The sequence below is a fragment of the Simochromis diagramma genome, unplaced genomic scaffold (genome assembly GCF_900408965.1).
Source record: "Simochromis diagramma unplaced genomic scaffold, fSimDia1.1 OVJJ01000578.1, whole genome shotgun sequence".
NCBI lineage: Eukaryota > Metazoa > Chordata > Actinopteri > Cichliformes > Cichlidae > Simochromis > Simochromis diagramma.
Window position 1 is genome coordinate 668,618 of NW_024387395.1, and position 72,089 is coordinate 740,706.

The following is a 72,089-nucleotide window of genomic DNA, read 5'->3' on the forward strand; positions in this document are numbered from 1 at the left end:
CATTTCTGCACTGTTAGGAATCTAGCTCCACCTGCTGCTTTGGCATGTTCATAGCAGCGTTTTCCTTCATTTCTGCCTTTATGTGTGGACGGGATTATTTTTTAAAACGAAAACGGAAAATCTCCGTTTTCAAAAATACCTGTGTACGTGTGAACATAGCCTCAGTCTCTGACTGGAAGCGCTAATTTGTCATTTGGCTTTTGTCAGACTAAAGTAACTGTTAAAACTGTTTGAAAAGCTAAGCTATACAACAAGGAGAGATTGAGAATTTCCTTTTAGTTCTCAGTTTATTTGATATTGACAAAAGTTAGTCAGTTTTGTCTGTTCTTCTGTAAAACAAACTAAGATTTATTTTTAGAATTAATATTTTGTTTCTAAGTGGAATTGACAATTTAGTCTGTTTCGTTTGTTCTATTTGGAAACTTAAACGCTTAGCGCCTGCCTTTTGTGTAGTTTGCAATATTTGCCTTTATTTATCTGAAAAAGTCTCATGTTCCTTAAGTACATCTACCCTGTTGAACTTATTATGGGAAATAAATATTTAAATAAAAAGCTGCTGATTATTTCACATTTTACTTGTGAGCAACGGCACATTTAAATCTTACAAATATAGTTATTTGGCTTATATCGTGATAGATATCGTTATCGCCTGAAATGAAAAAAACATATCGTGATATGAAAAAATCTCATATCGCCCAGCTCTATTCACAACCAAAAACCACACAAGTTACAAGAAAATACAAAGATCATATTTTCTCTACACACAATGAAACAACAATATCATCAGTTGAACTCAAATTATTTTCTGAAGTAAGAGTTTCTTTGATGATCAATATTTCTTCAATAATGTCATTTTCATTACAACTCTCATTGTAGCACATCATTGTAATGTGATACTGTCACCAGAAGGTGGTGGTAACACACCTACAATGTGTTGTTGTTTACATGTCTGATTCCACCAATGGAGGGAGTTTCAGTTTGTTCCACGACTGCATTTCACTCACTGCCTCTGTTTGTATCTCTGTCACTGCAGGACCAACATGGAGCGAGAAGTCAGCGCTCTCAGGAGGCCGACAAACCTCACAGAAGAAAGGGAGAGAAAACATACAGCTGTGATGAGTGTGGGAAGGATTTTACCCAGGGTGGAGACTTGAAAAGACACCAACTCATCCACAGTGGAGTTAAACCTTACAGCTGTGACTTGTGTGGGAAGGATTTTACCCTGGCTAGAAATTTAAAAAAACACCAAGTCATCCACAGTGGAGTTAAAGCGTACAGCTGTGACTTGTGTGGGAAGGATTTTACCCAGGCTGAAAATTTAAAAAAACACCAACTCATCCACAGTGGAGTTAAAGCTTACAGCTGTGAGTTGTGTGGAAAGTCTTTTACCAAGGCTGAAAATTTGAAAAAACACCAAGTCATCCACAGTGGAGTTAAAGCGTACAGTTGTGACTTGTGTGGGAAGGATTTTACTTGGGCTCAAAGCCTAAAAACTCACCAACTCATCCACAGTGGAGTTAAACCTTACAGCTGTGACTTGTGCGGAAAGTCTTTTACCCAGGCTGGACACTTAAAAACACACCAACTCATCCACAGTGGAGTTAAAGCGTACAGTTGTGACTTGTGCGGAAAGTCTTTTACCCTGGCTCATAACTTAAAAACACACCAAGTCATCCACAGTGGAGTTAAACCTTACACCTGTGACTTGTGTGGAAAGTCTTATACCCTGGCTCATAGCCTAAAAACACACCAAGTCATCCACAGTGGAGTTAAACCTTACAACTGTGACTTGTGTGGAAAGTCTTTTACCCAGGCTGGACACTTAAAAACACACCAACTCATCCACAGTGGATTTAAACCTTACAGCTGTGAGTTTTGTGAAAAGTCTTTTACCCTGGCTCAAAGCCTAAAAACACACCAACTCCTCCACAGTGGAGTTAAACCTTACAGCTGTGAGTTGTGTGGAACGTCTTTTACCATGGCTCAAAGCCTAAAAAAACACCAAGTCATCCACAGTGGAGTTAAAGCCTACAGCTGTGACTTGTGTGGAAAGTCTTTTAAATTTCCACATCAGCTGAAAAAACACCAACAGATCCACACCAGAAATTAACTCTACAAGTGCAGTTACTGTGAGGATGTATTTAGTTTTTTATCTTGTAATTTTAACCTGATTGTTTGGAACAAGTCTGATCAGTAAACTTATGGAGTTATACTGAATGAACTGGTTTGAAAAATGAAGACTCATTTTCACTCAGTAAGCTGAGTGTTGTAATGTAAACAGTAAAATGTGATTGGACATTGGCAGAGATGCTCTTTGTTTCAGGCGACGTTCAGGATAAAAACGTTGAAGGAATTCCCTGACTTACAATGTCTTTGTTTAGGAGTGGAGCAAAGAACATGGATCCATTTCTCAACCCTGTCGTCACTGTGGTGTAGGGAAAGCATTTTTCTGTGATCTTTTTAGAAGAACTTCCAATCATCAACGGGACCTAAAATCACATCAACGTAGTCACACTGGAGACAAAATGAACTACTGCAAAGAATGTGGGAGAGGCTTCCACACACCAAGTACATTAAAAATACATGAACTCTTCCACAGTGGGGTCAAAAAGCACATCTGTGACCAGTGTGGGTCATCCTTCACCACTGGACGTGAGCTCAATGCAAAAGCATAAGGGAATCCACCGTAAGAAAAGCTTCTCACAATCTGGTCATCGTAACAAACATGAATGTACACACATGGAAGTGAACTTCAGCTGTGACCAGTGTGACAAGAGCTTCAGGAATCTCAGTTCATACTCCGAACACAAACGATCCCACGCTGTAAATAAACTGTTTCACTGTTACCAATGTGCAAAAACCTTCACTTCATTATCTGCTCTGTGCAAACATCAGCCTGATCATGCAGGACTGAAATCACTGGATCACAATGAATCTGAAGAGAGAGAAAGATCCTCTTCTGGTTTCAGGCTCAGACTTAAAAACCTTGAGATCAGGCTCCATAGAGTTCAGATGGAATCTCCTGTAAAGAGTGTCAGCTGATGCCACACTTGGATCTGATGAGGTAGCTCTGATTTCTGGACCTGCAGTGAATAATCCTGAATGTTACATTTAGGAAGCTGCATGTATAGATATGCATATCAAGTTTATTATTTTTCCTTTTAGGGATTTTAATTCTCTAAAATGTTATCCCTGTTACATTTTAATCTTTGTTCCCTTAGGACACAGTAGTGTTTAGTAGTTGTATTCATTTTATGTGTTACCTCAGTTAAATTTCAATCCTTCATTCATATTTAATCTTTTGCTGTGGTAAAATCTTCCCCTAAATCATTTTTCCCAAAACTACAAATGTTTTCACAGCAGTTGCTCTTAAAACCTCCAAAATGAACTAAATCTGTCCACCAGCTTTGAAACAACACCTACTGTGACTTTATGTCCAGAAAAAAGAAACTCAAGCTAAACTGGTTTTGGGCTGTACTTCCATGTAATGCCAGTTTGTACCAGAAGATGAAGCAGTGAGTCAGTGTAACCTTTATTTAATTAGGCAAAGACCACATTCGTATTCACAGTGGCAGCAAAGAAATGTTGAAAGTTAAAAACAGCAGCACACATCTGGACCATTGTAAAGATCACAGGTGACTACTTTTACTTAATTCAAATTCCTTCAAATTTTGGCTCCTGCTTTCACTTTAGTGTATTTACTGTATCCTTGAAGTCCACATGTTGGTTTTTTAATGAATTCATTTTGATCCACATGTTCTGCAGCTGTTTTCCTGTTGATTTGAAGTTTGTATTATGAAATCCTGATAATATTAAAGTGTTAGTTATATTTGATGAACTCTGTGTGAAGTTTGTCTTATTAAACAGTTTGGTGTGAAAATGAAGAAATGGTCTCAGAACAAGTAGTTTGAACCATGATTTCAGATTCAAACTAATTTAACTGTTTTCAGTGGTACATGTGGAGGTTTATCAGAGGAGGCGACTTGGCTGTTCTCCACTCACACAGAACAGGGTTCCTGCAGCTCATTAAAAACTCTGAAATGATCTTCAAGGACCAAAATATTTGATTTTTCTCAAAAACATGCTGTGGGCATGACGCTTTTAGAGAGTGTGTTTAAGATGCATTGTGAATAAATATCACACATTCCAATAAAGCAGATGTTCCTGCATTGCAACAGCGGTTTGCAGATGTGTTCTCCCCCCTGCCCGTGTGCGCGACTCTCAAGGAGCACCACTTTGAAACACAGCTGATTGGCAGATTCCCTTGTCTGCAGAGTCCAAAGACAAAAACAGCCTCGTCCACTCTGTGTGGTTCGTACCAATTCGTCACACTTCCGTTTGGCTTGTTTGAAGCCCCGGCCATTTTTCAGCACCTCCTGTAGCGATAGCTGCGTCCTCACGCTGCATATGCTATTTCCTACCTGGATGATGTCATCATTCATAGTGATACCTCGGTGGAGCATGTGCAGTGGTTGGTCACAGTCCCGGATTCCCTGAGGCAGGCAGTGCTGATGGCAAACCCGAAGAAGTGTGTGGTTGGAGGGAGGTACAGAGTTTTTTGGTACAATTTTGAGACCCCATTTGGAGGCTGATTACACCACAGCGACGTGATGAAGGCTGTCCCAATTCCAAATGCGGCCGGAAATGCGCACTTCATTTCCCCGGACTTGAAGGATGAGTCAGGTGTATCATTCGTGGACTACAGGAGGAATGCTGACCCACATCCACCCATCCACATTAAGGGGACGGCTGTGGAGCGTGTGAGCAGCTTCAAGTTCCTGGGAGTCCACATCTCCGAGGATCTCATCTGGACGACCAACTGCTCCAAGCTGGTCAAGAAGGCTCACCAGCGCCTCTTCTTCTTGAGGACTCTGAGGAAGAACCACCTGTCCTCAGACATCCTGGTGAACTTCTATCGCTGCACCATCGAGAGCATCCTGACCAACTGTACAACAGTCTGGTACGGGAACTGCTCTGAACTGCTCTGCCTCGGACCGGAAGGCGTTGCAGAGGGTCGTGAAAACTGCCCAGCGCATCGCCGGAGCACCACTTCCTGCCATAAAAGACATCTACAGGAAGCGGTGTCTGAAAAGGGCTGGGAAAATCATCAAAGACCCCAGTCACCCATCGCATGGACTCTTCACCCTCCTGCCCTCTGGGAGGTGCTACAGGAGCCTCCGGACTAAGACCACCAGGTACCGGAACAGCTTCTTCCCCACAGCTGTCAGACTCCTGAACTCTGCCTCCTGACATCTGACCCACGTTAACACATGGACTGAACATACACACACCCACAATGGACAACTGTACCCTCAAACACACAATAATAACATGGACTGAACCACCACTCACAACCACTAGCACTTTATATAGCCTCTGTAGAAACTACCTACACCCTCACTTATCTTAACTGCACTACTGTATAGCTCTGTGTAAGCGTGTGCGGCCTTCTATGCTCGAAGCCTTTCCCCTCAATAGATCAGCCAGACATTCACGCTGACTGTAGCTTTTAACCCTTAATTAACTTGAGCACAACTCTAAAATAAGCAACAAACTGCAATGTGTATAAGTTGATCATGGTTACATCTGCAATGAAAGATCCTATTATTATTCTGGTACCTATAAGTAAAAGATCAAACTAGAGTTATAACAATCACTGTAATACAAAGGGTAATGTAAGGTCAAAAACTTCAATACATGTTTAATGCAAAGCTGGTTATATGATTCTAATGAACTAATAGTGCCATCTTAAAACAATGAAACTAGAAAAAGAAAAAACATCCCCTTTTTAATCCTACACTGTTCAATGTGCTAAAGAACAGAAAACATTATTTCCCATCAGACCATGCGCAACATTCAGGCATGTAACACAGTAACACTTTTATTTTTTACATATTCAGCAGAAAGAGTTAGCTGTGTGCACTATAAAAAACAAAGAACCGTAATTCATTTCTGCTTGGTTTCACATAAACTGTATTATTAAGGAACAATAAGTGGGGCTCACCTCAAAACAATCAGTATAAGATCTGACTGGAGAGTTTTAGGACAGAGCCAAACTTTTGGAACTGAAATAACAACTTTGAGCTGATCAGAGACTTGTTTTGATAACATCTCCCCCTAAAACAATAAACTGTCCTCACTATCACAACCACAGCAGGAACAAGACAGGATTCTGTGGTAGATTTTTTGCAATTTGTAGTAAATTGTGCACCACAGACTTTGCAATTTACATTTGTGTCACTCATTTAAATCTTCTTCTCCTGAAAGTGAAACTCTTACAAACACATATGTCATAACTTCAGTCACAAACTGACTCTAAGTCTCTTCAGTAAATCCAGCAGCTTTTTAACATCAAAAGACGTCTTTGAGCTGCTGCAGATGTTAGTAAATCTGACCCTAAAGGTTCCTTCTTCTATAAAATTCAAACTTTGTAATGAAAGGATATTTTTAACAGGCTGTTCTCGTTTATATGACCTCCATAAAACAACAGGGTTAGAACACATTGTGACGAAGTAAGATGTTTGTTTTGTAGTCCATCTTCTGCACAATGTAGTTTCAACAGGCGGACATCCGGTGTCACATTGTTACAGAGAGACGAGTGTAAGGCTGTTCCAATTCTCAGCATCGCTCCTCTCTTTCCCTGAGTCCTTATCAAATCTCCTTCCCATGATGATGTTTTCATCGTGGGAAGGAGATTTGCTTCGGTGTCATATTGTTAAAGAGAGACGAGTGTAAGGTAGACTTGTAGTCAAGACTGCCTAATCCGAGACCAAGACAAGACCAAGACCAAGTTGAGACAAGTCCGAGACCAAGACCGAGTCTTTAAACTGGAGCCAGATGCTATTCTATATACATACGCAGGACACCTTAAACTAGTTTTTTAATTAAGCAGCAAGGCAGAACAAAGTCGGGCCAGTATCAAGACACAGGGACTAAACCCCAATTCAACCAGACCCAGAACTGATCCAGAATTAAAACAGGACTACAACAGTAACCAAGACAGAACCAGAATCAGAACTAGATGATAGTAGTACTAAAAAATCATCATAGACCTGCACTACACTTGTTTTTTAATTCTACCAAAGTACAATATTTAGATTCAGAAAAGTTTATATAATTATTTAGCCTTGTTGTGCAAACAAGCCTGCATAACTTAATAAATATAGAATTTGAAAAGTAACAAACGGTATCTAAAAAGAAACACTAGGTACTAGATACATGTTCTGATGAGTTTTGGCAAACAACCATTTGACTAACATGTGTGTCTCACCTGCTCTTGTTCCATCTCTGTTCCTCTCTCCCTCCCTCTCTGTGCTGACAATCACACCAACATCATCAAATATACAGTTGAAACCAGATATTTACTCTTCAGATAAAAACACAAACACTTTTTTAATTGTAACATCAAATCAGACTAAATGTTATTTTTTAGATTGATAAATATAAAAACCATATTTGTTAACTTTAAGCGTAAAGAGAGAAACTATCTGTTTTTCTTAATTGCAAATGGCATCAAACTGTATTCAAAATTGAGCCACACTTATGGAGCTCCACAATTCTTTTCCTGGTGTTTTGGTTGACATCTCTTGATTTTCCCATGTCACAGAAACAGGCTCTGTGTTTTGCCTTATATGCATCCACAGCTGTGCCACCAGTTTACTCACATGGACTCTACTAACCTATCAGAAGCTTCTTCAGCTCAGAATGGAATCGTCTGGAGTTTTCTTATTAATTAACAATAAACTTAGTGTATATGTACTCCTAAATTTGATGAAAGTGGTAAAAAATAGACAGCTCCCTCTTTTTATTCTGACATTTAACTAATTCAAAAGATATTTCAACATTTATCTATCTAAAATAAAACAAGTTTACTCTAAATTGATGTTTAACAGAAAAAAAAGTTTTTATGTTTTCTCCATAAAGTGTATGTAAATATCTGGTTTCAACTGTGAATATACTGCTGAATTCCTCTTGTTTTGCATAGATATACTGAACAACATCCAAAGCATAATATATAAAATAACATCTGACTGAGTTTCTTTGAAAGAAGCTCCTTATGTCCATTGTTGTGTACATCAGTACACATCTGAAACCGATTTAGAGAGTTTGTTTAGCCGTGGAGGGTAAGAACTGAAAATATGAAATGTAAGCTAAGACTCTCTAAAAAATCAGCATTGCTGTTCGGCTTTTTATTTATCCATTTGTTGATTCACTCGAAGAGCAAGTAACACAACCAAGTGATCAGTTTGATATCAATCTTTCGTGATACACCGTCATATTTACATTATTAGTTCAGTACGAATGATTTTCTTTGGTACCTGGTCAAACTTAAGCGCTCCTCTGTCTGCAGCAAACTCGCAGGCAGCAGCTTCTCCCCCCTCGCTCACATGGGTGCTGTGCTCAGTCGCCTAGTGCCTGAGCTCGGATCATACCAAAATTAGGGGGAATTTACGACGGTGCGCTCTGTGCTTCATGTGTTGTTTTTGTTTTATACAGTTGTCAGTCAGGCATCTAACTAACAAATTACACTCCAAAAGACCCCGTGCTTCTGAAAAAAATTACCCGGGCTTAAACCCAGTAAGCCACCCCCCCGCTCCGCTGATGGTTGACTCCAAATCTCCCGAACACTATGTCGATTTGAGAACGCAAGACCGAAACAGCGAGACCAAGACAAAAGTCCGTCGAGACCAAGACAAGACCAAGACCACGTAAAAGTGGTCTTGAGACATCCAACTCTAGTTTAAATACACTGGGAAGTAAAGAGGGGATTGAGACACAGAAGGAGGGCACAGCTGGGAGAAATCAGAACTGACGAGACAAGGAAGCAAAGTAGGATACACTCACATGAGACCCAGACCTTCAAAGTAAAACAGGAAGTAGCACAGACGCAGACTTGATTGGGGGAGACAGAGCAACTAAGAAACACAGAGACAAACAATAAAGCAGAGGACTCTAAGAACCAAAATACACAGAGGGAAATACTCAGCATGGAACACAAGAAACTAGACTCGAGGGAGCAACAAAAGACCAACCATGAGAACATAATTCACAACACAGAGTGACAGAAAACACAAGAAACTCAAAACATGCAAAGACACTGACCAAGAAACAGACTTACACAGAACAGAGGGGGGACAGAGAAACATGAAGGGCAAGGGATCAAAACTAGAAACAATAGAATAACTCACACGAGTACAAAATACAAGAATCACGAAGAACTAAAAACTCTGGATCAGGAGACCCAGGATCCTGACAGATGAACTGTATCTCCTTTATAGTAAATAAATAAGTATAAAATCCAGAAAGCTACGCAGCACGGTTCATTTACAAACACAAATCTAACTTCAGTTTCCCTCTTTTTTTGTTAGAAATACTGTCATGAAAAAAAATGGAAACTTAATTTTCCATGATTTGCTGGGTTAACCCACTGAGGTCCAAAATATAACTGACCATTTTTGACTACTTTTTGTTTTCCTTGTCTTGCATGTATCATTCTTTTCAGCTCAACCTCACTTGAATGTGCCGTTGTTTTTTTCATTGACATACTGTAGTAACACTGATCTGAAATCAATATAAAAACATGAAATCCTAGTAGTAGTTTCTTTTCTTTTTTTAGGGGCGGGGATAGCTCAGTAGGTAGAGTGGTGGCCCCATGATCGGAAGGTCGGGGGTTCAATTCCCCTGAACAGCTACCCTGAGGTACCCCTGAGCAAGGTACCGTCCCCACACACTGCTCCCCGGGCGCCCAGTGGCTGCTTCACTGCTTCACTGAGTGAATGGGTTAAATGCAGAGAAGGATTTTCCCCATGGGGGACCAATAAAGTGCACTTTCCTTCTTCTTTTCTCCTTTTTTTTTATGGTGAAATCCACAGACATGCGGATTGTGTGGCCTCTCTCTTCTCTGATTGGATTGTTACATTTGTGATTGACATGACAATCACATTGACGTTCATACTCGTAAGTTGAAACTGACACACAAACAGGAAACTTGAGCACAGTTTCACACGTAGTTTTTTTGCTTTGTATCTGTAAACAGACCTTAACAAAAAAAACGTAACTTGTGTAAATATTTTTTAAAAACACACAAATTCTCATTCGTAGATGCACAAACATAATGTTTTCAGATATTTTGGTTTACAATGTTACAAAACTCAGTTCACAAATGCACATCTGATTTACAAGTACAAAATATTCATGAGCACAGATTAAGCCCACTTCTCTGGACTACAGATGTTAAATCCACACAGACTCTATCTAACCTTGTGTCACTTTCACACACATTATTAACATGTAATGTTCAGTTTCTAACAGTATATCTCACCTGCCGAGACAAACACAAATACGCTGAAAAATTGGAAATAATAGCAGAGTGACGCAGTTCCAACAGACATTTCTGTGATTCTGTATTAAGATCAGAATCTGAGCTTCAGACGAGACTATATGCGATGAACTTTGAGGTTCAGATGAAGCTGTTGATGGGCTGGACCGGAGCCCTCCAATGGCTGCAAACCAAAGACGCATAAATTAAGAAAACTAGAGAGCAGCCAGTCTTTAAATAGTGACACCAAAATATTTGCACCTGTCTTTTTAATATGTTAGAACTCTTATTATATTATATTGAATGAATGAGGAATAATCTGGATTTATGACAGAAACGTATTTAATAACAGTCATTTGGTTGGATATGAGTAATTGTGTCATTCAAGGTTTTTCCGCAATTTGGATTTGAAGATTATTATTATTTTTTTCCAACAATATCTTTATTGCGTTTCAAAATTACATATAGAAATTGGAGTACTTCCACAGCAAAGGAAACATCCAGGGCAGCTAAATTATTGTATAACAGTCAATCGCACTCCCTTGCAAATCAGACACTTATAAGATGTTAGAGAGCAACAGTTAAGTAGTGGAAGTACAAACTATATGACCTGTAAATAATAACTTAGTCAAACAAAGGAAAAGGAAAACACCCCCCCCCCCCCCCAAAAAAAAGAAATATATATATATATATATATATATATATATATATATATATATATATACACACATATATACATACATATATATATATATATATATACATACATATATATACGTATATAATAATAATAATAATAATAATAATAATAATAATAATAATAAGCTTCTCTATTTCCAAAGGTTGCTCAACATCAACTCGGTTACACTATTGTGCATGGTTCAAAGTTACAAACTCAAATGTACAATTCACACAGCATTAAAGATCAAGTATAAAAGAGATTAATTTAGGAAACTGCAGAGGACCACCAACATTTACGCCCCATCTGCCCCATCCACCATACTGCCAAGATCCATATTACCCATATATTGCATAAAGGGACCCCAGATGTTTTGAAAAAGTGGTAGTTTCCCCTTGATAATTTAAGTAATTTTTTCCATAGGTAAAGTTGTGGACAATTCCTTAATCCAGTTAATGTATTTTGGTTTACTGGTCTTCCTCCATGAGAGTGCTATGACTCTTTTTGCCAGCAGTAGACATAAGTCCAGGGCGGTAATTACCTTTCTAGACATAAGATGTCCATCAGGATATAACCCTAAAATAAAAAGTTTAGGGTCAAGAGCTAGTTGTGTACCCAATATAATATCCAGAGCTTGTTTAATCTCTTTCCAAAACCGTTGTACTTTATTGCATTCCCAGACACAGTGGAAAAACGTCCCTTTCTCCTCTCCGCACCTGAAACACAAGTCTGGGATATCACCATTATACTTATTAAGCTTTTCTGGAGTCACATACGTCCTCATTAGCCAATTATATTGCAATACTTTGAGACGAGTACTGGTAGTTTGTGTTTGTGCTTCAGCACATGCCTCCTCCCAGTCTTCGGAGGATAAGTCCTCCTGTAAATCTTCCCTCCAGGCATTAAGTTTTCCTAAAGAAGATTCAGGGGAACCCTCTACTAACATATTATATAATTTGGAGATTATTCCCTTTCCAAAGCAATCTCTTTTCATTTCTGTTTCCAAAGTGGAAAACGGAGGGATTGACAAACACTGATTTTGAGATGATCTAATAAAGTTTCTCACTTGTAGATATTTAAATCGATGTTTGCATGGGATATCATACTTGGAAATCAACTCCTCAAATGACATCAAAATCTCACCCTCTGATCCCACGAGATCCCCTATTGTCTTTAAGCCTTTGTCAGCCCACTTCCTAAAACCAGGGTCTGCTCTGCCTGGAGGGAAAAATTGATTACCCCATATTGGGCTAAAGCGTGCGAAAGAGGTGGGTTCACCCAGGTATTTTTTAACCTGATACCAGATCATAATCATATTTCTGACTATAGGATTTTTTGTCTTTTTTTTCAACATTTTGACTTTTGCTGAGTATAGGTACTGGGGAAGGGGAAGAGGTACTGAACTGTTTTCCATATTTGTCCAAGGCGGGGGGGATTTATCTGTAAAAAAATACACCATAGTCCTCAATTGGGCTGCCCAATAGTACCAAAGTGGATTGGGACATTTGAGGCCTCCTCTTTCATATGGTAAGTACAAGAGTGATAAACGGAGCCTTGGTCGTCTATCATTCCACAAAAAACGTACAAAAATTGTCTTCAGGTGTGAAAATAAGTTAGCAGGGGGTGACAATGGGATGTTCTGGAACAGGTACAAAAGTTTGGGCATTATGTTTAATTTAAGAACATTAATTCTCGCTATAAGTGACAAGGTCAAGGGCTTCCATCTATCTAGGGATGAGGTGATTGAGTCTACCATAGGGGTGTAGTTAGCTCCAACAATGTCTCTCAAACATGGCACTATCTTAATCCCCAGATAGGTAAAACAGTCTACCATTTTGAATTGGAAAGAATTTCCAGCACCCTCTCTCTCTTCTGAGTTAAATATCATTAATGAAGATTTTTCTTTGTTCACTTTATATCCTGATATCCGTCCAAATATGTGTAGTAGATCCAACAAGGCTGGGATAGACTCCTTCAGCTTTTCCAAGAAAAGAATAACATCATCTGCAAATAAAGCAATTCTGTATTCCTGTTGGTTTACTGATAGACCAGTTATGCTCTTATGGGACCGCACCGCAATGGCAAACGGTTCGATTGCTAAAATAAACAATAAAGGGGACAAAGGGCACCCTTGCCTACAGCCCCGTTTAATTTCAAACGGTTTAGATATAATTCCATTTGTCAGTATTTCAGCATATGGCTCATTATATAAAAGTCTAATCCATTGACAGAAATTATCCCCACAGCCAAATCTTTTTAATATTTCAAATAAATAGGGCCACTCAACTCTATCAAAGGCCTTTTCGGCATCTAATGATAGTAGAGCAGTGTCCGGTTTTCCCTCCTGACTATGAAGAATATCCAACACTCTTCTCACATTATGAAATCCCTGTCTACCCGCAATAAACCCATTCTGATCACAGGTAATTAGATCAGGTAAAAATCTCTCCAGTCTTCGAGCCAAAATTTTGCAAAGTATCTTTAGATCCACATTAAGAAGACTTATTGGTCTTAGGTTACCACATTTATTGCACGGTTTACCAGGTTTGGGCAATAAAGTTATCAGGGCTCCTCTTAATGAGACCGGAAGGATTCCCTTTTCAAATGAATCCGAAAACATGTCAAAAAGAGGGGGCAGCAGTTTAGTTTTAAATTCCCTATAAATTTCTGTCGGCAGCCCATCTGGGCCTGGGGCTTTACCTGTTTTCAAATGGTCTATTGCTATAGATATCTCCTCCTTTGTTATAGGTGTATCAAGATCTGCGCTCATTAGTCCTGAAATGCTGGGCAACTGAAGGGTATCTAAGAAGAGATCTTGCTCTTGTCCCATGTGTGTTATGTCTGAGTTATATAATTTTTCAAAAAAAACCTTAAAAGTTTCATTAATTCCTAGAGGGTCAACAATAACCTGTCCATCACTGTTTTCAACCGAGGCAATGTTTTTCTCATTCTGTAATTGACGGAGGCGCCAGGCTAATAATTTCCCGGGCTTTTCCCCTTGATCATAGAATGTCTGTTTAAGACGCAAAAGATGTGAGGCTGCCTTAGAAGCAGAAAGTTCGTTATACTGTGTTCTTAGTAACAGAAGCTTTTGATGGACTCTTGGACAAAAACTTTGAAAATATTCTCCCTCAAGCATTTCAATCTCTGCCTCCAACTTTTTTGTTTTCTGATAAGTTTGCTTTGATCTATAACTTGTGAAGCTAATAATCTGACCCCTTATGTAGGCCTTAAAAGCTTCCCATCTTGAGCAGGGTGATGTTTCATCCCTATTAGTATAAAAAAAATGTTTATTTGGTTATCTATGAAAGATATAAATTCTGAGTCTAGGAGCCACTTTTGTTTAAATCTCCACCTAGGGGGATCTCTCTTCAGTCTCAAATCTTCATATATTAACGAGTTTGGCGAATGGTCAGATATTAAAATATTATCATAGTGACAGTCCTTTATTTTATAACTCAAATTGGCAGAAACTAAAAAGTAATCAATACGCGAGTATGATTCATGTGTATGTGAATAGCAGGAGTATTTTAAGACCTTAGGGTTCATATCCCTCCAAATATCCCTCAGATCAAGTTCTTTCATAAAATGTTGAATAGTTTGCCTATTTTTAGGATGAGAGAGATCAATACCTGAGCTCCTATCCAATTCTGGGTTCAACGTACAATTAAAATCCCCTGCTATTGAAGATTATTTTATATTATTTTTAAGAGTCATGGAGGCTTTATATAAACATGGGATTATAAATTAAATTTGCACATAGAGATTAGACAAATTATGGCAGTGAATCTTAAAAAAACGAGTAATTAAAGGGCCTCACTGCATTGGTTAAATCATTTAAATCATCACAACTGAAATGTGTGTTTGTATCATTTTGTAACTCACTGAACATGGTTCAGTGAGTGAGCCCTGATGGATCAGTGCTGTCCTGCTGTCACATAGAAAGTAATGACAGATGTTTTGATCCCTTTAAGGACACTTTCTGTAAGTCTGCATTTCAGGCCTGAAGCATAGTGGAGGCAGCAGCATCTTACAGTCCTGTTCCTCGTCCTATAAAATCCAAGGAAAGCAGGCAGCCTCCACCCCTCACACTGGAAATTTACCAAAAATATAATATTTTCTTTTTCTCCTATGATGTTAACGTTCAGAAAAAAAAAACATCAGGCGCTCTTGGACAAACTGAAACTGCTCTGCTGCCACCTGCTGGACCTTTATACACAGTACCTCTCAGACAGGAAACCATTCTTACACACACTTTCTTACAAACAAAACTGTTATTGGAAGTGAAGAAACTATGAATATTTTTGCGAATTTTACCCTGAACTAGTAATAATGTCTGACACTCATCTTAAGCTCCAATAATATATCATCATGGATATTTCATTCAATTTTCTTATCATCCATTTCATATCCATATCATCTTGAATGACTCTTTGGTCATAAGTGGAGCTGGAAAAACAGTCTGATTTTGATTTTTGACTTCCAGCTATAAAGCTCAAGTTTCCCTCCCTCTGACGTCTGTCATCTTCTTTCATAAATCATAACATATTCCTAAACACACAAATGGTTTTTCTTCTCTTGTTCTTACTTTTTCATTATTAGCTTGTAATTCACTGATGAGAGATATCAGATGCTCTGAATACAGTGATCTATGTTTCTACTTGTTAAACTGAGTGAGAACTGAGTTCATGTGTTTACTGCAGTCTGCTCACAGAGGTTACTGTACACACTGAACTCTGACCTCATTAAAACTGCACATGGGAATCTCCACACCTCACCATTAGTCGCTTCACTTTACTTTAAATATAGTTTACTAATTGTTTCTTTATTAAATTATTTTATTCCCATCACACCTTACAGTGTTTGTATGGACACGTGTGTCAACACTGCAAGATCAATTTTTTTGCTTTGTTTTTTTATATTAATACTGAAGTGCAGGGGAAGATGAAAGGAAGAAAATAAAGAAGAACGCTTGGACACTGCTAGCATAATGGACAGATTTTTTGACAAGGTTCCCACACAAACGCAAAGCAGGAGATGAAGCATCACTGAAAATGTTTCCAAACCAACTTCATTCCAAGCCAAAGACTAGAAAATGTAGTGAAGCACATCTTCCCTTTGGGTTTACCTAAACACGTGCCAAGGTAGTCGTCGGAAGCAGCGCTGGGCTCTCCAAATCATGGACAAACAGTATCCCTGTGATGGCATGCCACACATGGTAAGCTCCACACCCGCTGATTCACTTTAGTTTAATTTACAGTCACTACTTTAAAATATTCTACTTATTGTTCAATATTGTTCCTTTATTAAATGTATTTATTTTTCCATCACACCTTCCAATGTTTATATGGCGTGCACACATATTAACCTTGCAAGGTCAAAGTTCTGTTTTATGTTATATTAATACATCTTTCTTTGTTTGAGTTACCTGGGGGTTGGTGTCTCCTCCTGTCTGGCAAAAGGTGTGGCAAAGGGCTGGGAGACCTGAAGTACCACTGACAGCCTAATTGGATTGCACCACACACTTCATTGCCTGGGGGGTGTTTCATGTTTGTTTAATTGTTTTGTATTAGTTGGTTATATGGCAGCCATTTTGTTTCCCCCGTGTGTATCATTTGGTTTAGCTAGACCAGTATTTAAGTTCCCCCATGTGTCATTTCAGCAGGTCAGTTTATCATATGTTTGGGTTGAGGTTTTGTTAATTATTATCTTGAGTGTAGTCTATTGAGTTGACCTCTTTTGTTGGTCTGCCTATTTAGGTTTTGGCTTTGTTAAATATATTTTTATATTTTTGGGTCAATAAAACCCCTTTTTTGAATTAAAACCACCTGTGTCCTTTATGCTTTACTGCTTGGTCCCTGACAATCCCACATTCTTGATTTTTAGTTCACAAACACTTCTTGTAATGACCAACTACTCCTGACATTTTGGAGATGTTAGCGCTTTATACACTAAAGTTACAGCGGGATACAAATAATATCAGGCTCATCCTGACACAATTTGTTCCTCCTGTACAAACCACGGACAAACAGCATCGCACAGTTGTTTATGTTTTTGAACCCATTTTGCACAGAGAGACATTTCTGTGCAAAATGGCGAATATTTTTCTTGTAAAGCACCTCTGAAAACGTTAGAGCACTTTTGCAAATATGTGATGTCTTGATAAATCGAGCAGATATTTGAAGTTTACACAGCTACATTCTTGCATGAAAATATTTTAAAAGTTTATTTTGTGACCCATGAGTAATATTTCAAACTCCGCCACTCTGTGTTCCTCCGCCACTGCCTCGTTTGAGTTTTGGATGAAATGGATTCTGGGATATTGCATTTCGTCATTTTGAGCTGATTGGATATCAGATTTTTTTGCATCCAAGTCTGTGATTGGCTGGTTTTGTGACACAAATATAACGGTGTACAGAAAGAGTTGAGCGCGCACAGGCAGAAATGTTGAGAGCGCGAGCAACACAACATTTCTGCACAACACAACACAACATTTGCAAGCGCAAATGCAAAAACTGAGCGAGAGTGGCTGCTATTGTGTGTGTGTGTGTGTGTGTGGATAATAGCAAACACTGAAATAGTTTTTGCACGCATTTGAATTTTGTTCACTCAAATTTAGCTTTTCTTCACTCAAAATAAATTTGTCCTCAAAATGAAACACTTGCACCTGCAATTTGTTTTTTTTTTACGTGCTCTCAGAATAGTATCGCAAAAATAACGCCATAGATATCTGCTAAATTAAATAAAAAATGTTTAGAAGACAGACTACAAAATGCAAATCTTACTTCAGCTGGCAAATCCTAACCCTGTCTGATGTCATTGAGATATCAGAGTGTTTTTGTAAACTTTAATTATGTTTACAAGGGGCTAAAATAACAGTGGAGGAAGATGGCACTCAATACATTTCTGCATGCAAAACACAGCATTTCCAGATTACTGGAGCTTTCCATTTGGCAAGGTCAGCTCGATACAGAGGAGTAGAGTTTTAAAATGTCCTACTGCAGGTAGAAATGAGCACATTAGAGAATGTCTGACCTGTATAAGATTTTATTCAGACATGCAGAAGCACAAGTTTCAGCTTTTGAATTTAATATACATGCATCTGTCTTTCTGTGAAGATGGCAATGTTTACAACCAAACTGCAAAGCAGCACTTTGCAAAGGCCGGTGTGCTCTCGTGTTCCCTTTGCATCGCGAGCAAAGGAAGGAATGAGGAATAATCTGGATTTATGGCAGAAACATATTTAATAACAGTCATTTGGTTGGATGTGAGTGATTATGATGAATATACACTGGATAAAAGCTTTAGTGTCATTCATTTATTGTTCAGCAATTTGAATTAGGAAATTATTCAATATCTTTTTTAAGAGTCATCAGCTCTTTATATAAACATGACATTATAAGTGAAGTTTGCTGTCATGTACTCCACAAAACACAATAGGTTACAATAGCAATGGAATTCTTATTTTGCAGGTTCCCTTCACACAACTAAATAAGTAAAACAGTGCGTGGGTGTAATCAGAATTTAAAGTACTAGTAGTTGCAACACTGTCACAGTGATAATATATACAGAGTATGCAATATTAAGGTGTATATGTAGAGATATGTACACAAATTGCAAATATACAGGTTAATATACATGTGCGGAATTTTATATTTACAGAATAAGGGTAATTACAGTTTTATTATGTTGTGTATAAATGTACAAAATTGAAAATCTACAGTTATGGATAATTACAATTCCGTAATAGTCAGTGATGCAGTAGCCTGATGGTCTGTGGACAGTAACTGTTTTTTAATCTAGTTGTTCTCGCTTTCACACTCCCAGAGCATCTGCCAGATGGCAGGAGTGTCAACAGTATGTGTGTGTGCTGTCCTTGATGATGTTATGTGTCCTTTTCCTGACCTGAGTGTTGTAGATGTCCTGTAGTGTTTTGAGGCGCACTCCATAGATGAGTTATGCCATTTTAATGACATGCTGGAGAGCCTTCCTGTCCTGAGTGGTGCAGTTCCCGTGCAGTTTGTCAGGATACTCTCCACTGTGCATTTGTAAAAGCACTGAGCAGTTTGGAGGTTAATCCAAATTTTCTCAGCTTCCTTAGGAAGAAGAGTGTCATGGTTTGGCAGACAAGCCATGTGAGTTGTGAATGGAGGACCCAAGACGCAGGCACTGCTGATATGAGTGAGCTTTTATTGGTGGAGAATGAAACACACAAGCGGGGGTGCTGAAAAGACAAAACTTAGACACAACCTAAACTGGGAAAACTAAACAACAAACCAGAACACGAGGGAGCAGAGAAAACATGAAGGACAATGAGCAGGGAGAACAGCATGGATGAACGCAGAGTGACGCAGGGAGGTAACACAGACAAACCAGCAACACACACAAGAAAACACAGGGCTTAAATACAAACAGGGCAATCAGGGAAACAGGAGGCAGACACAGCTGGGATTAATTGGACATAACGAGACAAGGGGAAGCAACACAGACAAGAAACACTGACAAGACAGATGAACCTTCAAAATAAAACAGGAAACACACCGACTGAGCTCTAAAGACACAAATGGTAAATGGTCTTTTACCATTTGTACCATACCGTATTTGTATAGCGCTTTACTTGGTCCTAAGCACCCCAAAGCGCTTTACACTATACACAATCATCCACCCAGTCACACACACATTCACACACTGGTGATGGCAAGCGTAGCCACAGCCGCCCTGGGGCGCACTGACAGAGGCGAGGCTGCCGGACACTGGCGCCACCGGGCCCTCTGACCACCACCCGTAGGCAACGGGTGAAGTGTCTTGCCTAAGGGCACAACGACCGAGACTGTCGGAGCCGGGCTCGAACCGGCAACCTTACAAGACGAACGCCCAACTATTGAGCCACGATTGCCACAAACTTCACACAGACTGGGGAGACAGAACATAGGAACACGAAACATGGAACAGGAGAGCACAGAGGACACAAAACACTAAGGATAATTACAATCAGCCCAAAATAAACAAAACCACAGAATATTAATGAATTTAAGCATAAACACAAAGTCCACAGACATAGGAACATGACAAAGAGTCATTATTGAGCATTTTTGATGATGCTGTGTGTTATGGGTTAGTGAGATCCTCACTGATGTCAGTGCTGAGGAGTTTGAAAGTCTCTTACTTGTAAGGAAGTTGAAAGTCCACAGGATTGTGACATGTTACATTTGATGGTAGGAGGATCATACATGCATTATAACAAAAGTACATATTAAAAAGTAGTATTGGAGACATATTATGAAAAAATAAAATATTGTTGATCATTTTGATAATAAAGTCGAAATTTCCACTGCGTCCATGACTCACACTGGTTCTCTATCTCAGCAAAATCGCAGCAACAAGCACAAATCCTGCCAATGATTTACTTCCTTATAAACCACTGAATCAGGTGACGAAGCAGTGATGAACCATATGAAGCTTCAGACTTCACTGATTGTGTGACTCTATTCAGATCATACCTCGACACAGTGCTTCTGGAGCAGTTAGGTTTTTGTTGACACAGAGGCTGGAGTTTCAAACAGTTCATCATTAGCAAATACTTTAACTTCTTCATTCACTGTAAATGAACTCACTAAACCTATTTTCCATGTGCTGTGTTTGAGTCCAGCTGACTTATTGATTTTGGCAATACCACTCTATTTCAGTTAATTAAAAATGGGCATATATAATATACTAAATCTAGATTATTAACATTTAAATACTGCATCACCACCACAATGGTGGTGGTAGGTTTTGGTTGCGTACACTAAATATTAATACAAAATGATATAATGCTGCAGAGTGCACGCAAAACTTGTCATGGCATGAAAAGTAGGGCAGAAAAAATGAACTGCAAAAAATACACTTTTTTTCAATAATAGTTGGTATTTATTATAATTGCACCAAAGTAATTAAGCTTTTAAAAGATTTCAACAAACTTTGCAACTGTTGATCAACTGTCAAACAAGGTGCATTCATACTAGTCCCAACATCTCCCTCTAGTGGTCATACGAAGGCCAAACATACAAAACGTGCAGTCGGTCTCTTCACTCAAGTTACAATATATCTCAATTTAAATCCTGAAGATGCTTTATATTGTAAGGTAAAGAAAAACCTACAATAAAACAGAGAAAACCTCAAAATTTAGATGACCCCCTATGAACAAGCACTTTGTCAAGAGTGGAGGATGAGCTCAGTAGTCTTATTGGTTTCACTTTTACTTTTACATAAGATGGAGGAGTGTTTGAAGAGTGCGGTTGTAAAATCAAGAAAAGTAGATTTGAGCTCCGACTCAATTCCAGTGTCAGTCACAGCTTTGAGGTGTGTTCGTGATCAGTCTGCTGTCAGGTCTAACGGCTTTTTACAGTCAGGGGCGGATATAGAGAAATTTTCTTAGGATACCAAATGGGGTGGCAAAATCAATTTTAATTTTACACATATGCAGGTTATTGCACTCTGTAATATGCATTATGTATGGTTAAAATACATCAAATATAGTGAATATACACAATATACACAAATTTCATATAAATATAGTCTATAGCATTATTTGCTTTAGACCAGATAATTAAAGATTTCAGTTACATGAAACGTGAATTTTGTAAAATGAAAAAATTAGTATTGCACAATCAGAAAAATCTGGTTATTCTTAGTACTGTGTACTTTCAATGAATACGTTGTTCTCACCTAGTTATCTTAAGCAAGTTTTACTTAGTTATGTTAAGGCAATGAGTTTGCATAATTTCCCGACTCTCTGTGACCTCTTTTGCTCTTTGAATGCAGTACATCACTAGCAGTGAGAAGTATTTCTATATAATATTTCTTTGTAATAATGTAATCATTGAATCTTCTCTGTGGTTTACTTTTTTCCCCATCTTACCCAGTATCACATCATTTATTTGTAATTTCTAGTTTTATATCTCTTGGAGATATATCTTTTACATACTTGTAAATGCACCATGTGGGTGATGGAATGTGATGTGACCCTGTAGTCCTTCCAACTCACACTTCTGATCCCTGCCATGAATTTATCATATTTAATAATGAGTCTAATCTTTAACATGTAGACTGTTCTGTCACCACACACACACACACACACACACACACACACAAACACACACACACACACACACACACACACACACACACACACACACACACACACACACACACACAGTTTGGATTGCATAAAGCAGGAACAGAGTTTAGAAAACAAGAGGGAGATTAAATTCAATGATTAAGGCTGCTGAGCATGTGATTTTTGATAAAGTAGAAATTTAATCAAGGGTTTGTGCGTAATGGACATTTTTCCAGTTTTATTTTGTGAAATGATTTGTTGTTGCTCATGATGAACTTTACCAAAACATTCAATATTTATACGCGGAAATGAAAAAGCATGGAAAAACAACCATGATGAAGAACATTACAATACCAATAACAATATTAATATTCACAGCAACAAATATGTAATAAGCTTTGTGATGCAGAATTAGAGAAAAGAATATCTGACTCTGAAACTACAGAAAGTAGTGAGTTTACTGCCCAGAATACTTAATCTAAATCAGAATCAGAATACTTTTTTAATCCCGAAGGAAATTAGGTGAATAATACGAAGGACAGCCCTGGCGTGGCTGAGCTTGGAGATTTCTTCTTGTGCCTTATCCTCTTTACCAGCCCTGATTTATGCCCAAAAGCAGCCTCCGAGTGCAGGTTTTTATAATAACTCTATTGTCAAATTTACCTTGAAAATATGGCATCAATTCCGTCATTTTTTTAAGTTGACCTTTTTTTCCCTTCAGTCACCCATTTTGAAAAATCCCTCTTTTCAGCCTTCGTTAGTTGATGGTGCTTTTTATTTGTGGGCCTCCTTGCGTATCAGGTCTTTTTCTGATCTGTATATTCAGAATACATTTGCCTCCTTTGAACAGCTCTCATTGAAATTTGGCCTTCCAAAAAGTCACTTTTTTCGCTACTTACAAATCCGGAGTTTTGTTAACCCTAGAACACTATCACTATAAATAGTAACACAATCACTAATGCCGGGTGATTTTTACCCGATATAATATAACCAATAAAAAGTAATCAAATATATCAAAATATGACAACACATGACAAATTAGAGTGGTCTTCTTTTACTTTCAACTGTGCCATGTCTAACAAAATGAAGAAAAAAAAAACCCTCCTAAAACAAAATAATGACTCTGGAAAGATGGTCTTTGGTCCACCCATTCCTGGGACATTTGAGACTTCCCTGGTGAAGGCACAGGCTCCTCGACACGCAAACAGCTGCAGGAGAGAGAAATCATGTAAATGTATTTGCTCGGGTGTAAATCACCCAGCGATAGTGTTCTAGGGTTAAGGAGAAATCCTCCCAGTTCCCATCTAGACCTCCTTGTCATGACTTTGATAACCTTTTATCACCTCCCCCTTCATCACAGGGCCTGATCTCTTGTCTGTATGGGAGAATATGTTCCTTTGGCAACTCCTCAACCTCGGCTATTAAAATGGCATGGGAGCAGGATTTGGGGTGTGTGGTTCAGGATGACTCTTGGGATAAAATTCTTTACCGGGTCCATGGCTCCTCATTATGTGCCAAACACGGGCTGATTCAATGTAAGATTTTGCACCGTGTACACTGGACTAAAGCCAGACTGGCTCAAATATACCCCAACCTTAGTCCTGATTGTGACTGTTGTCATCAAACACCTTCCTCTCTAATACATATGTTTTGGTCATGTCCATCCCTCAAACAATACTGGATTAATATGTTTCTGACTTTATCAAAGATCATCCAGCTGCCCCTCCAACCTGTGCCCTTAACTGCTTTGTTTGGGGTTCTTCCTGATACAGTTGTCTTGCCGACGGCCCAAGCGGATCTGGTAGCATTTCTCACCATATTCGCAAGACGCAGAATATTGTTATGTTGGAAGTCCCCTTCTCCCCCATCCTGGGAAATCTGGATCAGTGACGCTTTGCATTTTAGCAAACTCGAAAAGATTAAATTCACCCTGCGTGGGTCTATGGCCAATTTTTTAAAGATCTGGCAACCCTTTTTTGACCATGTTCAGACTTTGCGGTCCCGCAACGCTCCCAATTAGCCAGCTCAGACTTTATTCTATTTTATTTTATCTTATGTTTAAGTATACAGACTCTATTGTACCTTCGCTTTATGATGGCATTTACTTACTTACCTACTTTATACATATTTCTTTTCTCTTACAGATTTGACTTATCTCTACGACTAAGCTGACCACTCATTATCTTTGGGGTTTTTTTTTGTTTTTGGTTTTTTTTTCTTGGTTTGTTTGTTTTGTTTTTTCCTGTGTCGGTGTGGGTTCTGCAACTCTCCACATCTCTCTTGTACACTCAGGAACTGCTATCTTGTACTCCAGGGTTTACTATTCGTATTATTAGATTGGATCCTTTCTTTTTTCTTTTTCTACACCCACTGGTACTCCTATAATTATGAGGTGGGAGTGTGTGTTTCATATTGTTTTATGTTCTTCAAAAAGAAAACGGCATATTGTTCAATTTATCTTTTGTTAAAATGGATGCAGAAAATTTAATAAAAATATCTGAGGAAAAAAAAATAATATGAAGGACAAGACCCAAAAACTCACTACATGCCAACGGGAAAGAGCTCTACTTAATTTTATGTAACAAAATGTGTTTGAGCAGATCAGTGCATCCTTCACACTTCGATTATTGAGTCCCTATAATTCCTATGTGTTGTCAGTTGGTTTAGTCAGTGACTGTAATTATTCTGTAATAGCTGATCTCTACATGAGCATCAGTCTTTGCGGTTCAATCCTCACAGAACAACTTTGATCTTACAAACAGCTGCTGAACAGGAAAATGAAACAAATATACTCACACGTGTAGAGTATTTTACAAAAGAGTGTAAAATCTTGTACATTGAATTCTTGCACAGTGAAAATAAGCTGTACTGTAACACTAATTTAATGTAAGGTTTAGTTTTGTGATATGGTGTTAATCAATCCTGTGATAAATTATTGAAGAGGAACAAACACTGTGGATAATAGAGTCGCTGATAGAGAGCTCAGACAGACACTAACACAGTCTGAACAGGTTTGATGACAAACAGAGAAATGAAAAATTAAGTATGGTCAAACTTCCTAACAGAGGTGGGACCAAGTCATTGTTTTGCAAGTCTCAAGTAAGTCTCAAGTCTTTATCCTCAAGTCTCAAGTCAAGTCTCAAGTAATGTCAGGCAAGTCAGAGTCAAGTCTCAAGTCACTGGTGTAAAAGTCCGAGTCAAGTCACAAGTCTGAAACTTTGAATTTCAAGTCCTTTCGAGTCTTTAAAAAAAAACCCCGAAAAAAAGCATGTTGCAGTTATGCTAAATGTAAATATTAGACCATGTAATTTTTAAATCTGTGTTTTTCTCAACACATGACAAAATAGTGAACTTAGAAAATATACACAAATTGTGAAATTGCACCTCTTTAAAATGCAGCTCAATTAAACCTAGCTCCAAGAATAATTTTCACCGACATTTCTGAGATAAGCTGCATGTTATTCTTGGATGCGGTTGTAGGACCGGCTTTAAAATCGCATGACAAAAATATCATACACATAAAAAAAAAACTGCATCACCAACGTAGCCTGGAAAACATTTGCTAGTTAGATGAAGTCAGCTATCTCATCGTAGCATATTTATATGCATATTTATAATCATACGGTTCGTGGAGTGAGTGCATACACTCATGAAGTTTAGTAACTTCCGGTCACTGCAACAAGCCCAGGTACAGTTTACCGACGGATGGGTGCAGGACCTTGAAATGCACCGTGTAGAAAGTAAAGACCATCGTACGTATCATAAGTTTACCAGTCTCACAAATCGTCGTCATAAATACACATTCGTTAACCGTTTATTAATATAACCTTTGAGCTCAATGATAATTAATTAGCAGTGGAAATAATTTCTGGTAGCATCACAGAAATGTAGCAGTGACAATAATACTGTATGCTGTAATCGCACTGGGCAATTAGTGATACAAAACACCTGTTTTATCCTGTGAGTAAAAGTATATGTTTTTGTCAATGTACCATAATAACAGAAGCGAAACGCAATATTGTGTCAGGACAATTCACTATTTATGCACAATAAACAAAGGAGCATAGCGCGACAATTTCTGTTCAGCGCCAGACTTGCTTGTAACCTATATCACCAATTATGTTAAGAAAATGACGCATTAACTACAACAGCAGACTGACCTGTGTGTAAATGCTTGGAGCAGACTAACCTGTGAGCTGGAGTGTTCTGGGACGTTATATTTGGTCTTTGAATGGCTGCAATCCAGTCGCCTCTTTGTTACTTCGGAAACATGGCTCGAACAATTTCTCTTCAACGATGTAATCCGATAACAACCGATCTCTTTACCCGTCGGCTTCCCGTGGCTGTCATGCGACCGGCTATTGCAGTTAATAATACAACAGCTTCTTGACATTTTTGTGTTTCGTTTTATCGCTGTGTGACTGATTGTAATTGAAAGCCTGCGTGCGCTAGTACCGCTTGCCACGAGTTCCCAGAATCCTTTGCGGTTCTACCCGTGAATGACGTCACATTTTCAATCTCTATATAATATGCATGTTAAATTTTATATTTGGGGTAAAATATCAAGTCTTTTCAAGTAAACCGGTTCAAGTCCAATTCAAGTCCCAAGTCATTGGTGTAAAAGTCCAAGTCAAGTCACAAGTCTTAGAACATTTTTTCAAGTCAAGTCTAAAGTCATAAAATTAATGACTCGAGTCTGACTCGAGTCCAAGTCATGTGACTCGAGTCCACACCTCTGCTTCCTAATAACCATCTATCATAAATGTAAACAAACAATGAAACAATAAATAAATTGTAATAATCACTTTCTAAAGCTCAATCAAACAAGTAATAAGTTATTAATCTGCTCACTTACACATGCTTTCATAAACAACTCTGTGAGGATTATCTGGATGTTTTTGTAAAAGCTGGATCTTCTTTCTAAACCAACTATTTGTGAACAAGTAAATTTCCTTCCTTCTAGTTTGACATGGCTGGAGCTGATCCCAGCTGTCACTGAGTGTGAGGTTTCATACAGCAGGACAGGGTGCCAGGCCATCGGATAATGGTTATTAAAAGGTTTTACCTGAAACTGAAAGTTAACACTAACGGATTGAAATAGCAGCAGGAGTCTCACAGTTATCTGTACAAAGCCCTGAGACGTCTGAAACGGGCTGATGTCCAACAGAATACTGAGCCTTTTCTATATTTTCTGTAGATCAAGAAAGCAATAACAGCAGCAACAAGAAGCACATCAATACAACAGGTAAATCCTCCTTCTTTACTCCATTCGTCTTCCCTCCATCTTTGTTGTCTTCATCCTTCTCTTGTCCTCCTGTCTGACCTGCAGGTGAGAAACAGGTGTGAGGTGTCAGTTGTCAGGTAGGTGATGAGTGAAGAACAGAACAGAATCCATTTCCTCTTCAAACTGCTGTCAGACATTATCTACTGCACTCTGATCACATCACTCAGACCAGCTGCTTTCTACAAAGTCTCATCAACAACATCTTTACAAACAAACATCAACAACCAGGAAGCAGCTTCACCAGCTGGAGAAACATCTGTCTACCTCTGACATCCACCAGCTCATCCATACAACAATCAAACATCAACAACCAGGAAGCAGCTTCACCTCTGATCACACACACACTCAACTCTACTCACTCACCTGGAGGAACAACATGAAGGTAGATGATGATGCTGTTCTTCCATGAGCGAGTTTCTTCAATGAAAACACGACACTCGTATGTTCCACTATCAGCAGTGTTCACATCCTTCAGAATCAAAGACACGTCTCCATCCTTCATCTGTCTGTCCTGCAGATCCACACGGTTCTTAAAAGATGGATGCTGATTGGCTGAAATAAAGTGACCATCCTGGTACAAAATCACATATTGTGGCACCAGGTCAGCTCTGCTCCACTTCACAATGTTGCTGTTTGGAGCTCGACATGTCAGAGTGACGTCCTGTCCAGACTCAGCTGTGATGATCTTTGGGTCTAAAAGAGGAAACAACACAGAGCAGAGAGGTTAAAGGTTTGTGTGTAATTAGTAATTAATTACTGATTACTTCTCCAAAAAGTAATCACATAACTTTACAGACGACTTATTTTCAAAAGTAATTAGTAACTTAGTTACTTTTAAAAAACATGATCCACAATCTGAATAGATAATAAAGCAATAGACCTTTAGTCCAATTCTATTTTTATGCATAATCCATTATATAAAATGTAATTGCATTTTTTCGAAAGTCTCTTTTTAAAATTTGTTTCATTAGTTTTAATCTTTTAACTTTTTGCATCAAGCACAAATTTAATTGGCTGAAAAGGAAGCGCTGTGAGCTCTGTGCCCCTAGAGACAACAAAACAAGCCTAAGACGCTGCAAATATGTTTGCAAGGCCCACCTCACCTGAGTATCACATACCAGTCATGTGCATGAATACACATGCACACACAAACATACACATGCCCACACACAGACACACACAGAGACAAACACACACAAGCACACTCACACATACACACTAGGCTTCATGTTGAGTTTGGTCTTTGGTTTTCAATTTATTTTTTACATTAAATGTTCATTTTGTAATTCATTTTCAGTGCCTGTTTGTATTTTCACTGCAGTTATTTAATGTCTATTTATTCATGTTAAACACTGCTTTGAGACACAGCTAAAGAAAGTTGAATAAAATGGTGAGAAATGTTCTTTGTGATAACTTAAGAGCAGTTAACAAGGACCAGTCAATTTCGACCGGGAACACTAAAGTAAGGGGATGGGGGATGCAGAAAACCAGAGGGTTTTAAACATCTCCCAGGCTCTGACCTCAGAGGAGGGACGAGAAAGAAAATCTTCTTCTGGTCAGCGATTTCCAGTTTTATTTCAAGTCTCACTAATTCAGTCAAGTTTTCATCAAAGATTGTTTGGTAGGTAGGAGATGGAGTCTAAATGCAAGATTCAGGAGAAAAAACATAAACCCAAGAGCAGCTTTAAAGCTGAAATCTCAAAGTACAAAACTACTGCAGGTCAAAGAATCTTAAACAACAGGAAACTCTTCCAGGAAACCAGATAAGCAGAAGGCAATGCAGCTCAAACAGAAAACCAAACATCTCAAAATGAAATTTAAGTCATGAACCCAAAAAACACACATAAACCTAAAGAACTCTTGAATGGAAGCGCACAACTAAGATCTTAAAATACCATGACAGGAACTCACATCAGGAATAAGAAAATAAAGACATATAAACACTAAGAAATAACTGAAAGCAAAATGTCAAGAAAGAATTAACAAACAAAAAAAGAAACATGATCCACGCTACAAAAACTGGAGTTTCCTGGAACACTTAATGCATGAGGTCTGAGGATGTAGGAATGTTTTGTTTATATGATGTTTGTCTTTCCGGATGTGTGGAACCTTGATTAAGTAATTTTCTTCTTCCTGTTGTCGTGGTAACTGATAAACTGTTGGGATGGTTTGGAAGTACTGAGGGGGGTTTTTGCTTTGCAGACATTTTGACCACATGTGATGCCTGTTTTTATGAAAAATTACACAATACTGTGCAAAAGTCTTGAGCCACCACTAACTTCTTTGTCTCCTTGGAATCAAATCACAACACTTTTTTCTTTTCAAATTAAAATCTTAAGAAACAGCAGAAGCTTTCTGAAGCTTCTCTTTGGATACTGGCTGCTTTTTCACTCAGTTTCAGTCCTTGTAGCTGACAGAGGAATTTGTTTCAAATATAAAAATACTCCAAACTCAAAGGATCAAGAATCTTTAGACACTTTAATGCTAGCAGCCTGTCACTAAAACACAGTTCCTCTTTTTTTGGTTGAATCTATGAAAAATGTCAAAGATAACAAAATTTAATAGTCACAATTGTGTTGTTCAATGATTTGTGCACAACAACAACAACGGGACCTCTCTCATCCATCAGTCACCATGTGGACATTTTTCTAACACACTTTGAAGCTGATGGACGTTTTGTGTCTGCACTAAGTACGTTTTCACCAGCTATGGCAGCGGCAGGATTCACTTTCACAGACTCACAACCACCAGCTTCACCCCTCCCCTCCCCCTCCAGCTGTAGGCTTTAACATTGAGTTTCCCCACACATGTTTACAGACGAGTTAGAGAGCAAGAGAAGAAGAGACGGATTCATAAATGTCTTTGTTTCTGCTCTAACCAAACAATGCTGCTCTACAACTCTAGACTACCAGCCACAAAGACAACAGCTGGAGAAACATCTGTCTACCTCTGACATCCACCAGCTCATCCATACAACAATCAAACATCAACAACCAGGAAGCAGCTTCACCTCTGATCACACACACACTCAACTCTACTCACTCACCTGGAGGAACAACATGAAGGTGGATGATGCTGATTGGTTCTGTACTGATGTCTCTGCTCCTGTGCTTTGTTCCACTAACAACACGACACTCGTATGTTCCACTATCAGCAGTGTTCACATCCTTCAGAATCAAAGACACGTCTCCATCCTTCATCTGTCTGTCCTGCAGATCCACACGGTTCTTAAAAGATGGATGCTGATTGGCTGAAATAAAGTGACCATCCTGGTACAAAATCACATATTGTGGCACCAGGTCAGCTTTGCTCCACTTCACAATGTTGTTGTTTGGAGCTCGACATGTCAGAGTGACGTCCTGTCCAGACTCAGCTGTGATGATCTTTGGGTCTAAAAGACGAAACAACACAGAGCAGAGAGGTTAAAGGTTTGTGTGTAATTAGTAATTAATTACTGATTACTTCTCCAAAAAGTAATCACACAACTTTACTGACGACTTATTTTCAAAAGTAATTAGTAACTTAGTTACTTTTAAAAAACATGATACACAATCTGAATAGATAATAAAGCAATAGACCTTTAGTCTAATTCTATTTTTATGCATAAACCATTATATAAAATGTAATTACATTTTTTCAAAAGTCTCTTTTTAAAATTTGTGTCATTAGTTTTAATCTTTTAACAATGCTGCTCTACAACTCTAGACTACCAGCCACAAAGACAACAGCTGGAGAAACATCTGTCTACCTCTGACATCCACCAGCTCATCCATACAACAAACACACATCAACAACCAGGAAGCAGCTTCACCTCTGATCACACACACACTCAACTCTACTCACTCACCTGGAGGAACAATCAGGTGTAGGATGATGCTGTTCTTCCATGAGCGAGTTTCTTCAATGAAAACACGGCACTCGTATGTTCCACTATCAGCAGTGTTCACATCCTTCAGAATCAAAGACACGTCTCCATCCTTCATCTGTCTGTCCTGCAGATCCACCCGGTTCTTAAAAGATGGATGCTGATCTTCTGGATCAAACTGACCATCCTGATACAAAAGCACATATTTATCTGTCAGGTCAGTTCTGCTCCAGTGCACAGCTGTGATGTTGTTGTTTGGAGCTCGACATATCAGAGTGACGTTCTGTCCAGACTGAGCTGTGATGATTTTCTGCTCTGAAAAAGGAAACAACACAGAGCAGAGAGGTTAAAGGTCAAAGTACAATTATGATCAGAATGATTAACTTTAAATATTTTGTTTATTTCCTTTGACATTTGAGTTTTTAGTCATGTTGGATTTAATGAACCTCTGAACATCCACCAGGTCACCAGTGACCCACTGAGGGGGAATTTTAGCCTCATGCTAAACATGCAAAGTGTATTACCATGTAAACAGGCTGATACTCTTCAGTTATTTACCTCAGAGATAAACACGTTCTAACAGTTAATCTCACCTGCAGAGACGAACACGAGGACTCTGAAAAACAGCAAAGTGGAGCAGAGTGACGCAGTTCCAGCAGACATGTCTGTGTTTCTGTATTAAAATCAGGGCTTCAAATCAAATCGGAGCTTCAGATGAGACGATATGAGATGAGCTTTAAGGTTCAGATGAAGCTGAAAGTCCCTGAGTGAGAGAACAGGTCTGTAACTCCACACTTAAGAGTCAGAGAGAGGGAGGACCAGACAGTGGTGGGCTGGACCAGTGTCCTCCAATGCAAATGCAGACATTAAGAAAACTGGAGAGCAGCCAGTCTGTAAATAATGATGCCAAAATATTTGTACCTAAGAGGTCAAAAGGACTCTTATATTCTTAAATGAATAAGGAATTATCTGGTTTTGTGGCTGAAACATATTTAATAACAGTCATTTGGTTTTGGACATCACTGATTATAAGAAATATACACTGGTTAAAAGCTTTAGTGTCATTCAAGGTTGTTCAGCACTTTGGATTCAGAAATCATTTTCTATTATTTTAAGAATAATCAGCTCTTTATAGAAAAGCTGAGATGATAACTTAAGTTGGTGCAAGTAGATTAGACAAAGCTTTTTAGACAAAACATTTTGAGTGCTCAAAGCAGAAAAGGGCTATTTAAGAACTAGTCCATTTACCATTGTCTTCAAGCCGTTTTTTTTCCTTTTGTGTCACAAACATAGTAGAGAATATCAAAAAAAAGCATAATTTCATGACATCCCTGCATTAGGTAAATCAAATGATCACACCTGACATGTGCCTTTGTATAATCCATGTTAGATGATTGTAATGGCTTTTTAAAAATTCCAGTTTAGATAAAATCTCTGTTTCTCACCTCTGAGTGGAACAGAAACCTGTGATCAGACTGTGAACATGTTGCAGTGAGTGAGCCCTGAGGGATCAGTGCTGTCCTGCTATAATGAAAGATGTTTTGAGCGCTTTAAGGACACTTTCTGTAAGTCTGCATTTCAGGTCTGAAATATAACGGAGCCAGCTGCATCTTGCAGTCCTATAAAATCTAAGGAAGGCAACCAGCCTCCACCCATCCCACCGGACCAGCAACCCTGTCACTGTATAACGTTGTCTACCCAGCAGCCCTAATCATCTGGAATGACGTTCGATCTTGGTGGTGAAACTGAGGATCCTCTGCTGCCACCTGTTGGATCTTTACATAGCTTACATATAGTACCTCTCACACAGGAAACCTTTCTTACACACACTTTTTAAGAGAGAAGAGGAAAATAAAATAAAACCCATTGTTCTAGGTTGAGAAATGGCTGAGCAGCTGCATTAAAAGCCTTAGATCACCATGTCAGATAGAAAGCATTGGATGCAGTGACGTAAAGCACTTCGGCAGTAAACAGCAAAGATGTGCTCTCTGAAGTAACGAGCCGCGCTTCTAATCTGAGGGAAAAGGCTGAGTTTTATAGTTTCCAGGAGAGCAGTACTTGACTTACTGCATTGTGCCAAGTCTAAAATTTTGTGGACGGGGGATTATGGTGTGGAGTTGTTTTTCACGAGCTGGGCACAACTCTTAATGCTTTACCAATACATTTTGGCTTGGTATGGTTGGGGTGGTGCTGACACTTCGTGATTGCTCTCTCTGTGGTAGAGTATCACTTTCTGTATCTCTTACAACACACAGTGGTGTTTTTGTGTAGGTCATATGCTTTGCCACTTTAGTTAAAACTTTGAGATAATGTCTTATTTCCTAGTCTAATCTTCACATGCTCTATGCCACGTACATTCTCTTTTGATTCACTCACTAATTGCATTCACTCACTGTGTCTTCAGGGATCTGCTAGCATAGTTTAGCTCGTAGCCGACTGATTAGTAAGATGGCCTCTATACCTGTCCCTGCTGCACTTTCCTTCTCAGTGTTTGAGATGTTTATTTAGTCCTCCAAAAAAGATGTGGGCTTTATAGAAAATTGGGAACCTTTCTGGGACAAATCTGGTCTTGTTAGAAGAGATGGTACCCATCCAATTTTGAATGGAGCAGCAGAGATGCAGTCTTGCATGTCTTTTTGCAGCTTCCCTCTCGTTATCTTGTCATCCCTTCAAATGTCCATCCCCTGAGAGACTGTGCATGCTCCCATTTTGCCTGGAAAAATAGTTTTCTGCTTTATATAAAAGCTCTTGATGAAGCTGGAACATCATTGATTGAAGAAATGTTGATGTCAATGCGCTCAAATGGCACCTCCATTAATGGTAGCAGACACAAAGTGATTGGGACCATTAATGGCCGGCCATTAAATCAGGGCATTCTGAGAAACGACATTTATTTTGTCTTCAAAACATTGTGAATGAAGGAACAATGTACAATGTCTCATCTGAAAAGGATGATCTTTGAATATTAAAAGGTTTATAAAATGTTAGATCTGACATCTTCACTATACATCTCTCCTTGGTATGTACAACTCTGAATGCATGCAGATGGTTATCAAAACAGTTCGTAAACAACACGTTTCCCATTAAAAAAATGGCAAAAAAAAGCTGCCTGTTGAGAATTATTGTTTGTTAGGTAGGAGATGGAGCCTAAATGCAAGATTCGGGAGAAAAAAAATTAACTCAAGAGCAGCTTTAGAGCTGAACTCTCAAAGTACAAAACCACTGCAGGTCAGAAACAAAGACTCTTAAACAACAGGAAACTCTTCCAGGAAACCAGATAAGCAGAACTCAATGCAGCACTAACAGAAAATCAAACAACTTAAGTCAATTAACTCACAAACCCAAAATGCACACATAAACCTAAAGGACTCTTGAATGGGAGCACAGAACTAAGGGCATAAAGTACCATGACAGGAACTCACATCAGGAATAAGAAAATAAAGACCCATAAACACTAAGAAATAACTGAATAGTTATTTAAAAAAAAAAAAAAAAGATCCAAGCTATAAAAACATTAGTTTCCTGGACAATTAATGTATCAGATCTGAGGACGTCGATTATAGCTGCTGGAATGTTTTGTTTATATGATCTTTATCTTTGCGGATGCTTGGAACCTTAATTAAGGTCTCTGGGCAAATTTAGGTGCTTTACTTTTTCCTGTTGTCGCGGTAACTGATAAACTGCTGGGATGGTTTGGAAGAGTTGAGGCAAGTTTGTGATCTGGAGACACTTTGACCACATGTGATGTTTGTTGTTATATTATGAAAAATCACACAGTACTGTGCAAAAGACTTGAATCACCCAAACTTCTTTGTCTCTTTGGAATCAAATTTTAATTTCACAAAAAAATAATTAAATTCTCAATAAAACCCCCAGTGTCAATCATTTAGTTGTAGCTGAACCATAAGCCATCAGGCAAATCTCCATTAGCAAGTTATCGTGGATCACCCCGTGCGTGGGGCTGCACAGCATCAACACATTAGCGCAGTTAGCTCGTTAGCGTGGTTAGCTCGTTAATGCAGTTAGCTACATAAAGCGTTGTCACTGTGCAGGTGACCGGTGGTAACTCACTAACAGAGATTTGCTGCGTTAATGCTGTTATGGCATTAACGTCATTTTAAAGAGATTAACGCTGACAGCACTAATTCATACATGTTTGTAACAGTTTTGCTTTGTGTTCATGAACATCCTGAAGACTGTAGTTCAGAGTCACTGGCAGGCAGCACAGGAAAGTTCATTTCTGTGTGTCTTCAGATCATTTGACCCACAGTTCTGCTGTGAGGTTTAAAGATGATGATCAGCATGTTCTTCACTTTTGGTGTCAACACAAAGTTTGGATCAGCAGCAGGAGACTCAGAGTTCAGCTCTTGACCCCTGACCCCTCTGAGACATTTCATATCCTCCCTGGTGAATTTGATGTGTTGGTCCACAAAGTTCATGTGATCAGTGGTACAGCCTGAGATTTGACTTTCACCCAGGTGTCATCCACATACCTGAACTAATAACTTGGTGATGGTCCAGGGTTGGATAACAAAGCTCTTTTTTCCATGTTGGGGAAACCTGCAGTCAGCTGAGACTGAAGAAGTCACTTGGATGAGACCAGATGAACAGAACCTTTTATCTTTTTTGACTCTGCTTCTGTTGTTTTTTGGGGTTTTCTTTTGATGTTTTTTTAGATGAGAAAAAAAACACTAACAGCAGCAACAAGAAGAACAGGTAAAGCTTGCAGTACAATAGATTCATCCTTCTCCCCTTCACCCTTCCTGCCATTTTCTGTTTTAACTTCAGGTTTCTTCCTTTCATCCTTCTTTACTTCTTCCTTTTTCACTTCATGCTTCATCCCTTCTTCCTTATTTCCCTCATTGTTCTTCCCTTCTTCCTTCTTCCCTTCTTCATTTTTTACTTCATGCTTCTTCCCCTCATCCTTCTTCCCTTCTTCCTTTTTCACTTCATGCTTCTTCCCTTCTTCCTTCTTTCCCTCATTGTTCTTCCCTTCTTCCTTCTTCCCTTCTTCCTTTTTCACTTCATGCTTCTTCCCTTCTTCCTTCTTTCCCTCATTGTTCTTCCCTTCTTCCTTCTTCCCTCCATTCTCCGTGTCTCCTCCTGTCTGACCTGCAGGTGAGAAACAGGTGTGAGGTGTCAGCTGTCAGGTAGGTGATGAGTGAAGAACAGAACAGAATCCGTTTGCTCTTCAAACTGCTGTCAGACATTATCTACTGCACTCTGATCACATCACTCAGACCAGCTGCTTTCTACAAAGTCTCATCAACAACATCTTTAGAAACAAACATCAACAACCAGGAAGCAGCTTCACCTCTGATCACACACACACACACACTCAACTCTACTCACTCACCTGGAGGAACAACAACAGTCAGGTAGATGATTATTATGAGCTCCCGAGAGCGTGTTTCTTCCATGAACACACGACACTCATATGTTCCAGTGTCATTAATCGTCACATTGTTCAGAATCAAAGACACGTCTCCATCCTTCATCTGTCTGTCCTGCAGATCCACCCGGTTCTTAAAAGATGGATGCTGACCTTGTGGAACAAATTGCCCTTCCTGGTACAAGTAGACGTAGCCTGATGTCAAGTAAGCTTTGCTCCAATGTACAAATTTGATGTTGTTGTTTGGAGCTCGACATGTCAGAGTGACGTCCTGTCCAGACTCAGCTGTGATGTTTTTCTGCTCTGAAAGAGGAAACAACACAGAGCAGAGAGGTTACAGGTCAAAGTACAATTATGATCAGAATGATTGACTTTAAATATTTTTGTTTATTTCCTTTGACATTTCAGTTTTTAGTCATGTTGGATTGAATTTAATGAACCTCTGAACATCCAGCAGCTATTTAAATGTTTTAAAGTCGAGTTTTCATAGTTGAACATGTTCTGTTGTCTCTTTCTCTTTAATCTCTCTCACACTCCTGTCACACTGGTGTGTGTGACTGCAGCAGCATCTGGCCCAATCCAGGGGGTAACTGTCCCTGAGACAAAAAAATGTAGCATTGATTTGTTAACCATTCCTCGCTGTCGGTCCCCTGACCGTGGTCGGGAGACGCAAGGGGAAATGCTTCCTCCAGGGCCGAAGTTTTGTCCTCCTTCGGGGTCAACTCCCATCACTTTTGTGGAGTAGTGAGGCAGACAGAAATCAGCCGAGACACCCAGGAGTACTGAAGACATGAGGCTTTAATACCGGTACTGCACATTTCAAAACACACTGCATGGGCTGTAGCCCATTAGAACGCTGATCCCGGTCGCCGCCTCTATCCGTGACATTCTTTTCGGTCACCGCGTTTTTCATGCGCATGCTCACACGCACGTGAGCATGCGCATGAAAAACTCCTCACACAGCACCCAGCCACACACAAGCCAGCAGTTCCCACAACAGATTAAAAACCTGTCTAAAAATGTGATTAAGAAATAAGGGTTTGTTAAAGGTTTAAAGTGCTGTAAAGTTTGTTTGAGGTAGAGTTTGTAATGGTCACATGACCAGAGTTTAGTTGAGAGCACAACTATGGCACTGTGGGTCAGAACTAGCATGAATACAGAGCTACAGATGCTGTATGTTCAGCACCTGAACATTTTCCTGTACTGCTAGCTCAACACTGTTTATGGGCAATAACATGTTAGACTTTAATAAGATGAAAGACATTTACGTTGTAAACTTTGTGTTTTCTTCAGTGTTCATGGTTTCTGAAGAGAACGAGAGAGAGAGAGAGAGAGAGAGAGAGCGAAACAAACTTGAAAACATCAATATAATGTTTGGCTATTGTTTGTTGGAGCCCTGTAGTTACACAGGCTCATCTTTTGTGTGCAGACAGATGGCTGATTTCTTAGAGAGGTCCAGTGCTGAAACTTGTAAGTTGCTGATGCAAATTAAATCATTTAAACAACAGAAATTTCTCCTGTATTGCAGGTGTGCTACATGACAGAGTCATGATAAGTAAGTTCATTGACATTAGAATTTAGATTAAAATATTTGCATCCTCATGTACTAAAGTGATTTTATTATTATATTAATATTGTATAAATATGGTTAAAATTATCCTTCAAAGAGTTAAATATGCTCGTTGGACTGTAGGACCATCACTCACTCACCTGGGGAAACCCTCAGGTTGATGATGCTGACGAGTTTCCATGAGTCTGTTCCATTCACAAGGACATGACACTTGTATCTTGCAGCATCATTAATCGTCACATCCTTCAGAATCAAAGACACGTCTCCATCCTTCATCTGTCTGTCTTGCAGATCCACCCGGTTCTTAAAAGACGGATGCTGGTCGTCTGTAACCAAGTGACCATCCTGGTACAAAAGAATATACTTATCTCTCAGGTCAGTTCTGCTCCAATGTACAGCTGTGATGTTGTTGTTTGGAGCTCGACATGTCAGAGTGACATTCTGTCCAGACTCAGCTGTGATGTTTTTCTGCTCTGAAAGAGGAAACAACACAGAGCAGAGAGGTTAAAGGTCAAAGTACAACTATGATCAGAATGATTGACTTTAAATATTTTGTTTATTTCCTTTGACATTTGAGTTTTTAGTCATGTTGGATTTAATGAACCTCTGAACATCCAGCAGGTCACAAGTGACCCACTGAGGGGGAATTTTAGCCTCATGCTAAACATGCAAAGTGTCAGAAACTACAAGATGTTAGCTTCCACAGAACAACAACATGTGCTGATAATAAGTGAACATAATGTGTGAGAGAAAGCAGCCTCTCATTATAAGACACTGTGAGTCTCTTAGTTGAAGATTTAGATACATTTTCTTCAAGAACACATGTGATTCAAATGTAGTAATACACGTTTTGTATAAATATGTCACAATCAGCGGGGCTGACTGTGTGTAGAGTGAAAGGTGGACCCAAATGCAGACAAAACAAAACATGAAACGTGACTTGAATAACCAGGAATACAGGGACAGAAAACACAAGGAGTCTAATTGCTAATTGCTAATCTAACGAACTTAAACATAAACAACATCCAAATAAACTAAAACTTAAAACCCTGGGTCAACAGAAACAGGAACCTGACAAAATATAGTCTATAATTTTTTTTTCTGTACCCCACATAATTAAACATTCAAGTGGAAACTTGAATGTTGCATCCATGGAACATCCAAGAAATGTGAAACTGCTATCAAATAAGGGGTGCTATGTTAATATGTAACTTGACCTGTTAAGGTGTTTTTTGATGGAAATAGCTTTTGATTTCAGCAAAAATTGATCTATTAATACTGCAAATTAAACAAATGACCATTTTCAATTCTCTACAACCTATAAAATGTTTTAAAACTCTGTGCTTATTAATTTGGAGCAGTGCATACTAAGGTTTTTTATTTTTGAAAAACACTGTTTTCATTGTGCGGTTTGTTCAGTAACATTTAAATTATACTCGAATGGTTGATGACTCAAAAATTCTGCTGACTGAATCGACTTTTTAGGAAAATCACAGAAAAATATAATTTGCATAATAATTTGGAACACAGTGTAGATTTTTGCTTTGTATGTCTAACCAGACCTTAACAAAAAAAATATTTGTAACTTGTGGAAACAATTGTTTGTTTGTTTTTACAAACATGCAAATTCTAGTCTACAGATGTACAAGCATAACATTTTCAGATATTTTGGTTTACCAGGTTACAAAACTCAGTTCACAACTTTACAAGTACAAAATATTCATGAGCACAGTTTGAGCCCATCCACACATTACACTTCTCTGTCACAGCTGGATTACAGATGTTAAATCCACACAGACTCTGTCTAACCTTGTGTCACTTTCACACACATTATTATTAATATATAACCTTCACTTTCTCACAGTAAATCTCACCTGCAGAGACAAACACAACGACGCTGAAAAACAGAAAATTGTAGCAGAGTGACGCAGTTCCAACAGACATTTCTGTTTCTGTTTTAAAATCAGAATCTGAGATTCAGAAGAGACTATATGAGATGAACTCTGAGGTTCAGATAAAGCTGAAAGTCCCTGAGTGAGAGAGCAGGTCTGTAACGCCACACTTATGAGTTAGAGAGAGAGATAGAGATGGTGGGCTGGACCGGAGTCCTCCAATGGAAACGTAGAAATGGTTCTGCATTAGGTTAACATTAGGACTGACGTATATTAAATTATATATTAAATTATATTAAATTAATGAGGAACAATCTGGATTTATGGCAGAAACATATTTAATAAGAGTCATTTGGTTGGATTTGACTGATTATAATACACTGGATAAAAGCTTTATTGTCATTCATTTATTGTTCACCAATTTGGATTTGGAAATTATTTTATATTATATTCAAGACATCAGTATATATACTCTATATAAAGCTGAGAAGATAATTGAAGCTGGCGCATGGAGATTAGACAAAGCTTTTCTTCAAGCCTGTTTTTTTTTTTCCTGTGTGTCACAAGTTATGGTAATGAATATTAATAAAAAAGAGTAATTACAGGGCATCACTGCTTTAGGTAAATCATTTAAATTATCACAACTGACATGTGTGTTTGTGTCATCCATCTTAGATGATTGTAATGGCTTTTTTTGTTTTCTTTTTTAAACGGGATTAGAAAAAAATCTCAGTTTCACACCTCTGAGTTGAAAGCAACCTTCCTCCGCCCCTCACACTGGTACAGTAACCCCACCACTTTTTTCCCCAGCATCTTCTAGAATGACATCCTACCTTGGTCAAACTGAAGCTCCTCTGCTGCCACCTGTTGGATTTTTACATAGTTTACATATAGTACCTCACACAGGAAACCTTTCTTACACACACACTTTTTTAGAGAGAGAAGAAAATAAAATAAAAACTGCTTTTGGAGGAGGAGCACATATTTGAATATTTTTGTGAATTTTTTCCAAAAGATCAACAATGTCTGATAACTCATCTCAGCCTCCAATAATACATCCTCATAGATATTTGATTCCATTTTTGTGATCATCTGGATTCATTCTTTGGTCATAAGGCGAGCAGGACTCACTAAAGTGATGCTGTGCCTCTTCAATAAATACAGTGTCTGCAGTTCAGCAGAGAGGAAGTGTTTGTTTCTGTTTACTGGAACAACTGCATTAACCACTAAGATGTGGTGAGACAGATATGTAGACTCCAAAGTTCCTTTGGTTTACTTAAGTCTATTTTGTTTATGTATGTGAAGGTTCTCAGTCATCCAGGTCATCGTAGTCTAAGGAGCTTAGAAAAAAAAAGTGTCTGGACTTTTTTAAGTTGCTTGAAGATGTTTCACCTCTCATCTGAGAAGCTTCTTCAGTTCTAAGGTCAAATGGTGGAAAGTCCCAGATTTAAATCCAGTGGGAGTTTCCCCCCAAAGAGGGACAATGAACCCCCTATTGAACCTCTACCTAATCATATGAGCCAAGGTGAGAAAACGGGTGTAGCTCACAATCAGCCAGGGTTTCGGGTGAGCTCATTGTGAAACCTGGCCCCACCCTACCATGTGATGTCCTGATGTCAGATGGCCCAGGATGTGAGTGGGTGTTAAGGCGTCTGGGGAGGAATTTCAAAACTGGATTATAGATGGCAGAGAGTTGGTGTCGTAAACCCCCGCCTCTGATCAAAGATGGTCGCTCACAGTAGACATAAATGGCTTCTTTCACTCCTCTTTCAAACCATCTGTCCTCTCTGTCCAAAATGTGAACATTGGCATCCTCGAAAGAGTGTCCTTTGTCCTTTAGATGCAGATGGACAGGCGAGTTTTGTCCTGTGGAGGTGGCTCTTCTATGTTGTGCCATGCGTTTGTGAAGTGGCTGCCATTGTTGTTTGTTCACAGTTAGAATAAAAAAAGTTCACAGCTTAGAATAAAATCTATAATTCCTGCTTCATGACTTAGTGAACTATGATCATACATGGTTGAACATCCATTAAGTTATCAGCAGGCATTCATATATGTAGTTAACTCAAGAGGAAAATACACAGTAATACAACAGAGTGGGTTGAACTAACTAGAATGAAAAGTTTGATATTATTGAACTCAGAGATAAGATTTAAAGTTATTTTTCCAAATCTGCCTTCTGGAACTGATTAGTTTTTCAGTAAACCTCAGTTATACTCTGTCTGTATCATTTTATGTTGCATTAGAACAAAAGAGGCAAAGCAAAACTGGTTGCCCAACCCAACCTGTGACCATGAGCTGTGGGACTTTTTTACCCAAAACAGTTTTGCTTCTCCAAATTAGAGAACTGGATGATGACTTTGACCTTTGACCTATGATGACTTTGACCTCAGAGAGGCTTTAAGATTCATTGAAAGTTTAACAGGACTGAGCTCTCTGCTCATTCAGGAATGTGATTCAGAAGGAAGTCCAGTCTGAATTCATGAATTTGTAGTTTATCAGACACTACAACACTCAAGTCTGTGTTTTAATCTTATATTACTGAGTGAGACTATATAAATGTTTCCAAGGGGAAGGAACAACAACAGGATATTTGTTGTAAGTTACTGAAGACATAAAACATCTGCATGCCAATAAATTAAGTAACTGATTTCCATTAAGTAGTTCTGCAGCATCAGTCTAATTCAGTGATAAAAAGACATAAAATCTGTAACATGTGGATGTCCTCTGGTCTGAGGTGCTGGGGGGACCAGTTAGAGACCAGCAGCTGGATGTCAGTGGTTGGACTGGTGGACTACTTCAGTGAAGAGTAGACGACGTCTGACTCTGGTTTAAAGTCTGAACACAAACACACACAGTTCAAACAACAGGAAACATGATTACAAGCTTTGTAGTTCAGTCAAGACCTCCAACCTTTCTGCATCACACACAGTCCCAGTTCAGACTTTACTAGGAACCAGTTTAGATACAAATCAGAGCGTCCACACTGCTCACACTTTAAACTGCTTCTTCAAACCTGGAGCCCACAGATCTGTGCTGACCTTTAACTTTGATCACATGATTTATTCTAGTGTGGTTTAGTGTTTCTTTCTCTCAGCTTCAGTTCTTACTTTTTGTTTGTCATTAGTTCCCTCTGTGTTCCGTCTGTAGTTTCTCTGCCTCACCTCTCAGTGTTTCATGTCTTACTTCATTTATGCTGCTGTTTCTGATGGTTGTTTGTGTCGATCTTCATTCCTGTTTTACTTTGTCAGTGAGGTTCAGTCTTTGACTGAAAGAGCTGCTCAGCACCCTCACAGACTCATGCAGAGGGAGATGTGGGTTGTTCATGATGTAATACTGAGTGCATACGTGTGTTCTCACTATAGCAAGAGTAAGTATAGATACATCTAGCACAATATATACCTGGATGGTCTACTGATAACCAGCAGTAATGACAGATGTTCTGTAGTTATTCAGTTGTAGTCAACTGGACTGTCAGACATCTTGCTAATATGTTTCAATTTATCTCAAAGTCCTAGTGAAACATTTATGGACCGTATCCTACTGAAGACTAGTAACATTTTGCTCTCTGGGTACAGAAACAGTGCTCTGTTTTTTTCTCTCAAGCTCAGAGGTTTTACTTTGTAGGTGAACTGTTTTGTGCAGTTTTAGAGAAACAAATAAAAAAAAATCTAGTGTTTCTTGCAGGTTCAATCAAAAATAGACCCTGCACTATTGTCGGTGTTATTCTATTGCACGTCAACTTCAGCTGCCTGCCTGATGTACCTGCAGGGTTATAAGGAGAGTCACAATTATATGTTGCACCATTTCCTGTATTTGAAGCAACACTACGCTGTTGAAGTTCATGCACTATAATTTGTGTTTTCACTGTACAAGTTTATTTTTGTTGAATCCGATTGTGAAGATTTGTGTTCTGTGTTCATTTCCAGCTCTTTATTTTTATTCTTGGACTTGACTAGAGTACCTCTGCATGATTCACAGTTCAGGGTAATATTTCATTAGCTTACACTGAGCTTTGTTGGAGCCCCTTAGTTCATCCTGTCTAAAACAATTTGTATTAGCTCTCCCTTTAAGGCAACTTTCTACCATGCTTTCTACCTTGCTGCCAATCACTAATAAAAGGTTGAAATAACAGGTGGCTGGAGCATATGTCACTGAGACCATATTAGGTATCGATGATATCATACAAACCCAAGAGTAGAAAAATCATTATATGTTTAGAGCAATCTGCAGCCTGCACTTTTGGTTCTCATGGATTACTTTATTTAAACTTTTCTTAGCTTAGCCTAGCATAATGACGGTAAACAGGGTGAACAGCCCAGCTGTACCTGAGCTTTCTTGTTCTGATGGTTGTTTGTCCATTACTGACGTCGTCAGAGCCCACTGCTGGGTAGACCACAGTTGTATCAGTCTCTGTAATATTAAGCATATAAAATTACTGAAGCTACCACTGTTATATTATTACTCAACAGCTGCAAAGTAATTGACAAGATTAGGTGATTAAGCGATTTTTATAATCGGCAGCATTTTTCAGCTTTCCTATGTTAACACCTCTGCTGTGAAACTCATAATGACCAGAAATAACTGACGGCTCATTCTGTGAAAAACAAGTGTGGATGACCACAAGGCTGCTATATTCTAATAATACAAATGCACACACTATACCACAAAGCACAAAGCAAAAGGGTTCTCATGAATTGAACGCTAGCATTAGATCTTGTGGTGAGACGTCTAAACCTTAACCTGGTTCACACTAACTGGGGTCATCAACAGGAAGTAGCTGCTGTGGTTTTACATGCAAGTTTAAAAATGGTTCAAATGTCTGAGAGGCTGAAAACACAGCTAAAGGTCTATGGACTGTTCAATCTGTGACTTAATTGGCTTCACACTAAGCCAAAAAAAATTATCTTCTCAAGAACTTTCACAGGCACAACTTTCTGAGAAGATGGAATGATCTTCCTGCAGTCCTGACCTCAACCTCACTGAACACTTGTGGAATCAGCTTGTGAGTGCTAGTCATGCCATCATGAACAACACAAACACATACAATCTACATACTTGACTCTGCTGCTCAACTCACAAATTTTCCTTACAAATCTTGTGCCATTTAAGAGAAGAAACAGACTTTCCAACACTATAAGATTTATTGCCAAGAAGCAATAAATTAGTGTTACAACAAAGAAATCAAAGAGAAAATTCCTTACTAACGCCCTATTTCTGAAACATCCTCACCCCTACTTTGCAGTGTTCCTTAATTGTAAAGTTGCAAAAAAGTTGTTTTAGAAACAAATCTAACAACTCAGCAGCCATTTGAAACACGTCAAATAGTTTTGCAATTATATTTAAAATTTTAAATGTCAACCTCAACCCTTTTGATGGAAACACAGTACTACCTTTGCTTTTTCTGATTGGCTGTTGTTGAGGATCTGATAATTGGATGTAACTGTACATGACATAAGTGATGATGTCATCTTCTCCAGCTTCTTCTTGATCTGCTGAAATGATGCAAAATTAAAAATAATACAAATTAAATATCTAAAAACAGGTTGCATTTAGGAAAGTTGTAACTATAATAATAGTGTATGTGACCTTTATTCTACTGAAGAATCTCAAACACGAACAATCAGGAAGTCTGAGTCTCACCTTCAGGTTTCCTGTGAGCACATCGTCTCACCAGCAGAACCAGTAACACCAGTGGAACCACAACACAGGATGATCCAACAGAGGAGACCAACATCATAGAGAGAAGAGGATGAGAGCGTGATGGAGGAAGAGTGATGGAGGTGGAACCAGGAGGAGAGGTGAATGTAGGTGGAGGTGTGGATGTAATGCCTTGAGCAGTTATTGATGGAGATTTGGTGGCAGTGAGTGAATGTGAGCTGGAGGGTGAGGGTGTGATGGTGGGTGGAGTTGTGGTGCTGGATGTATGTATAGAGGTGGGTGAAGATCTGACAGTTGTGGTGGTTTTGGTGGTGGGTGTAGATGTAGTGGTGGATGTAGGTGGAGGTGTGGATGTAGGTGGAGGTGTGGTGGTGTGTTTGTCTAAAATAAAGCAAACACAGTCATCAAGTTGTCACATTGTGAATGTTGAAAGCTGCAGAAACACAGACAGGTGAGTGTGTCACCTGTGACAATGATCCAGCTGGATGGAGACTCTCCATGACCGCTGATGTCACACTTGTAGAGGCCTTCATCAGACCTGGAAACATGCTGGATGGTCATGTGACCTGTAGGCTGCTTCCTGATGAGGGAGCCATCTTTATAGAAAGCAGCTGGGAGGTTGGAGGGAGTGGTCTTTGTTTTACAGAGCAGAGTGACGTCATCTCCCTCCATCACAGGGAGGACAGGACTCTGCAGGATCACTGATCCACCTCAACACAGAGACAAACTACAGCATTTCATCCATTTACACACAGCTTCATCAACACTAACTCCACACACTCAGCTTACCAGTGTCATACCTTTGTTCCTGGCTCTCCACTCTCTTAGTCTCTGAATGTGTTTCATCCGATGACACTATATGACATTTCATCTTTACTTGATAAAATGGAATTATCTACCTGCCCAAATGACTTTATATATATATATATATATATATACACAGCGTTATTTAAAATCTGTTTTCTTGCTAATGGCCTTGTGTTGTAGAAATACACAGCTCAGAAATTACAGGCATATCTCTAAGATCCCTTTCTTGTCAAAGCTTCTTAAAAACGTGGCCAAACAAATCATTTCTTTTATGGAAAAGCATGACATCTTTGACAAATTTCATTCTGGGTTTATGTGTGCTTCACTCTACAAAAAGTCCTTTACTCAAAGTTTCTAGTGATTTCTAGTGATATTTTGAAGTCGGTTGACTCTGCTGCATCCACTGTAATGGTTATCCTGGAGCTTATTTCTGCCTTTGGCACTGTTGATGACAGTATTTTGATTAACAGGCTCTTAGGTTTTGCTCTAAAGTGGTTTAAATCCTATCTTTCTGGCAGAAAGTTCAGTGTTTTTGCAAACCAGGTGATGCCAGACTCTAAGAGTCTGTTCTGTGGGGTACCACAGGGCTCAGTCTTGGGAACAATTCTCTAACCCTTTTTTTTTGGTATATTTTCACCCTAGGCAAATAATTTGGCAATTTTCTCGTGCGTCTTATCATTTCTTTGCTGACGATATTCAGCTTTACTGTTCTTTTAAGCCAAATTAATATTTAAAGTTGTCCTGCTTGATAAACTGTTTTAGTATTAGCAAACAGTGTGTCTCTGACAACTGCTTGCAGGTGAACTCTGATAAAATAGAAACCCTAATTAATGCCCCTGAAAACTGAATAATTGAAATCAAGCAATACCTTGGTGTACAGGTTTGTCTGGCAAACCAAACCTCAGATGTCACCAGTCTATTATTCAAACAAAGACAAAGACAGACTTCAAATCCATTTGAAAGCCTGAAGCTCAGCCTTGTCCATCCTAGCTGGAAAACTGAAAAACCAGTGTTATTTGTAATCTATCGTCCACCTGTCATGGTCCTGGGTCATTTTATCTAAGCGGTTTGAGTTTTATGTGTTTTTGTCATTTTTGTATTATGTTAAGGCTACTTTGTTATTTTAAGTGTTATTTGGTAAGTGCCTGGGTTTTTCAGTTTAGTTTTGGTTTATTGGATTCTGCTTTGGGGTCATATCTTACATGCACACAGCTGGATTCATGACAACACCTGGAGAGATACTTACAGAAATACTCTGTAAGTCTTGTTTTTCAGACTTTATCTGATTTGGTGCTCAGCTTAGATACAATAATTGTTGTCATATGTCAGCAGTGTTGGGTAAGTTACTTTAAAATAGTAACTTAGTTACATTATTAGTTACTTCTCTCAAAAGTAACTCAGTTACTTCAAGTTACTCATTACTTTCAGAGTAACTAGTTACTAGGGAAAGTAACTTTGGTTTTACTCAGAATTCTCTTGTTAATGTGTTTCTTCCATAACTTTGCCAGTCTTCTAGCTTGCTTACTTGCCACAGTGCACTGTGCCACCTACCAATAGACAGGAAAAGATAATGTGCATATTTCCACGAGAGAAATCCCACGCCTGGACCATTCATTGACTGCTGCCATGATTCTAGCCTACGTCACAGCGTCATGTGCGCCTTTTACATCCAACACAAAAACTGCAGTCGTGGTGCTTTCGATTGTACTCAGAACTCGGAAATTCTGCCTTCTGAATAGGAAGATGTAGGCAACACCAGACTGCAGATGAGCTGCATACAGAGCTGGACTGGGACAGAAAATCGTCCCGGGCATTTTGACTAGAGACCGGCCCACCATTATAGGAAAAATCATAAAGCCTTTGAATGAAAACAAACGCTGTTGTGACAGTGATGTTCACTGTTTTGATGGTATATATGCATCAATCTATCAATCGTTTGTTGTAAGATTCAGATAATTATTTTTTAAAAGCTAGACATTTTAAATGAGAATAAGAAAGTATTTCCTTGTGCCCCCCTTTCCCTGTTAATGCCGTACATGCCCCCCTGGCAAAACTTTGCTAGATCCGCCCCTGCACAGTTACCAGCTGTCAGCTACTTAGAAAAGGATCCTGGTGTTATTTGTCTCTCAGAAACAGTTCATAACTTCCCTTCAACTCATTCATGTCACCTAAAAGGTAAACCTGTTTCTCCATCACCTGTTCAGCTCTGATGATCCAGTAAGGACATCTCCTGGTTTCATCTTCATGTTTCCCTCTCACCAGATAACCAAACCGACATCATGACCAGCAGGTTTACAGCTGTGGCTCCAGCAAACATCAGCTGATACTAGAAATTAATATTAAATAAATTCTAACAACAGCTGATCAAGCTTAAACGTGCTGCTGTTGTTTAGCGTGACATCCGCTGGTTTCCTCTTTCTGGCGCAAAGTGAGCGATAAACAAACAAGAGAGAAAAGCCGATCAGCTGATCATTGATCAGTTTTCATGATTGAAGTAGAAACAGGAGAGGGAGGGGGAGAGAATGAAAGAAGAAGAGGCAGCTGTGCAGCAAGACACAGAATAACTCCAGCTTTGTGACTTTTTCAATGTAGCTGAATTACGGGACAAACTGTTCCTTTTCACCTCAATAAGAAACGCGTAATATTTTCTCTGAATACCAGACGGGACGGTTGGCAACTCTAATAACTTATGAACAAAATAAAGTTCAACATCATTAACTTCATAGCACCCACCCAGCTGTATAGAAACTCCGTCATGCTAGCTAGCACGCAGTACGGAAAAAGTCAGAATAACGAAAATAAACTCCACCTAAACTTGGTTTATATCTGACCCAGAGAGACTGCAGGTCATAACTTCTTACCTGAAGTTCACCTGACACCCTCGGACCAGCGGCCGCCTCGGGTCTCTTTTCCTTCTGCGTCCCTTTTCCTTCATCCACCTGCTAATGTTACTGAATCTGTGGAAGCTCTGTGATAGCCACCACACGAAGTAACGAGTAACGACCCTATCTAAATCCCAGTAACGACTAACGTGTTCCTGATTTTGGCATAATAACTAGTTACCGTGCTCGTTACCACAATAATAACGTAGTTACTGTAACGCGTTACTTAATAACGCGTTAGTCCCAACACTGTATGTCAGTAATAGTTGTCAAACAGCTAATACTGTGAGGAACATTGGAGTCATTTTTGACCAGGACATGTCCTTCAACGCACATATTAAACACATATGTAAGACTGCTTTCTTCCATTTGTGCAACATCTCTAAAGTTAGAAATATCCTGTCTCAGACTGGCGCTGAAAAAGCAGTTCACGCATTTATTACTTCCAGTCTGGATTACTCTAATTCATTAATGTCAGGATGTCCATAAACTCCCTGAAAAGCCTTCAGCTAATCCAAAATGCTGCAGCAAGAGTCCTGACAGGGACTAGAAAGAGAGAGCATATTTCTCCTGTTTTGGCTTCCCTTCATTGGCTTCCTGTTAAATCCAGAATTGAATTCAAACTTCTCCTTCTCACATACAAGGTCTTAAATAATCAGGCCCCATCTTATCTTAATGACCTTGTAGTACCATATCACCCTATTAGAGCACTTTGCTCTTGCACTGCAGGCCTACTTGTTGTTCTTAGAGTATTTAAAAGTAGAATGGGAGGCAGAGCCTTCAGTTTTCAGGCCCCTCTTCTGTGGAACCTCCCTTAGTTATGCTGCAACAGACATAAGCTGCTGGGAGATTCCCATGATGCATTGAGTTTTCAGGCACCTTTCTCATTCAACATGTGTTAAAAGACCTTTCTGCATTGAATGACACTTGTTATTAATCTCTGTCTCTCTTCCACAGTACGCCATTCATCATGTCTTCCTTCGCTCACCCCAACCGGTTGCAGCAGATGGCCGGCCCTACCTGAGCCTGGTTCTCCTGGAGGTTCCTTCCTGTTAAAGTTTTTCCTTCCCACTGTCACCAAAGTGCTTGATCATAGGGGGTCGTTTGATTGTTGGGTTTTTATCTGTATGTATTATTGTACGGTCTACTTACAATACAAAGCACCTTGAAGCAACTGTTGTTGTGATTTAGTGGTATATAGATTGAATTGAACTTGGGAGCCATTCTTGTGAATGAATCAGAAACAGTGTTTGTTTGTTTTATTCAACTAATAAATATGTCTAAGTGTCAAACGGTTGTCTCACAAGCTGAATTAGAGGTTAATTTTTATGCTTTTATTTTATCACAGCTTGATTATTGTAAGAGCTGTTTATGTGTTTGAATAAGATCTTGACCATCTTCAGTCAGCACAAAATGTTGCTTCTGCTAGGCTTTAACAACACAAAAAAGACACTGCACAAAATTCATATAAAAATCTTTGTCCTTACTTTTAAAGCCCTGTGTGGTCAAGCCCCAGCTTATATTTCTGACCTTCTAGAACGCAACACCTATTCTTGTAGTCGAAGGCTATTAACGGTCCCTGTAACTCATTTTAAGACCAGGGTTGACAAATACTTTAGAGCTGTGGATTCTTTTAAGAATCAACTAAATTCTCATTTATTCAAATTAGCTTTTAACTAGTTTTAGGCTGTATGATGTTATATGTATGCTGTTTTATATTTTTGTTCTCAGTTTTTTTTTTTTATTGTAAAGCACTTTGCGATTTTTAATCTACTTACCAGTGACTGTGAGGTGAACCATGTTACTGACGGTGCCTTCTCTGGACTCACACCAGTAAACTCCACTGTCAGATGGGTAAGTATATCTGATGTTACAGGAAGAACCAGCTGGTGTTCCCCACCCATCTCCACACTGAGTCCTCTGTTGTTTGCTTGTGTTTCTCCTCAGAGTCCATCCAGCAGAGCTGCCATCCTCCTCACAGCTCAGAGACACAAAGTCATATTGAAAGAACTGGGAGCTGCTGGGACTCACAGTCAGACGAGCTGTGAGGATTAAAATGAAAAATTGATTATGTGTTATACTTGATAAAAAGGTCCAAATGGTTTATTGCTTTTATTATTTTATAATTTTCATTCTCAAAACATCAAACCAAACAGATCATATTACATTACATTTTCCATTAACACAATATATTATTGGAACTGTACTAAATTCCGTAACATTACAGTTACATTACAACATTAACATTAACAGTAACATTACAGTTACAGTTATGGTGTTGCTTGCATTACAAATGTTCTTCAGTTTTCTGCACACCAGGAAAAAAGAAATATGGCATAGAAACTGAACATTAACAGTGTAGCCTGAAAACTCCTTTGTTTGATCACTTCTTAATGAAATTAATGAAAGCTAGAATAATTGGCCCTAAAAATCTTAGAAATGTGGTATCTAAGCAGATACTTACTGTGGATGGCATTATTCTGACGTCCAGTAACACTGTGAGGAAGGTTTTGTTTTTTTTACAGGATATGTCCTTCAGTGAATATATTAAACTAAAATGTAGCTGTATGCTGCAGCAAGAGCACTGACAGGAATTACAAAGAGAGAGCATATTTCTCCTATGTTAGCTTCTCTTCACTGGCTCCCTGTTAAATCCACAACTGAATTTACAGTGGTGTGAAAAAGCATTCGTGCTCTTTCTAATTTCCTGTTTTTGTATGTTTGTCACACTCACTGTAAATGTTTCAGATGATCAAACACATTTAAATATTAGACAAAGAAAACACAAATGTAGTTTATAAATTAAATTACACCAACGACACCATGGAAAGAATCCATGCTCAGATGGCCCTGTGTGGAAAAAACTATTAAGTGTGACAAACATACAAAAAAAGGGAAATCAGGTAGGGCACAAATTGTCGTGGTTCTGGGTCATTAGACCCAGCAATGTTTTGTTGTGTGTTATGGTGATTTCTTTTAGTTGTAATGTATTGAGCTGGTTTTGCTTCAAAGTTTAGTTATTCTTGATCTATATTTTCTTGTTGCTTTGTCATTCCCCATTCCTGTCTAAGTCTGTCATGTCCTCTGTCTTTGTTCCTTAGCCAATGCATTTAATATTTAGATATTAAATATTTAGATTTATTAATCTCTGTCCGTCTTCCACAGCATTTCTTTTGTTTTATCTCCCCCAGCTCACCCTAACCAGTTGTGGCAGATGGCTGCCTCTCTCCGAGTTTGGTTTTGCTGAAGGTTTCTTCCCACTTTAAGGGAGGTTTTCACTTCCACTGTCGCCAAAGTGGTTGCTCAAAGGGGGTTGTCTGATTGTTGTGGTTTTCTTTTCATCTTTGTAGAGTTCTCTCTCTCATTATGAAGCATATTGAGCACCTTGATGGTGAGTGTATGTTTCCACAGGCCCCGCTAGTTAAGAGACTTATTCCTCATGATGAGCGAAATCAAGACAGAACATCTTTAACTGGTCTTTAACTCGCTAACGAGGAAAGGCTTTGGTCAGAACCAGGCAGTGGAGCTATGCTCCTCACCTGTCTCTAGCCCAAATACTTTAAAGAGCAGCTGTCCTCGCAACCTTTTATTGAAACTGTTACAATACACATCACAGCACCTCCCTCCGTAAAACCCCCCTTGGTTGTGAAGACAAGGCCCTATGCGTGTTTATGTGTGTGCACGTGTATGCATGTGCAAGAACTTGTGTTTGTGTGTGACCTCCTGCTCACCAAAAGGATAATAAAATCAGGAAGCAAAATCAAACAGAATCTTCACAAGGGATGTGCTTGTGATAAAGCACTACAGCCTCCTCCCAGAACCTTAAGAGGGAGGGGGACAAAGGAATGTCTTGATCCTGTAGTTTGAACTAAAACTTTACAAATTTAAGAAGCACAATGGCAACATTCAACAATCTGACTTAACAGTGAGTGTTGTATTGTGCTGAATTGAATTCACTCCTATGTTAAAATGTCAAACTTTATGTGTTTATAGTCTGATGCAAAAATTGTTCTCCGTAGATTTCACCCGTTTAATACTGTTAGAAGGGTGGAGTTGTTTTTTTTTAATAACTTGCATGTTTGGTGTCTTCCACCCTTCACGCATAAAGCAGCAGACAGGCAGCCCTTCTTAACTTGTGTCCTCCTGGACAAAATCAAAGAATTTTTTTTTCTTTTAAATTTTCTATATTTTTAAAGAATTACATTTTTTCGGCACATTTGTGCTACAGTCAACTAATTTCAGTCCATAGGCAGGAGGAAGAGAGTAGTTGTAGTTTTTGTAAACTGTGGAGATATATAGCCAGGAATCCAGAGTAATGTTAAAGCTGAGTGAATGCTGACCCCAGCTCAGCAGCCAGATGCTGAACTTCAACAGGTAACAAACTGATCAGTAGTCAGGCTGCAGCCTCCATTTCTACCTGTTCATGTTTCTACAGAATCACTGTGGTAATCACTTTAAAGTGTCTTTGCACCGGTTTCCATCTTTATTTTGTGTTGTATTTGTACACAAATGCTAAGTGAAATATCACCAATACAAATCACTTAATGTGTCCTCATTAAGTGTATTGGTGTGTGTGGCTGTAGCCTTAGCTTTTTCTTTGTTAAATGGTAATTATGAGACTGTGTATTTCAGGTCATTTTACAGGGTAACATGGTAATGTATTGAGTATTGAATATTGAGTATTGAGTATAACGTATTCTGAATGCTCTGGCTCGTATGAGGCTGTGTATTTCAGGTCATTTTACAGCATAGGTGTCAAACTCTGGCCGCCTAATTACATTTGGCCCGCGAAGCCATACCAAATTACTATTAGAGCTGGCCTACTGGTATTATACAGCTAATATATATATTGTTTAGTATTAAGCTTTGCTTGTTCCATATTCAGTTTTCCAGCAAAACTTATTTGAGTCCATAAGAAAAGATTCATTCTTATATCTGGAGGAAGATTTTTTTTTTCAATAAATATTAACGTTAGCCCGTGACTTTGTTCCAGTTTTGAATTTTGGCCCACTGTGTATTTGAGTTTGACACCCCTGTTTTACAGGGTAACATGGTAATGTATTGAGTATTATAACAAACTACTATCTGTAATGTGTAATGCATACATTTTTTGATTAACAATATCAGGACTGGCAGGCATTTCTAGCTACATTTTATAAAATGACCCAGTGTTGGGAAGGTTACTTTTAAAATATTCCACAACAGATTACAGAATATGTGCCCCAAAATGTATTTATAATGTGTTCTGTTATATTACTCAATGAGTATAACGTATTCTGAATGCTCTGGCTCGTAGCCGAAAAGTAGCTTTACTTTGTTGTCTGGGTCAACTTTGCTAGCGAGAGACAGAGAGAGGCGTTGAATGACATGAACACAGTGTACAGTCACCAGATTGAGACCTTTAGACCATTAGAGTCTCTTATTGCATAAAATAAGTAACTGTATTCTGATTACTACCTTTTTAAACAAGAACCGTAACGGAATACAGTTACTCATATTTTGTATTTTAAATATGTAGCGATACATCATCAGTTATCAGGAGAGCAGACAGTCAAAGTACAAGAATTCAAACAAACACAGAGATTCTACTTACAGAGCAGACACAGCACAGATGTTTCCTTCATCGTCCTTCTCACTCATTTGACCTTTTTTTCATTTCTGTCACTGACACCAAGTAAAGCCCGCCCTCTTCCTCTGAGCACCAGCTTTCTATTGGTTCAAATAGAGTTAGTGGTTAGTGTGTGTGTGTGTGTGTGTGTGTGTGTGTGTGTGTGTGTGTGTGTGTGTGTGTACGTCCCCCTCAGTGAGAGAGGCAGATATGAGCTGAAACACAGGAATCAAACCAGGGACGCTGCTGTTATGGAGCTGAACTGGAACCATTCAGACACTGAGGCCCTCTGAACACATTTTAATTACAGCTGTGCAGAGACACACTGATGACTGACTGGAACACTGTGATTCACATTTTACATGAACACCATCCTCACACATGGTTTATATGTGGCCACTAGAGGGAGATGTTTCACTATAAATACTGTAGTACAAGAGAGGCATTATGGACAAAAACATCACATCCCCCATTTTATTTACAATATAATATAATATTTATTTAAAATGTTCTGATTGTTCAAATATGTTATTTTTTTATTGTTGTAAAATAATGTGTGCCCCAGTCTCCAATAAGACAGTACTGGAAGGGTAGTTATTCCTCCGTTACCACATAAAAGGGAGTATCTCCTGAAATGAGCAGCTCTCACAGTAGTAAACAAGCCCGGCCACTAACCATAATGCAGTGCCTAACAAGAGCTGTGTGAGACTATGTACAAAGGTGTAACAATGTACTATGTCTATACATTTGCAGGTAAGCAGATACAAGAGAGTAAATAACTTGAGCTGTGTTTAAAGATAAGTCAACGGGGTTACAGAGAATGTAGGAAAGTTGTCCGTTAACCCCCTTTATGTGTCATTAGTATATATTCATTGGTAGCAATAACCTTGAAGCTAACAATTAGCAGCTAGAGCTAATTCGCCAGTATGAGTTGAAAACTCGTGGCATTGTCGTTTGATCTACACCTGTATCGGCTGTAATCTCAGTGGATGAAGACTGGCTATCACACTATCTTTTGTTTATGTTTATTTTACTCATGTACTACTGACAATACAATTTAATTATTTTATTTATACAAATCACAACAAGAATCACCTCAAGGCACTTTATATTGTAAGGTAAAGACCCGGTAAAGACCCTACAGTAATACATCATGGATACAAGTAACTCATTGGAACATTTTTGTCATTTCTGTAATTTGTGGTTCCTCCTTTCTCGTGCATGTGCACTGGAAATCACTCAAGATAATTGGAGCAATAGGTGTGGTGACTCCCAAGCTAGGGGGTTCCCAGGAACAATATCGGAAATTTCTATAAGAGCTAAGATACTTCACATGACCCTCAAGGTCTCAGGCCTCTGGTAGAGGACCCAAGCTTGAAGGAAAGACCCTCCGCAGAGGTGAGAAAAGGGAAATAGACCCCAGCTTCTGTGGATCTTGTGCTCAGAGCTTTTTCCTGCCCTGCCATGATTAGTGCCTCCCTTTCAGTCCAGCTTCGTCCAGCCACTGGTAGAACTTCTGGATACCACTTCTTCTATCTGACCAAAAGGGTGCAGCAAGAGTACTGACAGAGACTAGAAAGTAACACTGTGAGGAACCTTGGAGTCATTTTTGACCAGGATATGTCCTTCAATGCACATATTAAACAAATACGTGAGACTGCTTGTTGGGTTTAAGTCAACCCTACTGATGAACAGAAACTGTTACTGAAAGCAACCACACAGACACCAGTGTATGTTTCACTTGCAAGGGGAGCATCAAGGAGGGCAGTGTTGCCACTCGCCTGTCCAAGTAACTCCAATTCCTGCATGTCCGCCTCACTCTTTAATTGATAAAAGAGGGTACACACAATTCAGTTAACCACGTGACAGTTTTTGGCCATGTCACCCACATCACTTTGCTGCAACAGAATATAGTTAGTGAATGTATTAGCAATCATTGTACTCATCATTTATCTTATACATGGTGAAATGCATTCTTCAGACAGACAAAACAATGTCAACTGTACAAAAGACATTATCTGATAAATCCACAAGAGCACACAGGTCTCCCCTTGGCGGTTTGTCTCTCTTAACCTTTATCTGCCAGATTATGTACATTATTTTGCAAGCTTGCTCCTGTATTGAGCCAAATCTGTTGAGCACCTCGTACACCCCTGTAGCCTTCCTCAATGTTACTGCAGGATCACTTTCCAGCTTTTCCACATTTCACTGTTGTTCACAATCTCCTCATGATGATCTGTAGGAAGCCAAGTGGTACAGCCCTCTGCCTTAATAGAACAGAACAGTCTGGTTTCTATTCAGTTCAATTCAGTTCAATTCAATTTTATTTATACAGCACCAAATCACAACAACAGTTGCCTCAAGGCACTTTATGTTGTACAGTAGATCGTACTTTAATAGATACAGACAAAAACCCAACAATCATATGACCCCCTATGAGCAAGCACTTTGGCGACAGTGGGAAGGAAAAACTCCCTTTTAACAGAAAGAAACATCCAGCAGAACCAGGCTCAGGGAGGGGCGGGGCCATCGGCTGTCTGTTACCCACCAACTCGATAGCTAACCGGGGGTTCAAGGGTCACTCGAGCCGGTGAGAACAGCTAACTCCCGGCTAGTGATGGAATTTCCGGCTCTTTTGGCTTAGCCCACTAAAAAGAGCTCTTTCGGCTCCCAACCGGCTCTTCAGGTTGTTTTGTTGCTTTAATTAATTTATTATTAACAACAATATAAAATTATGCACAAAAGGAATTACTAATGTAAAAAAAATTGGTTTTATTTATATATGTTTATATATAAAAATATACAGTGGCCCCTAGAGACAAAGCACATACAAACTCCAAAGCATGTAAAAACTCCAAAACTGTCATGGTCCTGGGTCATTTTGACCCAGTGTTCTTAGTTTTCCTGTAGTTTTGTATTTTGTTCCTTATGTCCACTGGATTGTTTGGTTTGGTATTTGGATTCCCCCTGTGTCCATGCTTTTATTGTGGTGTTTGCTCTGGTACCGTGTTCCCGTCCTTTGTGTTCTGTGTTCTCCTCATCCCCTGGTATTCATCCTTGTTCTATGCCTCTCTCTCTGTGCTCATCTCTGTGTACTGTGTTGTGTTTAAGGTCCACATCTTGGTGTCAGTATTTTCAGTTTCGTGTCCTCCCTGCTCGGTCATGAGTAATTGTCTTCAGCTGTGTTCCCCGTGTGTTCCCACTTCCCTCATTACCTTCTGTGTATTTATGTCAGAGTGTCCCTTTGTTCTGTGTTGCGTTGTCCCTCTATGTTGTGTGCATTTACCGTGTCTTCCCAGCGCCTCAGCTTTAGTTGCTCCCAGTATAGTTTTTGTATGACTTCTTATGTTCCTGTTAATAAAGACCTGCCTTTGAGTTCATCCTCGTGTGTCTAGAGCCGTGCATTTGGGTCCTCTCTTGCCTTCACACAGCCGTCGCATGACAAAAACACATTTCTAGCGTTAACTGAACTTCCAAAAAAGAGCTACCTAGATCAATTGTGTAATAAATTACACAATTGAAAGGATCAGTGAGGGCGAAGATATTTAAGATCTCCTGCCAGGGTGGAGATTTTCAAAAAGCTCAGTTTTTAGTGTTTACATGTGGACAAAGATATTTTTCCAAAACTGTAAGTGTAGACGGGATTAAAAAAAAAAAAAAAAAAAAAAAAAAAACGGAAAATCTCCAGTTTCAAAAATACCTGTGAACGCGTGAACGTACCCATATGGAAAAGATATATATAAATCTTATAAAGTTTGTATCTGTCTTGTGTGAAACTTGTATGAAAAGCATACAAGAGTGAAAACAAATATAAGATCCCTAGAAAAATTATATAAATGAAACTTGTATGTTTTGGATACTTACTAAAACAATATATGAAAGTAATGAGAAAGTGGCCACTTTCATGAGTAAATCATATAAGCCTTATATGATTCACTATATGAAGTAGGCCACATCTTTGTCACGGTCCGCTGTGGCAGACCGTGTGGAGGACTCAGGTGCAGACACAGGCGAGGACACAAAACTGAGTTCGAACGAAAAGTGAGCCTTTATTGTGGCTGAAGACAAGGAGTGCAAACAAGGCAAAAGCGCAGTGACAAAACTAAACTATAACTAAACTGGGAAAGTGATACCAGGATAAACTATGAAGACACAGGAAACCATAACTATGAATACAAAGGACTGGCTGTGACAACATGGAGGGTGGGAACACAGACGACGCGACACAGACTGTATGAATTGGGACACAGCTAGAGACAGCTAGAGAATACACATGAGGGATGATCAGGGGAAGTGGCCACACATGGGAGCACAGCTGACACACATGAACCTAACGACAGGACAGGAGAGGCTAAACTAAATACACTGACATTGAATACAGACTTCCAAAGTAAAACAGGAAACATGGAGATTAGAAATGACATGAACTAAACATAACCACGCAGACATGACGCATGAACCAGGGAGACTTGGTACAGGGGGAGATGACATAAACAACTAAGGAACAAGACTAAATGGCAATCTAGAAATTAACTAGGTGAACTACGCACAAATGAATACAAAAGATACATAAAACTCAAACACTGGGTCGCTCGACCCAGGACCATGACAATCTTATGCAAGTCTTTCTTCTTTTCCATACGGGTTTAAACACCCACAATTCAGGCAACAGTTCTGTTGTAGCTGATCAATTCCTTAAAACTATCAGATTAGTTATTGATCATCTATAATCCACCAGACCTTATCTATACACCATCACACACTTTATGTCAGTGTCTGTAATTAAACTGTAAAGTGCTGATCCTGAAGCTAAAATACTAAAAAACTATAGTTGATTCTGAGATTATAGCACATAAATTCATTCATGTTTGTAACACAGTTTTATCTCATGAACAGCCTGAAGATGAATAAATTGTAGTTCAGAATCACTGACAGACAGCACAGACACAGTTGGTCTGAGTCTGAACATGATGGTCACCAGAGAAATAACATCAGACTCTGGATGTTCAGGATAAGATGATCTTATGTCCGAAGAGGTTGTGCACTCTCTTGATCAGCACGACACTCATTTGAACCTGGAGACCGTTTATATTTTCTGTAGATCTCTAGTGTTTAAGTTTCTCCAGTGTGGTTTTGCTGCTTTTCTGCCTTAATGTCTCTTACCTTTAAGACCTCTCTTTTAAGCCTCTTTTAATACCTCTTTCTTCATGTTTATGCATCAACATGACAGAAGCTCTGGGACATTTCAAACTTGCTGATGTTCATTAGCATGTTAGTTAAAATCTCGGTTCTGTCGTTTACATTTTCTGTAGACCAGAAAACCAGCAACAGCAGCAAGAAGAAGCACAGCAGGAACTGACAGACCAAGAATCAGTCCAACAGATCCATCCTCTGTGTGTCCTCCTGTTTAACCTGCAGGTGAGAAACAGGTGTGAGGTGTCAGCTGTCAGGTAGGTGATGAGTGAAGAATTCAATTCAATTCAATTCAATTTTATTTATATAGCGCCAAATCACAACATAAGTCGCCTCAAGGCGACTTATGTTGTGATTTGGCAACATAACTGAACAGAACAGAATCCATTTCCTCTTCGAATGCTTATGTCTGATCTAATGATTAGGTAAAATGTAAGTTGGTCAAAATGTGAATATTGTGTAAAATCTTACACAGTCTGCCCCAGGGCAGCTGATGCTACAACTGTAGTTTGCCTCCACCAGTGTGTGAATGTGAGAGTGAATGAATAGTGGCATTGTAAAGCACTTTGGGTGCCTTGAAAAGCGCTATGTAAATCCAATTCATTATTATTATTATTATTAATATGGAGATTTCTGAGCTCTGAGCTTCTTTAAAAAAAGATGCATATGATCTGAACAAAACTGCTAAAAATTGCTGCAATAAAAGAAAACCTAGCCAGGTTATACAGGGTCAAAGGACAGCTGAAGCCTTATTCAGCTACTGCAGGGTGAGAGGAAGGGTACACCCTGACACTCACAGGCAATTTAGAACGACCAGTTAACCTAACCCCACTAACTAAATGTCTTTGGACTGTGGGAGGAAGCGAGGAGAGAACCCACACAAACATGGGGAGGACATGCAAACTGCACACAGAAAGAGCCCAGCCTGATGGTGGAATTGAACCCAGGACCTTCTTGCTGTGAGGCAAATGCTAAATACTACGCAACCATGCCAATTATTAAGAATCACATTTGTTTTTTCAAAGTAAAAAAAATGACAACTTAAAATTCCATTTGTTTGAGGGTTTATGTATTTATGAACTTTACTCATTTGACTTAACCAGAAGGGAAAAAGACCGAAGATGGAGTTTCACAAAGCAATAAATAAAAAATTAAATGAAAATAAAATAACACAAGTACTGTTTTCATCCAAAAATATAATTTTTTTACTGGTTTGGTGCTTATTTTGTCTTTTTTTTCCAAATGGCAGCTTTATGGCGTAAACAGTTTTGGTCAGATCATTTGTATCTTATTTTTAAATTATAGGTTAAACATGAATCTGCTGCACTCTGATCACATCACTCAGACCAGCTGCTTTCTACAAAGTCTCATCAACAACATCTTTTCAAACACTCACCTGGAGGAGCAACACTCAGTGTGACTCTACTGATGGTTTTACTATCCTTGTGGTTTGTTCCTCTCATGAAGACACCACACTCGTATCTTCCAGCATCATTAATCGTCACATCCTTCAGAATCAAAGACACGTCTCCATCCTTCATCTGTCTGTCCTGCAGACCCACCCGGTTCTTAAAAGATGGATGCTGGTTGTCTGGAACAAAGTGACCATCCTGGTACAAAAGTACATATTCTGTCTTCAGGTCAGCTCTGCTCCACTTTACAACTTTGTTGTTGTTTGCAGCTCGACATGTCAGAGTGACGTCCTGTCCAGACTCAGCTGTGATGGTTTTCTGGTCTGAAAGAGGAAACAACACAGAGCAGAGAGGTTAAAGTTCGGAGACTATAGATGTTCGTCTATAGAAGACGTTTCGGTAAGGAACTACAGAGCACTAAGTACGTTTTCACCATCTATGGCACCGGCAGGATTCACTTTCACAGACTCACAACCACCAGCTTCACCCCTCCCCTCCCCCTCCAGCTGTAGGCTTTAACATTGAGTTTCCCCACACATGTTTACAGACGAGTTAGAGAGCAAGAGAAGAAGAGACGGATTCTTAAATGTCTTTGTTTCTGCTCTAACCAAACAATGCTGCTCTACAACTCTAGACTACCAGCCACAAAGACAACAGCTGGAGAAACATCTGTCTACCTCTGACATCCACCAGCTCACCCATACAACAAACAAACATCATTAACCAGGAAGCAGCTTCACCTCTGATCACACACACACTCAACTCTACTCACTCACCTGGAGGAACAACACGAAGGTGGATGATGCTGTGTTTCCATGAGCGAGTTTCTTCCATGAACACTCGACACTTGTATGTTCCATCATCATTTTACTGTGATTTATTGAGATATTTGTTGCCTGATGTTCAGCAGGAATGGAGAAATAGAATCAAAGGGAGATGTTTTTGATGTTTTTGTAATGATGTAAGTAAATCTTCAATATTATTTATTTGCTTGGTTATATTAGGAGTGTTTCTGAGTGAGGGGGGAGGAGTCATCATCCAGGTAAAGTGACGTAGATCAGTAGATACACTTGTCTCCCCTTTAAAGGAGACGATCCAAGTCAATCTTTCGGATATACAATTTTTATTCGTTATCAAGAATAGCATAAAACATAACAACCAAACAGAAAAGAAAGAAAAGAAAAAAAAAAGTCATCCTTAAATGTTAGTGCTTTCAAATACACAAACATTTTTAAAGGACAGAAATGAACATCCAACTTTGACTGTAATACAAAATAAATCTTTGCATGTGTGTTTTCAAACTCTCAGATGGGCAGCATATCAGTCTTGGACTGTCTAACCTGCCGGAGCAGCACTGAATGACCACCACACATGTGTTACGCCCCTAGTCTAGGCGTATCCCGGACGAGCCCCCATTTATGTTACGCCCCTAGTCTAGGCGTATAGGGACGCACATAAGGTTGGAGGAGAGAGAGACAAATCCCCACCCTGGTTCCCAAGCCAAACATCCAAACCAGTTGTGAGTAAAAAGGTGATTTTATTTAAGGAAAAGAAGCATAGCTCCAGGGTGACCCCAGGCCAAAATAATAAACAAAACCAACTAAGTACCACCAGAGAAAAACTAACTAAACCCTAGGAAAGAAACAGAACAAACAAATGACAGAGCTATCCCTCGCTCCCTACCCGGAAAACAGGAGAAAACGGTTCCAAAAGAAAAGGCGGCTCACCCCTTCCGCTTCCGCCCAAGAGTGCCTACGCTCTCAGCACCAGGAGCGGCTTTCACAATTTATGCTCACACAAATACACAATAAGAATACAGGCTGGGAAAACCAGGGTCAGGGCCGCGTCGGCTGTCAAGCTACTCGCTCGCTCCACTCTCTCTCCCTCTCTCTGTGGATCTGTCAGAGCGGCTTTTTGAAGGTAGTCACCTGCTCCATGGTCCAATCAGCCGCTCACTACTCTTCATTAGGGGAGGGACCTGGAAAGAGTCTTAAGCACAGTACAGAAACACAGGAAGAAAACAGCCCACACAGGGTCCTCATGGCCACAGCCATAACACATGAGCATGTTCCTGCAACATTCAGCATCTGATCCTTCATCTGTGTGCTTCTGCTTTTGGTAAGTAGAGTTACCCAACTCCAGTAACTATAAACACATGCCATCCATTTCTAACGGCCTGGTTACTTCCTGTCAGTTACTTTAGAAACCATGTGGTCACCTGACCTAACACTGTTTCTTCTTCTTCCCCTTAATTTTCAAGTGTCACATATCAAACAGCTGGAGAGGAAACTACACCAGTGTACTGAGATGTTTCAGCAACACGTGCCAGATGCTGTTCCTTCATGGTGACATCACCAGAGACAGCCCCGCCCACCTCAGGACCTCGCCATTGATCATGATGATTATAATGATGACAGCGAGCGGAACTAAGACTGTAAAAATCCACGACCAGAATTTTTCTTTCTAATTATGAATGAATACGGAGAGCCTCTTTCTGTGTTTTGTCTGTTTTGGGGTTGTTGTTTTTTTACCTCATTTGTTACTAACAAAGTTCACAAACTCACACAGTTTACATTCTGTATGTTTCCATCTTTACCAGCCACATTCTAACTGCATTTAAGAAAATAATCCTTAGCGGAGTATGGGAGTGCCTACTGGGGTCAGCGGGGGAGCTGGCCCCAGGGAGGGGTCACCTGCCCCTCCCTTCCTTCCCTCCCCATCTCCAGCTGCCTCCCTCTTCCCGCTCCACCACAACCACCCACACATGTAGGGCCTTGGAGTAGGGGTATGTCACCAGGGTGCAGAGGAGGCTACCCCCCTGTCCCCTTCTGGCTGCCTCTGCCTCAATTTTATCCCACAACTTAGACATTCACATTACTCACACTCTCATTACGCATACATATAGGATCTTGGGGGTGGGCACGAGTCACGGAGTCAGAATTACCATCAGGGTGTACACCCCACCCCTGGCGTCGTTGCCCACCTCTCAATTTTGAATACACGTAGACATTGAGGGCTACGTGTATTTTTTTTTTTCCTCGGTAAGTGGTTTCCTCGGTAAGTGACGGGGAAGGACGGTAAGTGACGGAAGTGACGGACAAGGTAAGCGACCCATGTTGTAGGTGACGTCAGACGCCGGAGATTTTGGCGGAGAAAAAGCAAATGGTAGCATAGAGTTTAACAAAGGTTTTTCAAGCTTCAGTATTACCAAATATACTAATCAATTGTCATATAACTAACAACATCTGTTTTATCATCTCTAACACCCTGGAGGACAACGGGGAGAGTTTAGACGCTCTCCAAGATTACATCGACCGCTGTTTTCAAGATTTAGTAATGCATAAGGCCCAGAGTGCATCTTCCCTGGCCAAAATTGAGACGCCGTCATCGAAGAGAAGTCGCCAGGCAGACTCCCCCGGTACAACATCGCCTGCCGGCAAAGACATCGCAGAAACCCTGGAGTCAATCGACAAGCGATTGTCCAGTTTCGATGCGAGGCTGTCCCTGGTGGAGATTTTACACCGGGAATTTAAATCTCTGAGAGAATCCCTGGAATTCAGCCAGCAGCAGGTGGAAACGCTTGCCGCTGAAAATGCCACGCTACGGGAGTCGGTTAAATCTCTCACCGATAACGTGACCCAGCTAAACATTGAAAATAAAAAAATAAAAGAGTCCGTTATCGATCTACAAGCCCGTAGCATGAGAGATAATATTGTGTTTTCTGGTATTCCAGAAACTGCCGGAGAGGACGCAGAGGCAACGGTGAAAAACTTCATTAAAATCCACCTGAAGCTGCCGGAGGACACCGTAAAGAACATCGACTTCGATAGAGTACATCGCTTGGGGGGCGCGCGGTCGCGGACCGGGAGACCACGGCCTATTGTGGCCAAATTCAGTCAATTCAAACAGAAGGAACAGGTGAAGAGTCGCGGCAGAGAGCTGAAAGGAACGGACTTCAGCGTGAACGACCAGTTCCCCAAAGAGATCCTGGAACGACGCAAGGTCCTGTTCCCAGTTCGACGTAGCTTCATCCAGAAAGGCTCCCGTGCTGTCATCGCTGTGGACCGGCTCTACGTGGACGGACAGCTTTACCGCGACCTCGGCACCACACCGTGGTTATATTAACTGCACTCCAGATAAGAACCCGCTACACTCTTTTCTTATTCATTCACACTCTCTCCTCTAACATGAGTTTAAGCTAGTAATATCAATAAGATGTCATAGCAGATATAACACCGTCACCCTCCGTCATTGCTTTAATTGGAATGTTTCCGTTTCGTTTCTTTTTTTTTTTTTTGTCGCTCACAGTTCATGTGGTTTCTTTCTTTCTCTTGTCTTTCACTGCTGTGGTCACCTACTTCCCCACTCACCTACAAACAACACCCTCTATTTCTCCATATTTTCACAACACGATCACGCAAACACATCAGCTCAACGGCAGCACATTCACAACAGCCTCACAGCACGCACAGACTTGCAGGACACATAAGCAAACCACGCTTGTTCATATTAGTGAATATTCACACACATAGTCAGACTTATGGAGCCTCTCACCACATTTCTTTTTCTCTTTCTATTTACAAACAAGGGATGTTTCCACATTCTCTCCACCTGTCTAAACGAAACACCCAGCATACATCATTAGACATACACGCACAATTAAGGGCATGCTGAGGTTTGTCACATGGAATGTAAATGGAGCTGGCACCAGAGGAAAGAGGTTAAAGATATTTAACCAGCTTAAAAAACTACAGGCAGATGTTGTTTTATTACAAGAAACTCACAACCTGTCACAGGTTTAAACGAACTTAAAACACCTGAGTTTCCTAACGTGTTTGCAGCCGGTTTTAATTCTAGACAACGGGGAGTAGCAATTTTAATACATAAAAATGTTAATTTTACAGTACTCGATACAGTTATAGATCCAGAGGGTAGATTTCTAATTATTAAACTATCAATACTGAACAAAAAACTATGTATTGTTAGTATATATGGTCCAAATGTTGATGAACCCTCATTCTTCCACGGTTTTTTTAGTGCACTCTCTGAACACCTTGATTGCACACTCATTCTTGGCGGTGACCTCAACCTTGGACTAAATGAAGAAATGGATAGGCTCAACACAACAGGAACTCAGCGCAATTGGCAGTCCACAAATATAATCAAACAGTATATGAACGACTTTGGTCTTTGCGATGCATGGCGCTCTCTTCACCCCACCAGTAAGGAATATACTTTTTTCTCGCATGTTCATCACTCTTACTCTCGTCTGGATTATTTTTTGGTCAGCAGCTCACTGCTGTGTGACATTTCAGACACTGAGATTCACCCTATAGCTGTCAGCGATCATGCTCCTGTATCTTTAACACTAATGCACAAGAATAATACTACGCCAAGTAAAAACTGGAGATTTAATATATCACTACTTAAAGATGAAGACTTTATTAAATACTTTAAAAAGGAATGGACTTCATATTTAGACTTTAATGACACTCCCGGAATATCTGCTTCTGTTCTATGGGAAGCAGGGAAAGCTGTGATGAGAGGTAAAATAATTTCTTTCTCATCACACAAAAAGAAAGAAGAAAACAAAAATATTCAGGAATTAGAAAAAAACATCAAATCACTAGAAGAAGCCTACGCGTGCAACCAAGATCAGGAAACATTGAACAAAATATGCAAAACAAAACTAGAATTAAATGAAACTATTAATAAAAAAACACAATTCCTTATACAAAGACTTCGCTTGCAGAATTTTGAACACAGTAACAAATCAGGTCGATTTCTAGCTAACCAGCTAAAAATAAATAAAGAAAAAATAACTATATGTGCTGCTAAAGATTTATCGGGGAACACAATATATGACCCTGGAAGAATAAACAACATTTTTAGGGATTTCTATGAAACTTTATACTCACCACAAATAAACCCATCTAAAAATGAAATTGATCTGTTTCTTGACAACGTAACTCTTCCAAAATTACTAGACAGTCAAGCAATGGAACTGGATTCGCCACTGATGCCAAGTGAACTCCAGGAAGCCCTGATAAGTATGCCCAATAATAAGGCTTCCAGGTCCAGACGGCTTCCCTGCAGAATTCTACAAAGAATTCTGGACAATTTTGGCACCAGTATTCCACAGCATGTTGCAGGAAATCGAGGAAAAGGGCAGACTACCACCAAATATGAATTCTGCCAACATTAGTCTCCTGCTAAAACCAGGCAAAGACCCTTTATTTCCCTCAAGCCAATATGCTGCTTTCAATATTTGTACAGTAAAAGGATGTCACTAAATAGAATGGTTCTGGCCGCCTTTTTGGTCTCCTTTCCTGTTCAGTATTAGTAGGTATGCATCTGCTGTGTCTTCTCGTGGTATGCTCACCTACCTTACTCTTTCCAGCTGTATGGCTTTCCCAACACTGCGGACAGTGGCCCACGTCAGAGACGTTTAATATTTATTACTATTCTAATTCTAACCCTAACCCTAACCCTAGCTCAACATACCACAGTGCCCTGGACTGTCAGTATTATTACATGCTGTGAACATAAGTACTTTTGATCACATTTTATGTTGTAAAAGAGAGGAATATTGGAAAGAAAGCTCACATTGTGATATTATTTCTTCCAGACTGACCAAAAACATGCTTGTCAGACTCTCACAGCAAGGATCAGACTCACTGTGCATGACGGCCAGGCCAATGATGTCGTTAGATGTCAGTTGTTTAGTGCTTCTGTCAGTGGAGGTCACCGTCTCTATTTCAGATAATTCATATGCGGAAAACATAAAAGTTGATTGTCTTCCAATATTCTAGCATAATTAATAAACTTGACTTTGGTACAATTATATATTAGTCCTAATGCCAGCATGATTCTTCATACTCCTGCTTTGACAATAGAACTTTAAAATTAAACACCCGATGAAAATCATTTACAGTGGCACTCTGTCAGGATCATTCTGACGTAAGATCACTGTATAATCTGAATCCTTCTGAATGTGCTGTGAATGAATGCTGATGTCAACTCACTGTGGCGAAAGCCTGTTAATAAAATGAATCTGTGACACATGCAACACATTCACAGAGAGAAGAGGACACAAAGGGAGGACACGCAAGGCTGTGTTGAGTCAGAATCCAAACTTTCTAAAAACAGCGGCGGTTACAACAGGAAGACACGCAGTCCATCAAACAGTCTACAGGGTCAAACATACAGAGAATTCAAACAGCAGTAAAAAATAAACCGGACACTGAAACTTAAAGCAGATGTGTGATGCAATAAAAGGAAGCAGCGCAGTATATTCACTGAATCATCATCAATTACAAAAGAGAAAAACGACAATTTCTAAGGATTATTTTCTTTCTTTTTGTGTCCCGTTTGGATCTATAGCCATCAGAATTGTTGTCTTAAGGCCAAGAAAGATGCCAAGTGGATTTATTTTACCAAGTGGATCGTCATGGCCTTGCCATATTGTCCATTTGATTGACCTTTATTATAATTATGAAATTTATTTATTTTCAGTTGCTACACAAACGGGACAGACATGACTGGAGGATAGGACAGGGAGAAAGAATGAAAGAAAGAGGGAGAGAAAGAAAACCCAAATGGGAGAAGAGACGTGAGAAGGGGGGGAAGAAAGAAAAAAAAAAAAAAAAAAAGAACAAAACTCCTGGGTCACCTGTATGGAGAAAACAAAACAGAAAGAGAAAGCAAACAACAAAGAGCAACATAATAAATAAAAAAAACGGCACCATCACAATAAACTAGCTGCCAGTAGATATCAGTAGATACTAAATAATAAACGATATGAGCAGCACGCAAGATAGACAGCGCGCACAGTGTGCTTGAGGCAGCAGCAAGAAAGCTTTAGTCCGCGTCTGTGAAACCCATGTGTACACTGTTGGCATACCTGTGGATCAGCAGCTTGCATTCCAAGTTTCTCCATGTAATGATCTGCTAGGGAGTGTGGGGGGGCCACAGCCCCGTCCTCCAGGGTGGTGAAGCGGGTAGGAGGAGATCAAAACTCCAGACATCCAGAGGCCCCCAGAACACAAGAGACCATGGAAGACCAACAGAGGGGCAGCCGCGCCACTGTTCCAGTAAGAGCTGAGGAGAGTCCCAGATGAGGGCCGCCCAGCAGCCGCGGAGCAGAAGCCAGGGGAGTTGCAGTGACGCGCCGTGACGCCGCGGCCCCCACGCTGTGCCTGAGTGACCGAGCCCCAGGCCGAGAGCCGGGGGCACCCCATCTCCAAAGGGGCCCGAGCGAGCCCCAGGCCCCAGGCCCCGACAAGCGGCCGCCAAGGAGTGAGCCGGTGTGTACCCGGACGCCCACCCCCAGACACAAGAACCACCAACACACCGACACCTGAGGGAGTCCGCCACTGGCCGGGGAAGTGGTGGTGGGTGGAGAGATAGGCCTCCATACCTTGGAGGGCCTGAGGTGTCCCCAGAGAGGTGGCGTCTGATACCCAACCTGACATATAGACACAGACATACAGGCACACACAGACACAACATCCTATTCCCACCCCTCATGCTCTCATATGCACTCACTCCACACTCAACCAACGTGGAGACAGACATAAAGAGACGCTGTACACACAATCACACTCCCCAAGCGTACTCCTACAAACCGGGTCATGTACCTTGCCCCTGGAGGGGGGAATTGCACCCAACCCAGTGGTGTTACCCTTTTCCCTGCGGTGGGGAGAGGCAGACCACCCGACTCCGCAGCAGCAGGGAGGCCCCACACCCAGACCGCAGTCGGACGGCCAACTCCTCCTACTAGCCTCCCGCTCCAGCAGGCCGCAGAGATGGGGGTGGGAGAAGACTCCAAACCTCCCTCCACCCGCTCATTGTAGTGTTGATGCATATGTGTTCTAAGGTGCATTTAAAACCCAAGAGGGCATGGAGCTACCTGCCAAGGAGCAGCAGGTAAGCGCATAGTCCCTCCTGCTAGCCCTCAATGACTAAGTGTATTAAAATTGAGAGTTGGCAGGCAACGACGTCAGGGGTGAGGTATACACCCTGATGGTAATTTGGACTCCGTGATTGTGCCCACCCCCAAGATCCTATGTATGTGTTAATGAGTGGAATAATGTGAATGTCTAAGTGGGGGATAAAATTGAGGCAAAGAGGCCAGAAGGGACCAAAAGAAGGGGGGGGGTAGCCCCTCTGCACCCTGGGACATACCCCTACCCAAGGCCCTGCATGTGTGGGTGGTTGTGGAGGAGCGGGAAGAGGGAGGCAGCTGGAGATGGGAGGGACGGAAGGGAGGGGCAGGTAACCCCTCCCTGGGGCCAGCTCCCGCCGCGACCCAGTAGGCACTCCCACCCTTCGCGACCCGCCAGGAAAGGGGCCCAGGCCCATCAGACCGGGGCCCAGTGCATAGCGCCCCCCGGCTCCACAGAGCCCTGGACCCCCCCCCCCGGGACAAACCACCCGTCCGACCCAGACCCACCAAGAGAAAACTCACCCACCCCACCATCACTCATCTTCCACTACAAAGACGGTAAACCCCAGCTGAATCTTCCTCCACCTCTCCGTATTCCCCCTCCTGCAAGAGTTCCTGAAGAGAAGAAAGCTCCTGCAAGATGTGACCATCCCCCCCACCAGTTGAAGAGCCCCCCAGGCGGCTCGACGCACCGGCGCACCTTGCTCCAGGGCCGGGCCCCCATGCACCCACCCGCCCACAACCCCGCAACACACCAACCAGGAACCCAAGCCCCCAGCCCGCCCGGGCCCCAGCCCAGAGATGGAGCGCCAAGAACCTCACGCCCATCCCGGACCCACCCAGGGGCAGCCAGGTTGCCAGGTCAGTAACCCACTCCGTCAGCAAAGACCCTCCCCTAGCCCCGTCTGCACGTAGCCGCGAGGAAACAGTCACCTGAGAGCCAAGCAGAGCCCCCAACCGGACGTGACCGCTACCCCCGGGTTGAGCCCCCCAAGGAAGATGCCTCCGGGAACCCCCCACGCCCTAAGCCTGTCCCTACCCCCTCACACATCACAACAGTGGAAGGCGGGACCAAACTATGACCCCCCACCCCCACTAGGTGATGGAGCTGATAAAAGGGGCCCAGAGCAATTGATCTAATGTGGTGGCAGAGGCTGTGTCAAGACTAATGTAATCATAGATAATTTCTATATTGGTTAGAATTAGTTTATTTTTATTTTCCAGTTCATGAGGACTGTTTCTTGGCTATGCATAGGGGCAGTGAAGATCATATGGGCTATATTCTTTTCTGAAGTGACATTATCAAGCTGCCCAGTAGACACACTAAGGGGAAGTGGAATGTTACATTCAGACACTTGATAAGTCTTCACATATCTCGCGCCAAAATTTGCACTGGTGGACAGAACCAAAAGAGCGTGGATGTAATTGTCTGTGTATTGCCTTGACAGTGTGAGCAGTTGTTGGAAGATGTAAAGCCCATCTTG

The 72,089-nt window shown here is 40.0% G+C and overlaps 2 protein-coding genes and 3 long non-coding RNA genes across 8 annotated transcripts in view; 2 read left to right on the forward strand and 3 right to left on the reverse strand.

Annotated features, from left to right (window-relative positions):
- Nucleotides 1–1,254, forward strand: part of LOC120720337 — a 9,924-nt gene extending 8,670 nt beyond the window's left edge. For both annotated transcript variants that reach the window (XR_005692894.1, XR_005692893.1), the window contains one exon: nt 1,034–1,254. This is a non-coding gene — a long non-coding RNA (uncharacterized LOC120720337). The remainder of the gene's footprint in view (nt 1–1,033) is intronic.
- Nucleotides 1,255–27,016: 25,762 nt separating this feature from the next.
- On the reverse strand, nt 27,017–40,229 carry LOC120720335 (immunoglobulin superfamily member 1-like). Of its 3 annotated transcripts, XM_040009974.1 has the most exons (7): nt 40,081–40,225; nt 38,347–38,679; nt 36,601–36,939; nt 31,227–31,559; nt 30,426–30,770; nt 27,743–28,072; nt 27,017–27,418 (listed from the first exon to the last, which is right to left on the reverse strand). In XM_040009974.1, the coding sequence occupies exons 1-7, from the start codon at nt 40,148–40,150 to the stop codon at nt 27,294–27,296; spliced, it is 1,875 nt and encodes a 624-aa protein (XP_039865908.1). In that variant the 5' UTR covers nt 40,151–40,225; the 3' UTR covers nt 27,017–27,293. The 3 variants fall into 3 exon arrangements, with proteins under 3 accessions (XP_039865908.1, XP_039865910.1, XP_039865909.1); XM_040009976.1 differs by lacking the exon at nt 31,227–31,559 and having other exon boundaries at nt 40,081–40,229; XM_040009975.1 differs by lacking the exon at nt 27,743–28,072 and having other exon boundaries at nt 40,081–40,222.
- Nucleotides 40,230–41,929: 1,700 nt separating this feature from the next.
- On the reverse strand, nt 41,930–45,589 carry LOC120720340. Its single transcript, XR_005692897.1, has 3 exons — nt 45,489–45,589; nt 44,424–44,508; nt 41,930–42,933 (listed from the first exon to the last, which is right to left on the reverse strand). It is a non-coding gene; the product is annotated as an uncharacterized LOC120720340 (long non-coding RNA).
- Nucleotides 45,590–60,349: 14,760 nt separating this feature from the next.
- LOC120720336 (selection and upkeep of intraepithelial T-cells protein 7-like) lies at nt 60,350–62,517 on the reverse strand. Its single transcript, XM_040009978.1, has 3 exons — nt 62,435–62,517; nt 61,643–61,981; nt 60,350–60,465 (listed from the first exon to the last, which is right to left on the reverse strand). The coding sequence occupies exons 1-3, from the start codon at nt 62,490–62,492 to the stop codon at nt 60,461–60,463; spliced, it is 402 nt and encodes a 133-aa protein (XP_039865912.1). The 5' UTR covers nt 62,493–62,517; the 3' UTR covers nt 60,350–60,460.
- A 1,196-nt stretch (nt 62,518–63,713) lies between these two features.
- LOC120720339 lies at nt 63,714–64,039 on the forward strand. Its single transcript, XR_005692896.1, has 2 exons — nt 63,714–63,776; nt 63,919–64,039. It is a non-coding gene; the product is annotated as an uncharacterized LOC120720339 (long non-coding RNA).
- Nucleotides 64,040–72,089: the final 8,050 nt, after the last annotated feature.

Bases quoted from the DNA above. Each gene is read 5' to 3' on its own strand.
- LOC120720335 (XM_040009974.1), bottom strand. From the start codon at position 40,150: ATGTCTGTTGGAACTGCGTCACTCTGCTACAATTTTCTGTTTTTCAGC. The intron at 36,940-38,346 runs GTGAGTGAGTGA...TTCCTCTTTCAG, and splicing joins CAACCTGAGGGTTTCCCCAG to AGCAGAAAAACATCACAGCT. The intron at 27,419-27,742 runs GTGAGTGAGTAG...TCTCACCTGCAG, and splicing joins CCTTCATGTTGTTCCTCCAG to GTCAGACAGGAGGACAAGAG.
- LOC120720336 (XM_040009978.1), bottom strand. From the start codon at position 62,492: ATGGAAGAAACTCGCTCATGGAAACACAGCATCATCCACCTTCGTGTT. The intron at 61,982-62,434 runs GTGAGTGAGTAG...TTCCTCTTTCAG, and splicing joins CCTTCGTGTTGTTCCTCCAG to ACCAGAAAACCATCACAGCT.